Source organism: Lactuca sativa, chromosome 4, assembly GCF_002870075.4.
Source record: "Lactuca sativa cultivar Salinas chromosome 4, Lsat_Salinas_v11, whole genome shotgun sequence".
NCBI lineage: Eukaryota > Viridiplantae > Streptophyta > Magnoliopsida > Asterales > Asteraceae > Lactuca > Lactuca sativa.
This window is the reverse complement of record NC_056626.2, coordinates 15,366,809-15,438,897: the sequence shown is the minus strand read 5'-3', so window position 1 is coordinate 15,438,897 and position 72,089 is coordinate 15,366,809. Positions and strand designations below refer to the sequence as shown.

Sequence of the window (72,089 nt, the reverse complement as noted above, 5' to 3'; positions counted from 1 at the left end):
TCTTTTCCAAATTTCTTTTGTTTCTTTACATTTGGTAATATTTGTACATTTAAACTAATTGGTTTGCACTCTTAAAAAATATAGGTCCATGCATTCGTAAATTGTTTCTTGCTTGTCCTCTACATAGGTAGTGTTCGTCTTAGAGGGGACTACCTAAAAACAATGTTTGTAGCGGTTGCTAAAGATGGGAACAATCTAACTATCCCTATAGCATTTGGTATGGCGTTTGAAAATAATGTGGTATCTTCTACGTGGTTCCTAATGAGGTTAAAAGAATGTCTCGGAGAGGGTAAGGAAGTAGCCTTCATATCCAATATGTACGATGTCATTGGCTCTTGCGTAGATATTGTTTTCACTGATTCTTATCATGGTTACACTTGTACGAGCGTCCACAAATATTTATGCACAAGAGTTGGCTCTGAAAGATCAATGGAAACGTTGCTCTGGATAACATTAAAATCCTACACTAAGCCAACTTTTAAACAGAATTTTTCTAGGCTACATTGATGCTCGTGAAGTGCTTATGAATATTGGTCATCCAAAATGGGCAAGAGCCTATTTCCCTGACATCCGTTCGAATTTACTCAACATGGAAGTTCCTCAATATTTTTTAGTAGTATCACTCAATCATCGTAATGTACTGATAATAGCGCTTATCGAGGGAATTTGTGAGTACATGCAAAATACATTTGTTGAACGAAGTATAATGGCAGGTATATTTTCGGGTGCAATATAAAAGAATTAAATATGTTGTACAACAACCTTTTCTAACCATATTTATTTTTCAGGTAGTTTGACTGGTGTACTAACACCATATGCTCAAATGGTGGTTTTTAGAAGGATGCAAAAGTCTGTTCGTTGGTAAGCAACACAGATCCCCCAACAAATCTCGTCTCCCATGCCGACGTATGTGTATGAAGTATTTGATTTTAAAACAACTTGTGTTGTAGACCTTAACAGTCGTACTTGTTCATGTGAAAAATGGAGCAGTTTCGGTATAGCATGTGGTCATGCCATCGCAGCAACATATGATTCAAACATGCATGAAATAGTTAATTTGGTTCAAGTATATTAGCATGCTGATATATTTCAGCTCGTCTACCAGACACAAACCGTTCACCCACTACCCCCACCATCTGAATGGGAAATACCAGACCCTTTGATGGCTTTGCCGATGTAAAATTTATTCCCTTTAAATATTGATGCATGTAATATATTTGTCGTTGTCTATGTAATATATTTGTTGTGTTGTTTGTAATATATTTTTAATATATTATGTTTGTAATATATTTGACATTGTGTTTGTAATATATTTGAAATATATTATGTTTGTAATGTATTTGCCATCGTTTTTGTAATATATTTTCCATTTGTTCGTGCTGTTAAAAACGAAATAAAATAACACAAGTTGTCATTTTTAGCTTACGATAAAATTATGTTTTTAGTGTGATTTTCATGTTTTATATGTTGGTTACATTGTTTTTACATAGTTCTTCGTCGGAAAATATCTGGATTTCAAATCCGATATCGTTACATCATTGGTTTTACCCTCTAAAGTATGTTTCGTGCTGTTAAAAACGACATAAAATAACATAACTTGCCATTTTTAGCTTACGATAAAATAACATAAGTTGCGACATAATAAACATAACATAATTAAATTGGTTTCCACAAATTAGGAAACTTTTTGGGATACAAATTTTGTTCACGATCGATAAAATCCCCTCTAATTCTAACAACATCTGTTAGACGGTCCCGTTCAGCTTGAAGCATATTAAACTCCCTATTTGCATCTCAAATCTATTTCTTAGCCTCTTTGATTTTTTTGGTAGTTTCAGCAATCCATTTTTCTTTTTCAATTACTTGATCTGCTAGGTCGTTTGCACGTTGGTTGAGTATGCGTCTAATTTGAGAGTCCCTTTTGTTGGCTTCTTCAACGGCCTTCATAGCTTGGAAAATGTCGTCAGGCATGTTATCTGGGAGTGGGAAATCTGGGCCTTCCGGAATTGGGTTGTTATCGGAACAAACATAACAATCTTCTTCCTCACAATGCCAAACACCGAACTCAGATGAATACATTCAAAATTTTCGAATGTTGTAATGTATCACGTTTAAGATGTATGTGATGGGTTTTAGCCATAAGAACTTTCCTATGTGCGCATGCAAAACCCTAATGCTTGGATCTAGGCTTTCTAATAAACATGCTTTGAATCCAAGACTTCTAATTCCTAATTAGGTTAAACAAGAACATTAAAACAGATCTAGAATCATACCTTTGAGTTCCTTGTTGATCTTGAGGTCTTGGAGCTTCTAGAGTCACAAATGTCACTCCTCTAATGGCTTACAAACACCAAAGCAAGGAGGATGATTTGGGAGAGAGGAGAGGGGAAGGAATTCGACCAGAGTTCTCTTGCTTAATCAGAAGTGTCGAATTCCCTATGCCATGGGGTCTATTTATACTTGTAGATTCCTTAATGATTACAGATAAGTCCCTATCAGATAATCTTCTCTTAAGGCTATCCAAATCCATTCCTAGATAAGCATATGGACGATTTTTAGCTTTCCTAAAGCTCTTAGAATCCGTCCAAAGTATATCCAAATGGATTTACAGTTTAAAGCTTAACTATCAAACAATTGACAGTTTATACCCCTTTATTTAATTAATCTCTTTAAGTCACCAAATTAATTCTAATTAATTCTATGACTTATATTAATCAAATAACATATATATTATTCATTATATTATTCCCATAATATATTAATAATATTTATTCTCTCTTAATAAATCATCCTATCAAGTTGCTATGGTGAAGGCAACCCAAAAGGACCATGCACAACCGAATATAGTTACAGCCTTAGACACTATTCCAACAGTCTCCCACTTGGATAAGTCTAGTAACTATACAAGTACAATTCGGTTTGCAATCGTAGCTCTCAAAGACGCTGTCAACTCTGATCTAATCAATCTTGTCCTTTAGATAAGGGAACGTACAGTCCTCTGTTAGATATCATGCTGACAATCCTATGGAATGGTTAGTCAAGCATTTAGGTTTCTCGATCTCTGATTTATTTGACATAGAACTTAATCGAACACATCAATTCAGTTCTGACCGGGCCCGGCACATAAGTCAAATCAAATCATCGAGCGGCCGAGATATCGCTTTTACCTTATAAGATAAAAGTTATAGATAAACTTCGACTTATATGCATTCACTTATTCATTTACCAACTATACACAACAATACGTTTTATAACACCAAGTTACTGATGCGTTTTCGTATTATCAATGTACAATCAATTAACAAATAATAAACCATATATCTAGGTTTTAAGACTATATGATATTATCGTCTTGCGATCACCTTTTATATCTTATTCCATAAGGTGATTCCAGCAAGCGCGGGTTTATTCCAATGCTCAAAACTATTTTATAAGCACTCATGAACGTTGCAGCAATCCTCTGCTATGTCTAACACCATTTAGACATTCTACACACCAATTCACGACAATCTTCTTTCATATCTACTTCCAACATATGAACGATTGTGGACCATTTGAATAATTCGATTATTCCTAATAACCTCAATTATTCTGGAAGTCAAAACATGCAAAGTGAAACAATAGCTTAAACAATTAACATAAGATAGTAACATTACTCATAAATAAAACTCCTTTATTTAATCATCAAATGTTAATTACATTTATCTATTACACGTTTCTAATACTATCTAATCTATGCTAATATCATCCTTCAGCCCAATACTCCTAGCATGCTGCAAGTGCTTAACCCTACTCAGTCCCTTCGTAAGCGGATCTGCTGGGTTATCTTCTGATGATATCCTCTTAACTACGAGTTGTCCTTCTTCTACACGATGTCTAATGAAGTGATACTTTCTGTCGATATGTCTTGATCTACCATGATCCCTCGGTTCCTTGGTTAAGGCAACCGCACCTTCGTTATCACAGAAAATCTCCATTGGCTCCTTTATGGCAGGTACGACTCCAAGATCACCGATGAAGTTCTTTAGCCATATTGCCTCCTTCGACGCTTCGCTCGCTGCAATGTACTCTGATTCGCACGTTGAATCAGCTACGGTTTCCTGCTTGGAACTTTTCCATGTCACTGCTCCTCCATTTAGGGTAAAGACCCAGCCCGACTGCGAACGGTAGTTGTCCCTGTCGGTTTGAAAATTGGCGTCACTATACCCTCGCACCTTCAAGTCATCACTCCCTCCGAGGACTAAGAACCATTCCTTTGTCCTCCGAAGGTACTTAAGGATATTCTTCACCGCAATCCAATGTGCTTTGCCAGGATTCCCTTGATATCTGCTAACCATGCTCAAGGCGAAGGCTACATCAGGGCGAGTACAAGTCATAGCGTACATGATTGAGCCAACTGCGGAAGCGTATGGTACTCCGCTCATTTCTGCTATCTCAGCTTCGGTACTCGGACTTTGAGTCTTACTCAATTTGGCATTACTTTGTATTGGTAGTTCTCCCTTCTTTGAGTTTTCCATACTAAAACGTTTTAGTACCTTCTCTAAGTAAGTATTCTGACTAAGTCCAATTAGTCTCTTACTTCTTTCTCTTATTATCCTTATTCCCAAAATGTAAGAAGCTTCTCCGAGGTCCTTCATAGCGAAGCACTTCCCGAGCCAGGACTTAACTTCCTGCAGAGTCGGGATGTCGTTTCCTATGAGTAATATGTCATCGACATATAGAACGAGGAAGCTTACTATACTCCCACTGGCTTTGACATATACACAAGATTCGTCTTCGCTTCGTACAAATCCAAACTCTTTGACTTTCTCATCGAAACAAAGATTCCATCTGCGAGATGCTTGCTTAAGTCCATAAATGGACTTCTCAAGCTTACACACTCTATTCGGATGCTTCGGATCCACAAACCCCTCTGGCTGAGCCATGTAAACATCCTCAGCCAACTTTCCGTTAAGGAAAGCGGTCTTGACATCCATTTGCCAAATCTCATAATCATGAAATGCGGCAATTGCTAACATCACTCTAATAGATTTAATCTTCGCAACTGGTGAGAAGGTCTCATCATAGTCAACTCCGGGAGTTTGAGTAAAGCCCTTCGCGACCAATCGCGCTTTATATGTGTGTACGTTCCCATCCACGTCGGTCTTCTTCTTGAAGATCCATTTACACCCAACGGTCTTACGTCCGGGCACGTAATCAACCAAATTCCAAACTTGGTTATCATACATGGATTGGATCTCGCTATCCATTGCCTCTTTCCACTTTACAGACTCTGGGCCTGCCATGGCTTCCTTGTAGCTATTAGGTTCATCAAGATTTACTAGTGTACCATCACTAATATACGTGTCCCCTTCGGTAGTAATATGAAAGCCATAGAACTGGGGATGAACTCTAACTCTATCGGAACGTCTAAGAGGTAAGGATTCGTCAATTGGTTCAACCGGAGTTTCCTCCTCGGGTTGAGTGCCAGCGGTAGAGGTTCCTTCATCCATCGACTCTTGAATCTCTTCAAGTTCGATTTGCCTCCCACTGTCTCCTTGGCTTATGAGTTCTCGCTCTCGGAAAACTCCTCTCCTCGCAACGAAGACAACATTGTCCTTCGGTCTATAGAAGAGATATCCAAAGGATGTCTGCGGGTAGCCGATGAAAATACATCGCTCACTTCGAGGTTCAAGCTTGTCGTGAGTATCTCGTCTTACGAAAGCCTCGCAACCCCAAACCTTGATATGTGCCAACGAGGGAGCTCTCCCTGTCCACATCTCGTGAGGTGTTTTGGCAACCTTCTTCGTAGGGACTCGGTTAAGGATATGGGCGGCAGTCTCTAAGGCATACCCCCAAAAAGAGATTGGTAGTGAAGCACGACTCATCATAGAGCGAACCATATCCAATAAGGTTCGATTACGCCTTTCTGCCACACCATTTAACTGCGGTGTCCTAGGAGGCGTCAATTGCGAAACTATTCCACACTCCTTGAGATAATCGTGGAATTCAAGACTTAGGTACTCTCCTCCTCGATCGGATCGAAGCATCTTGATTTTCCTGCCCAATTGATTCTCCACTTCATTCTTGAACTCTTTGAACTTTTCAAAGGTGTCTGACTTTTGCTTGATTAAGTAGATATATCCATATCTACTATAGTCATCGGTAAAAGTCACATAGAAGCGGTTCCCATCCTTCGTGGTTGATCTAAACGGTCCACATACATCGGTATGTATTAGGTCCAATAGACCCTCGCCCCTTTCACAAGTACTCGTGAAGGGCGACTTAGTCATCTTTCCAAGCAAACAAGACTCGCATGTGTCATCTTCCCTAAGGTCGAATGAGTCCAACACTCCATCCTTTTGGAGTTGGGCTATGCGTTTCTTGTTGACATGTCCAAGACGACAATGCCACAAGGAAGCTTTATCCATACTAGTGGAAGAATCAATATTCAAAACATCATTTCCAAAGTCATCAACAATCATAACAGTTTCATATATTCCATTACATGGTATAGCTTCAAAGTAAAAGACACCATTTAGATAAGCCAAAATAGAACCATTCTCATTATTAAAAGAAAATCTAAATCCTTGTCTAAATAAACCATGAAATGAAATGATGTTTCTTGCCATTTCTGGCGAATAGCAACAATTGTTCAAATCTAAAACTAAACTATTCCTAAGCACTAAGGAATACACTCCAATCTTGGTTACAGGCGACGATCTTCTGTTCCCCATGATTAGATTGATCCTTCCTTGCTCCACATCCCTACTTCTTCTTAGTCCCTGCACATTAGAACAAATGTGATAACCACAACCGGTATCAAGAACCCAAGAAATAGCATGATTAGAATCGTTAGATTTGATTGTATATATACCTGCGAAAGATGGCTTGATCTTTCCTTCTTTGATTGCTTGCAGGTAATCCGGGCAGCTTCTCTTCCAATGTCCTATCTTGTGGCAGTGGTGACACTCTGCCTCCTTCGGGTTAGAGCAGGGCTTGGCGGGATCAACTTTGGTCCCACTAGAAGAGGCACCATCTCGGGCTTTCACCTTGCGATAGTTCTTCGATGAAGCTTTCCTCTTCTTTCCCTTCCCTTGTCCAATAGCCAAGACAGGAGCAGCGGGCGGATTGGGAGTAGGTGCAACAGACTTGTCTTTAAAGTTGCTCTCAGCAACCCTCAAGAGACCTTGGAGCTTGCTTAGGGTGACCTCTTCTTTGTTCATGTGGTAGGTCATCCTAAATTGATTGTACATCGGAGGCAAAGAGTGAAGCACCATGTCGATCGCCAAATCCTCACCGAAGTCAACATTTAACTTGCGAAGGCGGTCGACATACCTTTGCATCTTTTGCAAGTGCACGGTAAGAGATTCTCCATGACCCATCTTCGCGGAAATCATGTTAGTGAAAATCTCGTACCTCTCTTGTCTCGCGTTTTGGTGGTACCTCTCCAATAAGTCTTGATGCATCTCGTACGGGTACATGTCCTCGTAGGACTTTTGGAATTCGGAGTTCATGGTGGCGATCATGATGCAATGTACCTTCGTTGCATCTCGCTCATGAGTTTCAAAGGCGGTGATTTCGGCTGGAGTAGCGATTTCGGTGTTGATTTTCTCGAGCTTCTCATCAAGGACATACTCTTTGTCCTCATAGCGAGCAATGGTGCGAATGTATCTTATCCATTCGCTAAAGTTCGTTCCATCGAAGGTGACCTTTTGGCAAAGGCTCATCAATGTGAAAGAACTAGCAGCAGCGTTGTTTGCGTTCGACATCTACAATTAGAAAAGGACAAAGATAGATTAGAATAAGAATCCCTAATTATCACCCAATAAGAAAATTAGGGCTAGGATCCAACAATAACATTTACATACTAGAAAAGGGATGCCGTAATCTAACATGCAAATAAATTGAAGGTAAGTGAATGACGATTCACTAATTCTCCATCACGAAACTTAAACTATTAGTCCTAAGTGTTTTTGAGAATTCCTAGGTTCGGATGAGATACATTGAAACTATTCAATGGCATGTTTAAATCTCGATATGCCCCTCTTGTTTGTGACTGGGATGCCGAGGATCACAAAGCTGGTGTGAATTACCATGCAAATTCACATGGCGCCTTCATTGTAACAATCACCTATTCAATGTGCCGGTAAACCACACACGCTCCATTGAACTATGATAAACAACGAATCACCCTTTGCCACCTTCGCTTAGAACCAATTAGTGTGCCGGTAAACCACACACGCTCCACTAACATCTTAGCAAGGTGCAAAGTGTAATTTCATGGGATTGCATCAATTCACTTTTCCTAAAGTAACTAGGATTGGGAAATTTTTGAAATATGTGTAGTTACTTGTATTTCTTATTATACTTTTAATGAGAGGATGAGGTTGCCCTATCCTACCCGTTCGGCTAACGACCCTCCACCAATCAAGCAAGCGGTGGGTGTGAGTGTACACCCATTAAGCGCCATTTTATAGGCCGCAACCTTATACCCACCTTATAGATCGGCTTCGTGAATGAGGCCTACTAACGGTAAGACTAGCATTTAGTTATACATATATATATTATTCTAGTAATATCATATTAGTATAGGGTTGTATTTTAAAACTTTTAAAATCTAGGGTTTGAAATTTAAGTTGTCTAAATTAAAACTTTTAATCACAAAAGTAAATTTCAAATCATGAGGGTAGGTTTTTAAACATTTAAAACATGGAGGATCAAATAACAAATAATTCCAATTAACAATTAATATCCTAATTATCTATATTTGATTTATTCAAGATTTCTTTTAAGATAATTACCAAAATAATTAAAATAATTAATTAATTATCATATAAGGAAATTAAATATTTAATTAGTTGATAATTACCTTTAACTAGATCAAGATAATAGTTATATTTATCAGAAAAACGAATTAATGTTGATCTAATTAGTTTATGGTAAGTTAAGATAAGATAAACACAAAGAAATCCCGAATCTGGCCATTCCTGACGCCTGGACTCGCCGAGTGCACAAATGGACTCGCCGAGTCAGGCCTACTCGCCGAGTCCACTTTGAGACTCGCCGAGTCCATGACTCAGAAACCAAAAAATTCGAATTTTGCAGGTTTGTTTCAGTTAATCAAGCAACAATTTACAGAAAACCAAGCTAGGCTCTGATACCACTGATGGGTTTTAGCCATAAGAACTTTCCTATGTGCGCATGCAAAACCCTAATGCTTGGATCTAGGCTTTCTAATAAACATGCTTTGAATCCAAGACTTCTAATTCCTAATTAGGTTAAACAAGAACATTAAAACAGATCTAGAATCATACCTTTGAGTTCCTTGTTGATCTTGAGGTCTTGGAGCTTCTAGAGTCACAAATGTCACTCCTCTAATGGCTTACAAACACCAAAGCAAGGAGGATGATTTGGGAGAGAGGAGAGGGGAAGGAATTCGACCAGAGTTCTCTTGCTTAATCAGAAGTGTCGAATTCCCTATGCCATGGGGTCTATTTATACTTGTAGATTCCTTAATGATTACAGATAAGTCCCTATCAGATAATCTTCTCTTAAGGCTATCCAAATCCATTCCTAGATAAGCATATGGACGATTTTTAGCTTTCCTAAAGCTCTTAGAATCCGTCCAAAGTATATCCAAATGGATTTACAGTTTAAAGCTTAACTATCAAACAATTGACAGTTTATACCCCTTTATTTAATTAATCTCTTTAAGTCACCAAATTAATTCTAATTAATTCTATGACTTATATTAATCAAATAACATATATATTATTCATTATATTATTCCCATAATATATTAATAATATTTATTCTCTCTTAATAAATCATCCTATCAAGTTGCTATGGTGAAGGCAACCCAAAAGGACCATGCACAACCGAATATAGTTACAGCCTTAGACACTATTCCAACAGTATGTTAGTTGCATATTAATAGGGTGAGACCAACATAGAAGTACTGTTTGAAAGGACAATTTTACTATTCGAAATGACAAAACATTATTCACTGTAGATACTAGTTGTCAAAATTAATGAAACCGTTGTGAAATAATGTGAAGGAGTAGTCAAATTGTAGTATAACTTATATAAATATATTGTTTTAATTTTACAATAACTATATATTGTAGATGATATTAATTGTTAAAGAAGAGTAAATGTTGCAATGTAATTTCTTTGAATTTTACCACCTAATGTTTAGTAAATATGTTTTGATTTATACCACCTAATGTGATATAAACAATATGATTTTGTAAAATGGAAATGTTAATCACCACAATCTCAAGTTACTCCACATCGAATATTATACGCTTGCATCATTTATTAAAACCACAATCTCAGGTTACTCCACATCGATTTAAAAAGAAAACTATTAGCAAGTAATAGTAAAATAGGATTACATAGGGATTAAAACGACCATCAACGGCTCTAGTATTTCCCATTCAGATGCAGGGGGAACAACGTTCACATTTCTAGTCTGGTATGTAGTTCGAAACACATCAGCAAGATAATATATTTGAACCATATCGGTTAATTCCGTGTTTTTTGTATAACGTGCTGCATCAATAGCATGACCACATGCTATACCCAGACTGCGCCATTTTCCACAAGAACATGTGTGTCGATTAAGATCTACAACACACCTTCTTTTAAGATCAAAAACCTGGAAAATATCGGAGGGGAGCGGAGACACGATCTCAGGTGGAATTTTAGTTGCTTTCCATCGTAGAGACTTTTGCATCCTCCTGTGAAGGACCATCTCTGCGTAATGGGTGAATACGGTGTTCAACATCCCAGAAAAGTAAAAGGATAGTCAAATATGGATATTTTAATGGTTTATAAAAACTTTCGAAATTACCTCCCACGACACTGCGTTCTGCAAACGTCTGTTGGATGTACTGAACAATTGCATCAATTAGTGTTATCATTGGTACATTACGTTGAGTAACCTATAATACCAATACGAATTCTGAAATATTAATGTTTAGTACATTCCAACGTATATTAGGGAAATAGGCCCATGTCCATTTCGTTTTTGTGATGTTGGCAAGAACCTCACGTGTAGCATGACTTAACTTAGAAAATGATTTTTCAAAATCTTGCGTGGTATATTCTTTGCATGCATGGAAGAACAAGTAGTCTAAATTTGTGCTTTGACCAATTCTTAAGCGACAGTAAATCAAAACACTCTTAGACGAATAACCATGATAAGCCTCAGGGAATACCTGCCCCACAAAAGAAGAAATGGTATCGTCCATATTGGTTATGAACGCAACTTCCCTACCCTCTCCGATAGCATCCTTCAACCTCATAAGGAACCAAGTGCAGGAGTTAACATTATTTGCCACCCCGATACAAAATGCTATTTGCATAGTGTTGTTGTTTCCATCCATATCAACTGCTACAAACATTGAATTAAGATACTCTCCTCGAATACAAACACTGCCAATGAAGATGACCGGAAGCATGCATCCTAAGAATGCGTTGATCTATTTCATTGTTAGTACAACACAATTATTAGTTTTCAAACTAATTTAAATCTTTTTAGCACAAAAAATAAACAAATCGAAAGTACATTACTACACATCGAATAGCGACAAAACATAGTTCAAACCGATCCAAAACATCGGTTTTGATGAAAGTGTAACTATGGGGATTTGTACGCTGAATGTTGTGGAGGTAAACATGCAAGTTGGTAAAGCATTCTTCATGGTCATTTTATGAGAAACTCATCTTTAATGTTGACGAGTTAAACAGTAATTTAGTGATAAGTCTTTCCATAAATCACTTCAAAAGCTATTTAAAGGAATAAAGTAGTAGTCAAATGCTAGTAAACAGTAGTCAATGGCTATAACACAGTAGTCAATGGCTGTAACACAGTAGTCAAATTACAATGATGTGTCCGAAATTCATTGTACGATGAGACAAGACATAAACTAGTAGTCAAATGCTAGTAAACAGTAGTCAATGCCTATAACACAATAATAAAATCATAATCATGTGGTAAGCCCCTTACCTTCATAACCTTAGGCACAATAAGTAATTGGCAACTGTCTCTTGTAACTGATTTGAAATGAGTTTCTCTGATAGTGAGCATGAAGAAAGCTTTTACAACTTGTCGGTTTACCTTCATAACCTAATCCATTTGTTCGTGCTGTTAAAAACGACATAAAATAACATAAGTTTCCATTTTTAGCTTACAGTAAAAGTATGTTTTTTAGTGTGATTTTCATGTATTATGTGTTGGTTATGTTGTTTTTACATAGTTCTTCATCGGAAAATATCCGGATTTCAAATATGATATCGGTACATCATTGGTTTTACCCTCCAAAGTATGCTTCGTACTGTTAAAAACGACATAAAATAACATAGTTTGGCAGTTTTAGCTTACGATAAAATAACATTTTTAAGTCTAATTTTCAAGTTTTATATGTTGGTTACATACTTTGAACATAGTTGTTCGTCGGAAAATATCTGGATTTCAAATCCGATATCGTTACCTCATTGGTTTTACCTTCCAAAGTATGCTTTGTGCTCTTAAAAATGACATTAAATAACACAAGTTGCCGTTTTTAGCTTACCATAAAAGTATGTTTTTAAGTATGATTTTCATGTTTTATATGTTGGTTACGTTCTATGTACATAGTTGTTCGTCTGAAAATATCCGGATTTGAAAAGAAATTACAATTACAAATAAACATAACATAAAATTGAAAGGAAATTAGAATTACAAGTAAACATAACATTACTAATAAACATAACACAAAACTGAATGGAAATTTGAATTACAAATAAACATAACATTAATAATAAAGATAACATAAAAACTGAAAGGAAATTAGAATTACAAATAAACATAACATTAATATTAAAGATAACTTAACATATTACTAACGTGCAAATGTATTTTCAACTGGTATTTCCCAATGCAGAAGGATTGGAATAGGATTATCCGCCTAAGCTTGGAATGCATTTCGATACGCCACATAAGTCAACTTATAATTTACCAATTGATGTATTTCTTCAGCTGTAAGCCTTCTTAGCGATGCTATACCATGTTCACAGGGTATGCCGCATTTTTGCCATTTGCCGCAAGTGCAAATACCACGTTCGACTTGTACCGTTTCTATGGTTAAATTTAAACTCACTTCAAATTTGTCACTACCAATATGTGTAACCTCATAACGATTAGACTGATTCATTCTTCTTTCAAGCACGTGTTGTGCATAAGGGGTAAGATGACCATGCATTCCCTCTGTGAAATTATTTGAGTTACAATCAAATAGGGGGTATATTAAGGTAAAAGTTAAATAACAAATATTTATTACCTCCGAATGCAGCTCGATAGTCGTACACTGTTTCTATCGACTGTACGATAAGACAACAAATAAACTAGTAGTCAAATGCTAGTAGACAGTAGTCAATACCTATCACACAATACTCAAATTACAATAATATGTCTGAAATTCACTGTACGATAAGACAACACATAAACTAGTGGTCAAATGCAAGTAGACAGTAGTCAATACCTATTACACAATACTCAAATTACAATCATATGTATGAAATTCACTGTACGATAAGACAACACATAAACTAGTAGTCAAATGCTAGTAGACAGTAGTCAATACCTATTACACAATACTCAAATTACAATCATATGTCTGAAATTCACTGTACGATAAGACAACACATAAACTAGTAGTCAAATGCTAGTAGACAATAGTCAATACCTATAACACAGTACTCAAATTACAATCATATGTCTGAAATTCACTGTACGATAAGATAACACATAAACTAGTAGTCAAATGCTAGTAGACAGTAGTCAATACTTAGAAAATAGTAGTCAAATTACAATCATTTTTCTGAAATTCACTGTACGATAAGACAACACATAAACTAGTAGTCAAATGCTAGTAGACAGTAGTCAATACCTATAAAATAGTATACTAATGGCAGTATATAATTGAAGATATATTTACCAGACAACACATAAACTAGTAGTCAAATGCTAGTAGACAGTAGTCAATACCTATAAAATAGTATACTAATGGCAGTATATAATTGAAGATATATTTACCTGTCAACACTAATAAAAATTTACTTCTCATAAACCAAAGAAATGACAATTTGCAATTGTGGGGCTCAAGGTATTATAAGGACCTCAAGAACTACCAACAACCCAAGACGGTTATTTTACGCTTGTCCTAAAGAGGTATTTGGTTTGTCCTATAATTATTTATATTATAATTGAATATTTACACAATATACTTATTTTTTTTTTTTTATATTTATTTATCAGCCACCACAGTCTGGGTTTATTTGTTGGGTGGATGATGCAAAAGACAATAATTCGTTGATAATTTCTAACTTAGCTCGGTCGAAGAAGAAATACTGCACTTGAAGATAGCGTTACTTTGTAGTTGGATTTTCTTTTTTTTTTGTGTTGTCATCTACAAGTTGTAAAATGTAAAATGTAATGTATATTATTGTTTGTAATGGTTTATGTTTCCATATATGGTAACTTGTTGTGCTATCCTTTTCATATTGTTTTGTACAAGTTGTAATATATTTTTATTTTTCTGATTTCGTTTAACTATAGAACACATGTTGTTTACAAATAAAATAATCAAATTAGCAGACATGTCGTTTGACTTGTAACATTCATAATTTTACATCTTTTTTGTCCGGTAATAACCTCGACCCATTTCATAATGTAATGTATGCTATTATTTGTAATGGTTTGTGTTTCCATCTATGGTAACTTGTTGTGCTATCCTTTTAATGTTATGTTGTACAAGTTGTAATCTATTCTTTTTTTGATTTTGTTTAGCAGACAAAAACATTGCGTTGAGTAACAGATAAAACAAACATGATTTCTGGAATATGAAATATTTATTTCTTCAGATAGAAATTAGACTTAAGGAAGGGAAGTTCTAACATAGATAAGCTCCCTACCATATAAATTAAGCTACAAAACAAATTTCATTCGTGATTGGAATATAATTAAAAATACGGTAGATTCTTCATAACATTCCAAGAATCAACATGGACAAACTCTCTACCGGTAGATTCCAAAGAAATAGCTCCATAGCCGTCAGTAAAATTGTTTGTTCTTTCTCATCCGGACGTGCATTTTCGATCTCGCTATGAATTCTATGAAAGTGCTTCGCATGTCGTTTCACTTGTAACATTTTTAATTTTACATCTTTTTTGCTCCGGTAATAACCTCGACCCATTTCATAATGAAACAAGTGAAAGACACGACTCCAAAAAGAACCAATATGACATTGTGGGGGACCTTGCAGATAAGCTTCTTCTAGGATGGTAATCCAAGCACGTATCAGAATGCGTTCTTCTTGGGTGTTCCATGTTAGTGGTAAAATAGGATCCAGGTTTTATGATACAAACTAATGTGATATGGCAGAATTTTTATATAGACAATTAAAGAATCTTATAGGGCGCATATGGTACAGACTATTCTGTGAAATAAATTATTTGACATTAAAACACATCATAGGCATCTAGTTTACTGTTGGAAATAAATTACTCATTAAAATACAATTACTTGACATTAAACACATCATACATATCTATTTTACAATACAATACTTATTCAAATACATTTATTTAACATTAACGTAATTAGATAACTAAACATAGGTAAACCAAATACTCTTACAATTTTTTTCCCTAACCAACCACTAATAAAAAGCAAAGATATAGATATATTACCTAAAATTTACAAATAAAAGACATACATAGACATATATTCTACCTTAAGACTACTTCAACAAATAAGCAAATTATTAAAATACTACTCATCTTCTTCCCACATCGGAAACTTGTAAGGATACTCTTTTTTCATAGCAAGGACTTCCTTTTTTTCTCCAAACAGTACTCACGAAGTTCTAATTCACTCTTTAGCTTTCGAAAAATATCTTCACTAGAGCGGATTGAACTCTCGGCAGATTGGATTTCTTGCGTAGTACTTATAATCCAATTCCTTTTACGGTCAATATCATCCTAGTAGTTGTCTAGAAGGTTTTGTTGGAAACTATAATCTTCAAAAGCCTTATCCACATCAGCTACACTAATAGACATTAGTCAAAACCTATAAAAAAATTAGTCAAATAACAATCATGTGTCGAATCTTCACTGTACGATAAGACTACACATGAGGTAGTAGCCAATGGCTAATAGACAATAGTCAAATCCTATAAGAATGTAGTCAAATTAGAATAATGTCTTGGTACGATATGACAACACCTAATATAGTAGTCAAAAGCTATGTGACAGTAGTCAAAGCCTATAAAAAAGTAGTTAAATTGTCAATTATATATAAAGACTTAAATGTATGCGTCTGAGATTTACAAATCATATATTAGTGGTTAATTTATAACCCTCATACACATACAATCATGTCCACCTCTCAAGAAAAATGGTGGTTGATGCCACAAGAGAAGCGATTACAAATGTTAATAAAAGAAGAAGAGATGAAGAACGAGATTAAAGGCGTTGAAGAAGATAGTAAACGGTTGGATAACTTACAAGCCGATATTTGGTCTAAAAAGAGTTCGGTTCAAGACAATGAACGCGACATAAAAACTGCAAGGGTTTGGGTACGAGATGCAATAGACTACGCTAACAAAGAAGAGGTTAATATATATATATATATATATATATATATATATATATATATATATATATATATTATTTCTTTACTTACATGGTCAACCTCTAGCCAAGATTTACATCCATCCAATGGGTCAAACGGATTTCCCGTTGCACTTCCTGCTCACTGGAACATCTCAAATGCACCAAAAAATGACGATGGCATGATTTACCATCGAGCATCGTTCGGTCTCCGCTCATTCAAAAGCCTTCCCCAATGCTGAAGGCTCTTAGAACAGTTCAAGTAGTGTGTAGGCCCGGTGCGGCGGTACAGTCAGACTGAAGGCTGATGTATGCTTACGATTTAAGTTTATATTATAGGTACTTCAAATGATCGGGGTAAGGCGAAGGCGTGATCATAAACATCTTCAATGTTATGTTTTTGAGATTTATGATACACTGATCCTGGGGATATATGTATATTGATACTTGATTTTGATATGGGTTTCGCTTGAAGACAATGGTTTCTCTTAAATTAAAAATGAAAAATTTTATCGTGATTTTTGGGAAATTACAAACATCAAAGCAGACCTTAACATTTCTCCCCCTTTTTTGCATCATCATAAAGGGTGAAAATTGCTACAAAAGATTGTTCAAATGGTGTGTCCAGTTAAAAAAAATTGCTAATATATGTTATTATGACCCCCAAAATCTATTTACTTTTGACAATAATTGTATACTTACTAATGTAAAATACTAAAAAGTACTCACACACACACACACACACACATATATATATATATATATATATATATATATATATATATATATATATATATATATATATATATATATATATATATATCTACTAGTTTATAACCCGTGAGAACCACGTTTACAAAAATAATTAAACTTTCATAGTAAAAATTCATAATTATTAATCAATTATTTTAAATAAATTATTTATTAAGAGATATACCAAAATTTTAAAGTTAGTTATAACTTCAAATTAAACATATATTACAAAAAGTAATTATTTCTATAAAAAATCTAAAATCTATTATTTAAAACCTTAACATCATTAATTGTGATAGAGATTTGTCTAATATATCTCTCTAACAAGTGGTATAATATAAGTGAGGAGTCGTATTAGAGTGACACATGACAAAAAGAGATTAAAATTATTCTTATATATATATATATATATATATATATATATATATAGTAGGTGTAAAACTTGTGTAATATACAGATTAATTAAGAAAAGATTAAAATATCAAAATATAAATAATAAATATTTTAGAAAATAAAATTTTGAAATATGGAAAGAAAAACATATTTATTGCAATTTATTATCACATTATTACATTTAATACTTTACATATATATTATGTTATTTTAATTTTAAAAATTAAAAAAATATAGAAATTGACATGTGGATATTATTTTATTTTAAATAAATCATAAAATGACAAGTGTCAAAATTTATAAGAGATTAACATATGGTAAAAAACATTCATTTATTATAGAGGATATATATATATATATATATATATATATATATATATATATATATATATATATATATATGAGCTAGGTTCAAATGTTTCTAGCAACTATTGTGTGCATGAATGCACCAATAGGAAAATTAGAAAAAATAAATAATTAAAAACAATCATTTAAGGGTATTATAGTAATCTTTGCATAGTTAATTATGGTAGATCAACAACAATTCCATTCCATTCACATTCCTTGATTTGTGATGATTTATTATTTGTTTGCATGTAAATATCATCATCAACTTGGTTGGTATGGCAGCAAATCCCTTCCATGCTATTTTTTTTTAATATTTTAGTTAATTGAGTAATACTTAAAGGTTTGAAAACTTTAGCTTTAAATGGTTTCAAACTTTATAATTTTTGATTTTCACCTACAGTAATATAACTTGTTTGCTTTACCAAATGAATGTTAACCTGAAAATTCTTTCAGAATGAGGGCAATATTCTTTTAGAATAAAGAGGGCTTTAGTTTGAAGAAGGCTACTATTCTTTTAGAATGAAGAAGGGAAATATTCTTCACATGTAATCCTGCAAATTGATGAGACCTAGTGATGGGATGTCAAGTCCACCAAGCAAATTACACCCTTTGTTTGCAAATAAAATTTAATATAATGGTAAAAAGGGTTATCGATCCTCGGGGAAATGGTTGTATTCAATCACCAATGCAATCTAAAAGAACTATTGTAAATAAACTAACTAACTACAATTAAACTAAAAGGGGTGGTGTTTGATTACTTGAAAACTAAAAGACTTGAATAACTAAAAACTTGCAATTAAGCAAGATAGTGAGATGCTCAAATATTGGAGAGAGTTGGTTAACTAAGGCAATTCAACACAATGAACATTTGTGTGTTTATCATTAGGATTCAACATGAAGCTTATCATTCATCCCAAATTGGTTATAGCAATCATGAAGCATGATATGCCAAGATTCCTTTTAGGTAGTATGGAGGTTGGGGAAGCCCACAATACACCTTCTTAATCAAGATCAAGGGTTTAATTGAAGCAATTGAACCCAAGAAGTTGATTAGCTTTAAGAAAGAAGGAATCCTCAATTCCTAGAGGATGTCAATGCTTACACATCCATAAAGGAGCTACGATTCATAAAATAGAGATGATTTTTACCATCATAAAGCTCTTGTTCTATGTCAATTCAATGATTCAATACAAAACCAAAGAAATAAACTAACATTAGCTCATTCAAGTGCCAAGCTCATGATCAAAGCATTAAACAAGCATAAGAAATATGATCTAGAGCCATAAACATAAGATAATTGATAATCTAGCATGAATCCTTCAAAAACCCACAAACATTCAAAGGTTTTAACCAAAATTTACCAATATAGAGAGTTTAGCCACTCATGGCAATAAAAAAAACAATCACAAAAGTCTAATTGCATAAAGAAACTACCAATATCCTGGAAAGATGAAAAGAAATGAGTCTTCAAGCTCCAAAATCGCCTCCTACAGGTCTCCAATGGTGAAAAATCGAGAATGTGGCTAATAGATCTGATCCCCCAAGGTTATGGTGTGCCAAATGACCAAAATGCCCAAACTGGGCAGTTGCGCGGGTACCCGCGCGACGGAAATTCCACCCGCGCAAGTGTTGTTGTAATGCTATTGGCTCTTCATTCCTCCACTCCTCCCTTCCACTACCAAAGATTCATTTGGTCCCCTCCATATCCATGTGATTTAAACCAACCAATCATCATTTAGCTTCAAATATGGATGCTCCAAGCCCAAAAATAGAAGTTTATGACCCATCTTCAAAAGCCCAAAATATCCAAGTCCTTAACTCTTAAGGTCCAAATCTTCTTTTATGGATCCGCCAACCCCAACAATGCCTCGAGAGCCCATTAAGTCCGACTTCAATCAACCCGCAACCGCAACGAACGTCGAAAACCTGCAAAATACCTTATGCAAAATAAAAAGCACCTGGTACAATCAATAATAAATAAAATAAAGAATATACAATGCATTAATAATTAAAAAGAGCTAAAAATCTAAAATAAACTAGTAAAAATAAGGAAATAAAATAAGCTATCACCTAGACAACCAAAAAAGGCAGGGAAGCTTTAATTTTATTCTTTTACAATGATTGTTCTCTAAGAATGAACTCGAATTTTATTCTTTATTTTTTATTTCATATCAGAATGCAAACACAAGTGTATCACTACAAATTACTTGGCAATGAATTTCTGATAAAAATGGCTTGAAGAATGGTTTGAAGACCTGATGGGAAAGACTTGAAAAATAAATTAAAGAATGATCACACTCATTGTTTAAGTATGTTGTTATTTTTTAAGAATTATACTTGTTATTCTTTCAGAATGTTTGTTATTATTCAATGAATCACCATCATACAATGTAATTATTTGGTATATTATTAGTTCAAGAATAGATTTTGTGTATTCTTTCAGAATATATTTACTAGTTTATGGTTGACATTCTGTCATTCTAACATAATAAAATCGAAAAATATATTTACTAGTTTATGGTTAAAATTCTATCATTCTGACAAAATAAAATCGAATTTTTAATTTTAAATTAATTTAAAATATTCAGATTTTTAAAAATAAAGGAATTAATTATCCCTAAAAATCCAAAAATTTCCTTCTTTAATATAGGTTAATTGAATAAAATGACCTTATGCTCAAATTTGTGTGATTATATGGTACACGTTATCCTATTCTACTATCATAGACTCTCAGATCATTATCTTTGATTATATTTCATCCAATGGTCCAGATCTATGCATTCTGGCACACAATAGTTACTGGAAACAAAATAACATAACCCATATATATATATATATATATATATATATATATATATATATATATATATATATATATAATCTGTAAGGGTCTCATGAACAATATACTCTTACTGTTTACGACTTCCGCCACACAATCTTCAGCCTTTGGCAATATTGATGCCTTCATTTTTTTCATTTTACACTTCTGTCACACTGCTTTCATCGTCTACCTATTTTTCTCACTCATTAATCTTCCTTCTCCCCGATTTACCCACTTATCTTACTCATTCCTTCGCCTTCCCTTTTTTTGCCACGTACTTCTTTTCCTTCTACTTTGTTGAGCGCCTCCTTTCCCACCAATAGACGACGTCCACAAGTCTTTCACAGCCTCTTATTATACCCCCTCTCTCGTCTTTATTGATCAACTAAGAATATAATCTCTTGTGAGATAGAGATGACAAAAGGACCAAGTTCCACCTCAACCCGTTGCTCTCTAGCCAAGGATCGTCCGAACCTGTTGCTGTCTCCGATTGCTTCCCTCTTCTCTAGGGATGGTGATTCTATGATGAGCAAGTTCGCCGGCTCCTCCGTGTTTCCGTATCAGTCTCTCAGAGAGAAAACCATTCTTCTTGTTCATGTCTCGACCATCATTAAGCATCCATCGTGGATGGCACCTCCTGTCGAAGACCTTAGCGCAAGCAACTTGGAAAAGCAATTTTGGGAAAAATTTTAGAAAATCACACCAAGAACATTTCCTTTTCAATTTGTTAGTATTCCTATTCTCACTCAACAATGCGATGGAAATATTAACTCGGTATGGAAAACGTAATTTTAGGGAAGAAAAAATCAATTGAAATTTTGAAAGAAAGCAATTGACAATGTGAAGATAACGATGTCTAGGGGTTTCGGAAGGGGTAAGGTAGTGGTTGAGGACTACGCTGATGGGCATATCATAAGAGAAATTAACGAAGTGTTACATACTTGGACATATTGAAGTAACCCCATCATCTTTTATCTCCATTTACAGGTTTGCATTCAATTTTCTTCTTTCCTCAAGTTCATTGTCCAATCTTGAAATCAAATTGCATATTTACATTAAAATTGTGTTGCATGCTTTACTATTCGAAACTGGCAGGGGTTGAATTTTGTATTGTCGATGATAACATCTTCAACACTACTTCACTTATAAGCTTCAGCTCGGCATTTAGACTATCTCCCGTTGTATTCATAAGACTAAAGGGAGTGATGCCACAAAAGTTGCACTCCCTTCACTGCCACAAAGGCGCCACCTCACTCTTTACCACAAAAGTGTGGTTTCATACCACACCCAAGGAATGATGTCACTCCTTTAATTATTTTTATTTTTAAATAAATATTTTTTTTAGTTTTAATTAAAAACAAAAGATTTCATTAATTAAAAATAAAAACCATTACATTACTTAAAAAACTTGCATTAAAAAAATCCTAGGAAATTAGAAAATAAAAAACTAGAAAGATTACACATACAACTTAAAAAAAACACACACACACACACACATCAAATAATTAAAAACTTGGAAAACAACTACAAATTAACCGCGATTAGCGTAACATTTTTTCATGTCTTCCTTCATTTGCAAAACAATTTGAAGTGCATCGCAGGTAAAATTCGACGTGTCCATCGATAGCACTCTCAGGTTGCTGTCCCTTTGTTTTGAACTCTCTCAATCCTAAGTAAGTTGCAATATTTTATCCATTTTATCTTTTATACATTGCACATTCTCGCCCATTTCTTTCAAGTCGTCCGATTTCGTCGCTTTGCCCTTGCCTTTGTTTTTTGTTTTGTCCCTTCCCATTGGTCGGGGGTGGTGACACTTGAACGAGCTCATCCTTGTTGAGGTCGAAACCAACGCGAGCATCCGATGAAGTGTGTTTGGATCCTTAAGTTCTTGACCGTTTTAATCCACTATCGATGTGCTCGTCGCTTGTTTTTAGATTTTGCCATTTTTTGTTGCCTTTGAGTAGATTCCAAACTTCAAAAAAATTGAAAGTCTTCTTTTGCTCTTTTTGATAAATGTTAAAAGCTTTCTCTAAAATCACTTCGTCACTTTCGCCGCTTTTTCCATTGCCGTTTCATGTTGTTATATAAATCGTTAAACAACATGATGTCTTTGTTCATCTTTCCCCATTTTGAGTACACTTGATGTTTAGTATAATATGTTTCTAGGTTCATTCCTTTGTGGAATCTAGCTCTAATGCGCATCCAAAAATGATCATGTTTTTGGTTCCCTACCGTCTTCATGTCCTCTGAAACGTCAATCCATGATTGTGCTAATACTAACACTTCTTGAGGTTCCCACGGTACAGATTCTGCCTTATCTTTTCTTCTATTTCCTAGTTGAGAGGTCTGAGTTTGTGGAACAAATTCTTGTTCGGATTCGGAAATGGATATTTGTGGTTATGATTGTGTATGTGGAGCGAACTCTGGTTGAGAATCAAAATCAAAAGGATCAAAATCTGGGTCAAATTGTGGTTGTGTTTGTGGAAATAGTTGCATAGGGCGTTGTGGTTGTTGGATATGTTGCGGAAAATAGGGAAGCATACCCCCGTAGTGGTAGAAAGGAGGCGAATAAACCGGTTGATCAAGTGAAGGTCTTGGAGTTGTGGTTTTACTAGTGGGTATTTTTTGGTTGGTTGGATTTTTGGAGGATGACATTTTTGTAGGTTTTAAAATAGAGAACATGGTAAAAAAAAATGTTTGCGAGTGTTTTTGGTTTTTTGATAAGTTATTTATAGTGTGGCCTCAGCCACGCCCACTCCGCCCGGTCTAAATCTCCAAATCTCCCCATGGTGTATGGGCAATTTGGTCTATCATGTCAAACCATTTTGGGACAAATTCTTTCCTCTTTGTTTCTCTAACTCTTTTTGCAGCCCTTTGTTTCTCTTCAATACTTTCAAAAACAAAACAACATAAAAAAACTATACATGTGTGAATTCAGTGTTTGGGAGAGGTTCCCTTGGGAATCACAACATTAATAGCTCATAGATCCGTTCCATTTGTCCCTCATTAATATTCTAGGTGCTTCATCTGAATTGTATACATATCTACCACTTCATAACGATAAACACTGCACACAAAGACACTAAAAAAGAATATTCAAAGTTTATTTTATAGTAGTGTTTCTGTAAAAAAAAAGTTGTTTAAGGGCTAGGGCTATCTGGTAAGTTATATGAGGATGACTATGGTGCATGCTTCTATATTTTCAAGAAATATCTTCCTGTGATGTGATTGAAGGGAGCAAAAATTCATCTATTTTAGTAGATAATATAAATGTTGGATTGTTTTCTATGAGAATTACTCTTGAAAAGGTGATTCTTAGAGTTAGTAGTAATACTCTTTATTTTCAGGTTGATATATATGTCTTTGTATTTGATGTCATGTTTGCTAATGGAGAACGGTAATAATCTTTATATTCCTAATTCAACTATTTATTATTAATAGAAAATCTCCATACTTTTAACTCAACCATCTTTTACAGGCGGTTGGGCTTCCTTCTGCGCCAAAGAAGAAAAGCTAAGATTTCCCTTTTTTATCTTTTATTTTTAGTTTCCTTTTCCTAATGTATTGTGCTCTTAATTTCGGACATGAAAGATTTATTTGGTGATGAAAAGACTGGATATTTTGAATATAAATTGGTATATTAGTGAGCTTCATAATACATTTTGAAATTTTGTATACTGTTTCTGCTCTTCTCAAGTTAAAAAAAATATGTGATTTTGGAGCTGAAGTTGTTTCTTTATGTGGAGGTCCAAAAATTCCTGTTAGATTAGGCACATATTAGACTCAATGTAATTGACATTAACCCTGAAATAAGAAACCTACTTTAACACTTTTAAGAATTATTATTATCATTAACTATTATAAAACTTGAATGCCTTGTAGGGTACCTAATCCTGATGGAAAACGTTTGGAAGAAACGTTGGATGCTTTTGGACTTGAACAAAGTTTCAAACCAAAAGGTTTTTTGTAAGTCAACTTTATAAATTTTGACTTTATTTGGTATAATCTTTGTATATTTTTTATGAATTTATAAATTTTTGTAGGACATCAAAACTTATAGCATTATCTGGTACACATACTCATGGAAGCAAGGGATTTGGGTATCCAATTACCTTTTGATAATTCATACTAGAAAGTATTGTTGGAGAAATCATGGTTTTCTTCAAATATTTTTACATGTTTTAGATGAAGTGAAAGTTTTATACAAGTTATAACTTTTATCGAGTAAATTAGATTTTTGGTCCCTGGGTATATAGTTGATTTTTGCAATTTTGGTCCCAATAAAATTTTCTCCTGCAAGAAACAACTGTTCTCAAGGACCAAAAATGTAATGTATCCTTTAATTTTTTTGGCTTTGTCTCCGATTTTTGCAATTTTGGTTTTAAAAAGTTCTCTTTCAATTTTAGCCCTTATTTGAGGTTTTGTAACGTTTTTTATCCTTGCTCTAAGTAATATTACTATTTTTGATCCTTGAGTATAGTTGATTTTAAAATTTTTTGTCCTAAAAGTAAATTTATTCTATTGGAACTGGCATAAAAAACATTACAAAAAATTCAAATAAGGACCGAGAGATGCAACAAAACTTTTTGGTCTAAAATTGCAAATACCAGATACAGCCAGCCAGAGACCAAAACTTTAAGAGTTAATACTCTTGAAGCTTTTATAGATTATACTCTTAAAACTTCCAAAGCAAGTATGATCCTTGTTTCTTTGTGTTCTTATATATTTTGGTACAATCCATGTATCCACCTATAGTGTTGTAGGTATGTTGTTACGATGCTTTATATATAATTATATAATCTTTTGTCAAAAAAATATATTTATTGTCTGTTTATTGCTTGCCATAGTTTTACTTAGAAGGCCTCAAGGAACAAAACCAAGTCGATGTTTCTTCCTTTTACGTTTTAGGGTTTAGGTCATTTTTGGTCACTTAACTTTTGGTTTTATGCTTATTTGGTCACTTAACTCTTTTTAAGTTTTAAAAGGTCATCAAACTTTTGACTATATGCTCATTTAGTCACTTAACTTTTAGTTTGGTCACTTAACTATTAGATTTGTGCTAATTTAGTCACCAAACTTTTAAAATTGTGCTCATTTAGTCACTAAACTTTTAAATTTTTTTAAAAGTTTAGTGACTAAATGAGCACAATTTTAAAAGTTAGGTGACTAAATGTGACCAAACCAAAAGTTAAGTGACTAAATGAGCATAAATCCAAAAGTTTGATGACCTTTTAAAACTTAAAAAGAGTTAAGTGATTAAATGAGCACAAAACCAAAAGTTAAGTGACTAAAATGACGTTTTAACCATTAAAATTTTAATTTACAGTGTTATTTTAGGCAGAATTTCATGAATGACTTTTGATATAGTTATGTATTCTTTAACATGAAGTTCAATATGATGATTCTTTTTATGTATTGTTTCTTTTGTCAGGTCCATGCCCTGAATATCCAAGATCCGAAGTTGAAAGAATGTAACATATTAGACTTTGGGTGTTCGGGATTGCTTTTGAGCATCAAAAGCTCTTTTTGTAAGACTTTTAGTGGAAGAACTTTTGCAAAAGATGTTATTTAAAAAGTGTTTGGATTAAACAAAATGACTTTTGATTAACTTTTATATGTAAAGTCAAAAAAAGTCAGCTTTTTGTGACTTTTTAAAACCCTTTCTTTTACTCTTTGTAAAAAATCATTTCAAAAGAACTTTTTGATTATCCAAACATTTTTTAGCTTATTTTAAAGTTAAAAAGTAAATCTAAAAACAATCTCAAACACCCTCTAAAACATTCCTTTTTTGTGCTTTTGATAAATACTAATATATGTTCTGATGTATGTTGGCTTTTCAATTGAATTTAGGGTTACAACAACAATTTTGGAGAAGAAAGAAAAGGGATAAGACAAAGAAAAAAACTCATAAAAACTTATGAGAAAGCATCCCACATTATTAAAGATGACGCATAGGCAAAAAACAGTCAACTTCACCCTTCTTTACGCATGTGTTTCACAGCTTTTGCTTAGATATGATCGAATGTATTTCACATCTTTTGCTTCTAGTTCTACTACGTTTGCACAATCAAAAGCATAGGCAGAAACATATATGTTCCACAGTCCTTGCTCACATATGAATGAATCTATTGGTTATGTATGGATATGTACTATTTATTCTCAAACGAGATCCAGTTTACTATGAAAATCCATTACATTTACACAATCAAAATAAAAAAAATAAAAAAAAACCTCTAAACCATGCGAAACATGAATCTTTTCCTAGTTATTATTATTACACGATCTGGTTTTATCGTTTGCTTTTCCCCTTTGACGTACGTATGCTGGAAACGAAGCACCCAAACTCAAATTCGAAAATCAAGCATATGTTGCTAGAGTTTTCCATAGCAGAGACGACTAAGAAACTTTGGTGCTTCGTGCTCGATCAACGGTGGTGACTGGACAACTACTGATGTTTCCTTGAACGATGATACATTCTTCTTGTTTCAATTTCTCCTACCGATCTTTTTGGGTTTCTTTCTTCCCCTCCTCCTCCTCCTCCTCCTCCTCCTTCAAACTAATATTTTTGTTTGTTTTTTGAATTAGGGCACCACTATTGATACCCAACCGGTAATCGATCGAGGCAAAACCCTAAAAGAACAGGTTTGAATCTTCTCTTCGATTTGTCTTCTAATGGTGTTTTCGTTTTCTGTTTAATCTGACCAATTTTTAAATCTTACAGGACATTGCTCAAGAAGCTGTGAAAAGTGTTGTCCCATTTAGAGCAATTGCATTTTGGTCCCTGAGTTCAACACTTCTGCGTTTTTGGTCTCAAATAATCGATTTGGAATTTTAATTCTGATTTTCATGTTTTATAACGATTTACATTCATGAATAACCCAGTTTTTTATTTTTGTAGAATTACCATTTTGCCATTGGACCAAAATAGAAAGAAAAAAAAAAGTATACTACAGATCCGAATATGTAGTTTTCTTTTGTTTCTTGTTATTAAACTATTTCTAAATTAAAAGTTTTCAATCGACAAATATAATGTTACATTAAGCTCCATTAATGGAGAGGTGTATCTTGCAGTTTGGTTCACAACTAGCATGTTTAGAAGCTGAAGTAAAGGAGCATGTTACAGATGAAAGAGAGGAGCATGAAGAGGAATATTTTACTGCTTAGTATATAACCTGATATAACAATCATTTTGTAATGGTATTTTAAGGCAATGCACTATACTATTTGGCACTTTGGAAGTGTTTTTTGTTTGCGTCCTATGTTGGTATATTTACCAGCTGACACTTTGAAAGTGTTTTTGTCAAATTTTAAGTTACATTTATAAGTCATTTTCCCTTTTAAACTGAGTTTTTGCAGGCATCTAAGAATCTTGGAATAGCTATTGTTGACACTTGAGTTACCTCGGGTAAAAACAGGTTTGCTAAAGATTTGATCAACAAATTAAATTAAAAATGAAAATAAAAGCAATAGATAAGGATAATGTATTAATTTTAAGACAAAATTACAAAAATGGTCCCTGTGGTTTATCAAAAGTCACAAAGTTAGTCCCTGCTAATTTTTTTTGATGCAAATGGTCCTTTTGGTTTGCAAAACTTGCAAAGTTAGCCCTTTTTACTAACACCGATTGTATATAATCGTTAGGAACTGAATCTGTAAGGGCATTTTCGTCTTTTTAAGTATAAAGAGACTAAATTCGTGACATTTGATAAACCAAATGAACCATTTTTGAAGTGAAGTTTGTTTGGGAAAAAAGAATTTAATTGAATGAAGGAAGGGGGGAAGGCTCGAGACCTTCACCCCCCTAAAATAACAATGGGACTTAACCATTTGAGCTAGAAGCTCACTTGGTTATAACTTCCTAAAACCAAATTATATAATAACGAAAATGTTAATACATAAATAATAAATAAATTATTAAAAACGTTTTTTTTATGTAAATTTTTTTAAATAAAAAAAATTATTTTAGTCGTATTATAAAAATATAGTTTGTTACAAACAATTTGTATGTATTTTTATATATTTATTTAACGTAATATATATATATATATATATATATATATATATATATATATATATATATATATATATATATATATTTAAAAAAATACATTTTCGTATAAAAAATATGTTTTCGTAAAATATATTTTTTTATGTCTTTGAAATAATAATGATTAACACTAATCATGACATAAAAAAATATATAAATTATTTTGGGTCGCTAGTTCTAAAACCGTTTTTTCGGTTATATGTATTAAAAACAACTTAACAACGATTTTGTTATGTATTTAAATAATTTATACGGTATTTTTTTTAATGTCAAGCATACTATTAATTATCGTTATTTCAAAAAGCTATATAACTATTTATTTTCATCTTCATTTTAACCATACGATTTAGAACTTACGATTAATATGAAATACGTATTTTAAATAAGATATATAACCGAATAAGTTTTTTTAAATACATATAACCGAAAAACGGTTTTTCAGAAAACCGATTGGTCCAGTCAGTTTTTTGAAAACTGTTTTTCGGTTATATGTATTTAAAAAAGATGAAATACGTATTTTAAATAAGATGAAATATGTATTTTAAATAAGATGAAATACGTATTTTAGAACTAACGACCTAAAGGAATTTATATATTTTTTTTATGTCGTGAGTAGTGTTAATTATTATTATTTCAAAGACATAAAAAAAATATTTTACAAAAACATATTTTTTATACGAAATGTATTTTTTAAAGGTATAAAAATACATTTTATGTTAAATAAATACATAAAAAATACATACAATTTTTTTTAAAAAACTATTTTTTTTATAATACAACTAAAATAAATTTTGTTTTATTTAAAAAAAATTATGTAAAAAAAATGCTTTTAATAATTTATTTATTATTTATGTATTAACGATTTTGTTATTATATAAGTTAATTTTAGGAAGTTATAACCAAATGCGCCTCCAGCTCAAATGGTTAAGGCCTGTTGTCATTTTAGGGGGGGTGAAGGTCTCAAGTTTGAGCCTTCCCCCCTTCAGTCAATTAATTTTTTTTCCAAACAAACTTCAAAAATGGTCCCTATGGTTTATCAAATGTCAAGAATTTAGTCTCTTTATATTTAAAAAGACGAAAATGCGCCCTTACAGATTCAGTCCATAACGGTTATATACTAACGATGTTAGTAAAAAGGGCCAACTTTGCAAGTTTTGCAAACCACAAGGACCATTTTTGTAACTTTGTGACTTTTGTTAAACCACAGGGACCATTTTGTAATTTTGTCTAATTTTAATTAATGGATTTTCTATAAGAGCATCTACAATGGGGAGTTTAATGAAAGAGTTGAATGAGGTGTCATGTCTACTTGTCATTCAATAGATACAACTCCGTCATTATGAAATGTCACATTGGCATTCAACGGATTTGGAGTTCAATGGTCATTGAACTTTTCAATGCGAAAAAGGAAAGTCTTTAAATCTTTAAATAAATATTTTTTTAATATGTTCCATTGAACTTGTAGAGTTTAATGCATTGTGGGATAAAAATTAATAGATTTTTATAGAGTAATGAATGATGATGTGACACTCCATTGAACTCTATTGAGTTCAATGTATTGTAGATGCCCTAAGGACCCTCTCATTTTCCAATCCCCCCTCATTTCTTGTCTTTTGTTGTTTTTTTGATTATTTCCTATTTTGTTTTTTTTTCTTGTTTTTATTTTTTTAATTATTATTATTATTATTATTATTAAATTTTATTATTATTATTATTATTATTATTATTATTATTATTGTTATAAATTTTGCATAAAATTTTAACATTCGAATGACATTAGAGATTCGAACGGTTATATAAAATCGGTTTTAAATATTTTTTATATTTTAATATTAATATTATTGTTGTTATTATTATTATAAATTTCGAACAACATTTTATAAATCAGACATTAAAAATTCGAACGACTATATAAAATCAGAAGAAAAACAAAGTTTGTCCCTATTAATTACGGATATTAATTGGTACGGTATTACAATTGTGTGGTGCGTTATGCGGATTGAAAACATTTAGTCAGCACTATACAATGTTTTTCATACAGCCGAATGTTCTCATCCATAATTAATAGGGACAAACTTTTGCTTTTGTTCCCATTTTATATAACCGTTCGAATTTATAATGTCCGATTTATAAAATGTTGTTCGAAATTTATGACAATAATAACAATAATAATATTAATATTAAAATATAAAAAATATTTAAAAACCGATTTTATATAGACGTTTGAATTTATAATGCCGTCCGAATGTAAAAATTTTGTACGAAATTTATAATAATAATAATAATAATAATAATCATAATAATAATTTGTGTTAAAAAAGAAAAAAAAAAGATGTCAAATCAAATGTTAAAAATTTGATTTGATTGATTTTAAGGGGTAAATATGGATAAAAGGATACTTAGAGCAACTCCAATGGACCTGCAAACTTGTGTTTTGCAGGCCCAACTTGTTCTAATCGACCTGTAAACTTGCCGGCACTTTTGGGTAGTGCTACACCAAATCAACAAACTTGTGTGGAATTATTCATCACCACTAAACATATATATATATATATATATATATATATATATATATATATATATATATATATATATATATATATATATATATATATATATATATATATATATATACTAGGTTTAACACCCGTGGAAACCACGGATTAAAAAGAAAAAAGAAAAATAACAAAAATAACACTTTGTAATTTGGAATCATAATGACTACTAAAATATATGACAAAAAAACTATATGCAAACAATTATTTTATTCTCTAAATTTTTTTATTAAAACATTATACTTTGAAAACTTTGAACTATTTATTTATAGTTATAATCCATGGTGAACATATCAACACCAACTTTTCCAAACTGAAGCAAAACCGTTTCACCATCACCTTTCCCACCTGGTTGACTCGGGTCCAATGTTGCCACCAACTGAAAATTCTTAACCTATTCAACTGTCACCCACCCATGGAAATTCAAGCACCAACACTGCCAATGTTCATGCCACCTTGGAGCTTTGTTTCTCAAAAGGATTTGTGTTTGACCAGAGTCAAACTGTTGATTTGTTGATCTGGTGATGTTGATGTGGATGTTAGAGAACACACTATTCTTCTTGGACCCCTTGATTTCAAAAGATTAAATTTGTACGAAGTTTCTTCAATCTCAAAGTTGCTTCATGGAACTTGTGGGCTTATTTGTTTGCTTGCAATTTGACTCACGAATTTGCTACTTAAGTGTTTGCACCATTGTGTCGTGGTTGGCTGTCATATATTGTGAAGTTTGTGCCAAGAAAATCTTACCTATGAAGGGTAAAATAGTCATTATGTCCATATTATGTCATAAAGAAGTATCAATGCATAGGTGTATAGTGCTTAACCCATTAAGCTCATTAAGTACAAAAAAGAAATAGTCACTTACCTTAATTTGCCAACATAAGCATTACTTCCTTGATATGAATCATCTGGATTAAGTGATATTATGTATTCCATGTGAGCACCATGTCTATATCTTCTTACAGCTAAAAGAAACTTACCCTTGTTTGTAAATGCTGCAAAAATGGAATCCAAATGATTAATACTTCAATTACAAGTTACCAGAAATATATTTTCTGGCATGTCTGGTTGTATAATACATGATTCACAAACAGAATAAAGCTATCGATGATGCTTACATGGAGTAGCAGCAAGATAGAGGTAAAACACTGAGTTCTTCTTGTTTTTTTTTAATCAGGCATTGAATTGGAGAATCACCTGAACCAGGCTGCAAAGACATGGAAATTCGTTAGATAAATCAAGCATGTTCATCTATTAACAACATTGATAAATTTCAAGGATCTATTATAGCGTAATAAGTGAATAATGGAAACCTAGAAGGTAACAATTTGCAGAAATTATATACGAAGCATCATTAGGCATATATTCCGTAATTTACCATGTGAATTCGACGATGAAGTAAGCAATATTATAATGAACGACGTGGTTACTGGAGAATACCTCAAAATAAGACCAAGTCAAAATTGGCAACCATGACCACAGGTGAGCATCTATCAAACTGTTCCTAATCATTATCACAATAGAATTAACTTTATGGAGTTTTGACTTATGCGGCTTGCTTTCAGTTGTGTGAGCTAATCAAAAGCTTCTCCATAACAAACCAGATAATCATCTGGCTAAACATAAGAATCTAAAGGAATTTAACAAAAAAATTGAAAAAAATAAACTAACTACATTTAATTCATTGATTCAAGCCTCTGTGGAATCAACGACATAAAAATTAAGGTATATAGCTTGAAACAAATAAAATCAGATAATATACAGCCATATCATACCTGCTTAAGACAAAGAAAGGAATGTGATCTTCCCGCTGTGAATAGGAGGCTTTACGATCTCTCTCGTAACTTCTCTCCAACTTTTACAAACACATCCACAAGCAACCAGATTTCGACGGAGCGGCCACCCGTCATCATGATGGGTTTTGGTCATAAGACATCCTATGTGCTCATACAAACCCTAAAGCTCGGATCTAGGTTTCTCTATTGTACATACTTTGAATCCAAGACTTTGAACCCTAATACTAGCATATGGAAATCAATATTAACATATAATTAGGTTTAAGAACATACCTTGATTGTTATATAGCAATAACAATCCAATTCCTCCTTGAATTGACCTTGGAAAGCTGAGAGTCACAAGTGTCACTCCTCTAATGGCTTACAAACACCATAAGCAAGTGGAGAAGGTATATAGAGAGAGGAAGGAGGTTAGAATTCGTGTTTTGGACTTCTTGGGAAGGGATACACGAATTCATGACCTTGGGGTTGTTTATATAGGTGTAGAGATAGGGTTTCAGTCATTATCCTTATCTAGTTGATTATCCATTAAGCAACCAATAAGATAATCCTTGAATCCTTATCATACTCGAATTCTAAGGCTTTCCAACCTTAAATTCGTTCACCATACTTATAAGATAATTCTTACCTTATTTTGTAACTATCACATAATTACAATTCAGCCCCTCTAGTTTAATTAATTACATTTGATCACAAAATTAATTCCCAATTAATTATTGACCAATATTAATTAAACAAATATGATTTCTCCTTTAATATATTATTCTTATAACATATTAATAAATCATATTATCCTCTCTCTCTTTATTCATTTCTCCAATCAAGTTGCTTTGGTGAAGGCAACCCAAAAGGACCATGCACCATCGGGTCAAGTACATACCAAAATAGTTATGGACTTAGACACTAATCCAACAGTCTCCCACTTGGATAAGTCTAATCAACTATTCTGCGTATGACTTCGGATCCCGATCTGCAATCGTAGCTTTCCAAAGCCGCTGTCAACTCTGATCGTATCAAATACGCGTGTCCTTAGATAAGGGATCATATATTCCTCCATTCTAGATATCATATTAGATATGATTTCAAATCATTCTCTTTGTACTATTTCTCGATTTCCGATTTATGACGACTGACTAATTGAACAAATCAAATTAGCCCTAGCCCGGCCGAGCATTTACGTTTGTCATCACTAAACCATCAAGGGGCCCAAAGATATCGCTTTTATCCTACTTTGAATAAAAGAAACGGATAAACTTTGATACAATGCTCACTTGCACTCACGCACCGAATCACACACAACAATATGTTTTATAACACCAAGTTACTGGTGCGTTTACATATTATCAATGTGCAACCGATTCGCAAGATACAACTCACACATCTCGGTTTCAAGAATATAAGATGTTATCGTCTCACCAATCACTCGTGATACAATTCATGGAGTGATCCAAGTGAGCGTGGGTCTAATCCAATGCTCAAATCACATTCATAAGCACTCATGAACGTTGCAGCAAACATTTGCTTATGTCTAATACTTTTCTAGACATTCCACACACCAATTCACGACAGTCTTTATTCATATCTACTTCCAACATATGAACGACTGTGGCCCGTTTGAATAATTCGCTTATTCTTAATAAACTCAATTATTCTGGAAGTCAAAACATGCAAATGTGAAACACAAGAATAATACTAACCCCATATGGCCTCAAACCTTTGAGTATAAATAAAACACCTTTTATTTATCACCATATTGATTACTCATTATTTGTCGTTTCGGGTAATCAACTTCTTACTTGAATTGTAACACTTGTCTCATGCTCCTAGCATGCACACAATGTTTACCTATGGTTCTTACTTTGTGAAATAGATCACATTGAACACATTTCCAATCCTTCTCATTTCACAACTCCAAATCCTTTTCATAAGTGAAAGAATATCAAATTCTTGCTACTTATATAATATGCTAGATTCTAACATTTTATGCAATGATCTCTTTTGTAATGTCACTGCACCAAAGTCACAAAGACTTTTGCCAATGATATTACAAAGTCCTCTATCGGAGATTGTTACAAGACAATTCCATAGACGTGATGTCTCTCACTCAAAGTACATTCTTTGAACATCCTTTTGCATAGAAGTTTTTAATCTAGTCATAGATTTCTCAATATTCAATTCCTAATATGGACACACTTCCATATGTTCCATATGACAACTCATTCTTAATAGAATCTTATCTATTCGTAATAATGTCGATACGGTCCATCCAATATGGAAACATTTCCATATTTTCCAATACTATACTTCCAACTTTCACAAGCGACCAATCCTCGTCGAACTTTGGATTGTCCTTTGATAGTTGTTTAATTGTTTTTAGTCAAAACCAATTCTAGTCCCTTTTCCCTCTAAATGCGCTCGACATTTGGAAAATTTTAGAATGGTCAAACATTAAAGCATTTGCAATCGATCCTATACCCGAAGCGTATGGGACACGACGCATAATGTTTTATTTGCTATGTTCTCAAAATTCGGATTGTGAAAAGGGATGCCGTAATCATAATCGAAATTTTAAGAACACACTATGTACCTTTGACTAAATTTATTAATATTTCTCAACCTAATCCTTTAGATTTGAAATGAAGCATAATATTCTCTCCCTTAATTATAGTAAAACAACCTTTCAACTCTTACAACTTTGCAAAGTATGACTCTTGTTTTCTATAATTAATATTGCTAACCTTGCAATACTTTCCTTAATAATCATACAATCATAACATTTATGCTCCCACTATCATGATGATTATTATAAAACATAACACTTATGCTCCCACTAGCTTCGACATGTATTCATAAACATCTTAACTTTCAGAAAACAATACTTATTGAATTTCTTAAGTTCATGTTTCTAATACTTAGTGCTTTGATAATCCTTTATCAATGCTTCTTGAACTTATACACCTTTGCCTTCGATAGTTCATATGTGTGTCTAAACAATTAAGACTAATTGCCAAACCTCACAATTCAAATTATGGAAAGGGATGCCGTAACCATAATTGAATTCGAGAATGCAATATTACAATCACTATCTTCTTAAAATCTGTCTTAGTGAAAGCATTTCCTCACAATCATTTTCATGAAGGAGAAATCTTATGACACTTAGATTTAAACAGTGTATTTGTTCCTATCCATGTGAATTTGTCAAAACCAAGGTTTACGACAAATTCAAACTCTTATGGATCGAACTTTCTTGATCTCGATTTCTTGCCTTTATGGTAGCACAGCTGCCCACCATGTCTTCCAAGTAGTTAAGCAGCTCACCCTTTCCTATCAATGTACCTTTCATTGATTAAGGTGCTTTGCCTTTTATGCGTTCAAAATGAGAACTCATAGAACTCACATGCATAATTAACTCGATTGGATTGGCACAAAATCAAAATAATGTCAACACGATAGGTTGTCAACCTCAACTCGTGTGCTAGTGATGATTGGTAAGGTTTATTTGATTTGTTCTTGAAACTATTCAAGACCATTAAGACTCCCACTGACTCCTTGACATATACGATTCTTTTGTCAATAACCATTTCTTGACAAACAAATATTCAAGAGTTAGTGTAGCTTTTATCAAAACACTTCATAAATTGGTACTAGTTGGCCTTTGTCTTATTCAAGACATCACAACTTCCTACATTTGATGAATGTTATAAACCTTTAATACTTTTCACTCATTGTCACAATCTTAACTTTAAGACTTGTTATTGGAACGAAGTATGATTGACTTATTGATTTAACCATTTCTTCAATTCTTGATTCCTCTTCTTAGACATACAATTGTACTAAGACTTACTCAGAGGATCAACTGAGATATGGTTCTTAATCACTAAGACATATCATAAAGCATAAAAGCTACTCTCCCTTCTTCTTAGAATGGAGAAACTTTTATCTTTCTGCCTACTTGATTCTTCTTATTCGTTATGCTATTGATCTAAACCCTTTAATCAATTCAGAATTACACTTAATCTTGTAAGTATAATCATATTTACTAAACCTTTAGTAAATCATGACGAATATCTTTGTTACTCTTATGGTGGACTTGATCAACACGCAACTTTGTGTGCTCGGTCTCTTAGTCCTTCACTTGACACTTTGTCAACGAATTGGTCTAATTTCCAAATATGAAATTTCTCATTCATCGTGCAACCAAGTTGCATGATTCCAAATTTCTGTCCAATTGAAACTTGGGCGATGAGAAACTCTCCCTATTTGGTAAATTCTCGACTTTTCCATAAACACCATAAATAAGAATCATATCCATTTGTTGTAGAAATATGCAAACACTAATTTTTCATAACGATTTCATTGCAAGGAAATAAATAAATAAATAAGTAAGTCAAACGAAAATTTATTTTATAAAAGCAGCGGAAAACATTTGTCCTTACAATGCAAAATCCATTGAAAACTATGTATTTCAAAAGAAAATTTTCTAACAACTCTATCATAACTATCTAAGCTCAAAATCTAATCTTCAAGTCCATGCGATCAAGATCCATTCCTTGTGATTAGATTCATTTTGCTCTTTCACCAAGCTTCCTTTCTTTTCACCGATCCTGTAAAACATTCAAATGCAATCTTATTACATTATGTATTAAGAATTAATGAATAGGAACTCAATGGAGTTAGATAGTGGATTTTACCTGAAGCGCAGCCATACTCTTTGACTCTCCCAGCTTCTGGACTCTTCAAGCTCTTTGGGCAGACTTGTATCCAACGCCCTCTCTTTTGGCAGCAAACGCAGGTTGGTTCTCCTAGAACGTCCTCGGAAGCATGGTCGGTTGACTTTCCCAACAAATACGCTCCATTGCTTCGCCAAATCATTTCTGATTCAGCAACAACGAGCATGTAAGTTAGGTCAATGAGGTTGTCATCATGATTCATCATATAATACTTTCTTTTGAACTCATTATATGATTCAGGAAGTGACTGCAAAACCCAATTCACAGCCAACTCATCTGGGAATGACACACCTAACATTATCAACCTATCAATGTGTGATTTCATTCCTAGAACGTGGGCACACACGGGTTTACCATCTTCATGTTTCATTTCCAATAGGACTTTAGTGATATTGAACCTTTCAATTCTTCGATCTTGTGGGTTGGGGAGAACAATAGGAGGAGGAGGAGGAAGTGAAGCATGATTTCTTGTTCCTCGATTAAATCGTGGAATACCATCTTCATGTGGAATACTTGTTCCACGGGATTTGGGAAGACCATAGTTGTCGAACTTTGACATCTACAAAACGGGAGAAAAACAAATTCAAGTTAGTTGATTGATTGAGTCCTTAGTAAATCACCCAAATGAGATACTAAGGCTAGGACCCAACACAATATTCTACAACTCGGGAGAGGGATGCCGTAACCCTAATTGCAGAATATTTGAAGGTAAGTGAATGACGATTCACTAATTTCCACCACGAAAAACGAAAAAGAAATTAAGTTTTAAATCTATGAAAACTCCTAGATCCTTTGAGATTCATTGAACTTTCAATGGCATGTTTATATCTCGATATGCCCCTCTTGTTTGTGACTGGGATGCCGAGGATCACAAAGCGGGTGTGAATAACCATGCAAACTACATGGTGCCCTCACATGTTACGGTCACCTATTCGACGTGCCGGTAAACCACACACGCTCCACCGAACTATGACAAACATTGAGTCACCCTTTGCTACCTTTGCTTAGACCCATTTAGTGTGCCGGTTAACCACACACGCTCCACTAACGTCTTCGCAAGGGCACAAAGTGTAATTTCATGGAATTGCATCAATTCACTTTTGCCTAAGTAACTAAGATTGGGAATTTTGTGAAAACATTTAGTTACTTTAGTAATTCATTATACTTATAATGGAAGGTTTCGTCCTATCCTACCCGTTCGGCTAACGACCCTCCACTAGTCAAGAGTGCGGTGGGTAAGAGTGGATACCCATTCAATCGCCATTTTATAGGCAATTTCCTTAAACACCCCTTATAGACCAGCTTCGTGAATGAGACCTACTAACGGTAAGACTGACTTTTAGTTATACATATATATAATGTTAGACTTTTAATGTTATATATAGTATAGGGTGTATTTTACACTTTTAAAATATTAGGTGGTTCAATTTAACAATTATACTTTTAATTTACTTAAATGGTAAACCTAAACTTTTATGGATTTATTAAATCTCTTTTAATCATACACCTTAATTAATTAACAAAACCATAAGGGTGTGATTTGAACTTTTTCAAAACTATACTAGGGTTTTAGAATTTAACATTCCTAATTAAACTTTTAATCAACTTTTAAATTCCAAAACTTGAGGGAAAGTTTTGAAACATTTCAACACATTAGGGTTTAGAATTTAAATATGCATCAAAATTAAACTATTTAATCAAAATTTAAATTCCAAAACTTGAGGGCAAGTTTTGAAACCTTTTTTTTTTTTTTTTTTTAAAACATTAGGGTTTCAACTATTTAAATTTCAAAACAACAAAACTTTTGGGGTTCAAATTTAAACTATAAAACCTAAAGGGCCAAATATGAAACTTTTCACAACAACAAGGATCAAATAACAAATAATTCAAATTAACATTTAATCACATAATTATCCATATTTGATGATTTCTTGCAAAACAATTTATCAATTTACTTAAAATAATTAATCAATTATCTTATAAGGAAACAATTATCTTATTAATTGATAAATATCTTCAATTAGATTAAAATTATAGTCAAATATATCATATAATCGGATCAATATTAATCTAACATGATAAGGTAATTATCCCAATGCAAAAACAGCAAGAAATCCCGAGATAAGCACTGTCTGACGCACCGACTCGCCGAGTCACCCTCTGGAACTCGCCGAGTAGGGCTGACTCGTCGAGTCCAAGAGTGACTCGCCGAGTCAGGTCGAACAGTGAGGCCAAAACTCGATTTTCAGTTACATCAAGCATCAATACAATAGAAACCAATCATGGCTCTGATACCACTGATGGGTTTTGGTCATAAGACATCCTATGTGCTCATACAAACCCTAAAGCTCGGATCTAGGTTTCTCTATTGTACATACTTTGAATCCAAGACTTTGAACCCTAATACTAGCATATGGAAATCAATATTAACATATAATTAGGTTTAAGAACATACCTTGATTGTTATATAGCAATAACAATCCAATTCCTCCTTGAATTGACCTTGGAAAGCTGAGAGTCACAAGTGTCACTCCTCTAATGGCTTACAAACACCATAAGCAAGTGGAGAAGGTATATAGAGAGAGGAAGGAGGTTAGAATTCGTGTTTTTGGACTTCTTGGGAAGGGATACACGAATTCATGACCTTGGGGTTGTTTATATAGGTGTAGAGATAGGGTTTCAGTCATTATCCTTATCTAGTTGATTATTCATTAAGCAACCAATAAGATAATCCTTGAATCCTTATCATACTCGAATTCTAAGGCTTTCCAACCTTAAATTCGTTCACCATACTTATAAGATAATTCTTACCTTATTTTGTAACTATCACATAATTACAATTCAGCCTCTCTAGTTTAATTAATTACATTTGATCACAAAATTAATTCCCAATTAATTATTGACCAATATTAATTAAACAAATATGATTTCTCCTTTAATATATTATTCTTATAACATATTAATAAATCATATTATCCTCTCTCTCTTTATTCATTTCTCCAATCAAGTTGCTTTGGTGAAGGCAACCCAAAAGGACCATGCACCATCGGGTCAAGTACATACCAAAATAGTTATGGACTTAGACACTAATCCAACAGCCATATCATACCTGCTTAAGACAAAGAAAGGAATGTGATCTTCCCGCTGTGAATAGGAGGCTTTACGATCTCTCTCGTAACTTCTCTCCAACTTTTACAAACACATCCACAAGCAACCAGATTTCGACGGAGCGGCCACCCGTCATCACTCATTTCCACTCGTTTGATTGTCTCACCTAAGAGCTCTGGCAACAAATTAGACCACAAACCTCTTCCATTATTCTTGCCAAAGTTCTGTTCACCAACGACGTCATCGTCTTCGGGAACAACAACAATGTTAATTTCCGGCGGTTTTGATAAGGGCGTTAGTTCCTTAATCGAATTCGACCGGCCGCTGGTTCGACATGATGGGAACGATTGTTGACACCAATAAAGAAAATAAAATGATTGTTGGCATTACATGGAGAAACATACCCCCTCATATTGGAGCTCTCATTTTTGTAATCAAGAAGAGGATTACTGCTGTTGTTGCTTGCTAGAGTTTATGTATGAAGTGGTTAGGGCAAAACAGAGTGTAAGTGACAGGAACACTTACAAAGATGTGAGAACCGGATGAGTGTATTGGGATGAGAGAGACGAAGGTGAGGGAGATGGTTTCGATGGAGATGTATATGAAATACATAGCGAGTATGCATTAGATATATGCAACTTGAAGCCCTAGCCAATGGATTTTAAATTTTAAGAAGATTAAGTATTTATTGTATGTTACATCGTTCTCAAATGGAATTTAGAAAGGAAACAAAATCCCTGATTATTTGGGATACCAGTTACTCAGGATTTGAAATTGAATCATTAAAAGTCCGTGATTATTTTTGGACGTGATTTTATGCCATCAGAGTGTAAAAGAGTGTAAAGGAGCAGAGGGGTAAAATCATAATTTCACTTTGTAAACTTGAGCGGGAAAAAAACATTAGGAAGGGCTGAGAAAATGACACCTGACACAAAGTTTAAAATAGGGGATATATATATATATATATATATATATATATATATATATATATATATATATATATATATATATATATTATAATATTACAAATATTTATTTTTAACACTTATTTAATAATAAGAAAGCTTTGCTTTTATAATTATAATATTAAAATATGTGTTTTATGTTAATTTTTAGTGTGTGGTTGGCTTTGAAAATGATTTTTGTGGGTTTTTTTTTGCATAAAAATAATGTGATTTATAGTGTTAGCCTTGGAGTTGGTCTTATATCACAACCCATTTATATTCTACTTTGCATCTTACATATTGTTCTAGAAACTTTTTTGTACACAATGATCTTTTTATACAAAGCATTACCAAGAGGCAACCAATGATCCATCTTCTGTCCAAAGTAATTTAATGTATGATGTGACAATCAAATTCAATGTTTTAAAACCCGGGTCGATCCGGCCGGTTCAACCGGTTGAATAGTGATCCGTGGTAGAAGGCGGGTCAATTGAGAACGATTTTTTGAAAAAATACGGACCAGATCGAACCGGCCGGGTTTCCCCTAAACCGTGGTCGAACCATTATGTCCAACCGGTTAAAACCGGATTGACCCGTTTTAATAGGTCTTGGATACAAATAACGAATGCCGAAACTATGTTTTGTTTTGTATTTTATACTCTATCTGGTTGTGTATTGTGTTTAGATTGATCTATACCATGTTTTGATATGTTTTTCAATGTTTAAATTTTGTGGACATCAAATTATTGGTTTTATATGTTTATGCATTATGGTCGAAAGTAAAAATATATAAAAATAGAAAAAAACCATAAACCGGGTTAACCCGGAGGTTCAACCGTGAACCGTTCATTACACCGGATCAACTAAAAAACCGGGTTTTAAGATCAAATTCCAACCAACTTTTGTATCAAACAATATTAATCTAATGCTTAAAATATGTATATTGACATATATAATATATAATTGTGCTATTAAAAACAATTATATTGACATATAACTGGAAAATGTCCTAAGCATAATGAAATGGTCGAAAAATACATGGCTATCAGGCTATGTCACATAACCTTATTTACACCATTAAACTTAAGTTACTCGACTAAATATATATTTAAGAGTAGCCGCCCTCACTTCCTCTTAAATGGCCTTCCTCTTGATCTCTTCACCCCCTTGGTACTGTCGTCTTTACTTTCTATTTCCGCCTTCACACGCGGTGGCCGGCCTCTCTTCCTCTTCGGCACTTCAGTTGCCGGACCTTTGTCTGCCACCATTTTCTCCACCCGCCGTGGCCGCCCTCTAGGCCTCCTGATAGCTTCAGTCACCGGAACTTTACCCTTTTTCTTGATCACTTTGGCTAGATATAACATATCTTCACTTTTGATTAATTTAAATACGCATTTGTCTCCTTCATATAATTCATTATCTCGCCGGAAATCAGGCCACCCTGACGACAAATAATACCTTTTAGCTTTCCGACTTCTCTCCAACTTTAACCTCATCTTCCACTCCTTGCCATCAACATTCTTCATTCTTATCGTTCTTTCTTCATTCATTCCGGCCAATCCCACAAACTCTGCTGGAAGCCGCTGATTGATCCATGTTACCAACAAATGCACACAAACTGCAAATATAAGTTCAAAAAAAAAATGCAAAGCTAAACAGATTAAGAAAGTATTTTTCGCAGATCTTACCAAATAATACTTGTGGGCTTTAGATATAATCTTCATAAAGAACGGATTCTCTTCAATATCACCACCACCACTGTCATCTTCGTCACCACCATCATGACGACGACCACCGTTATCAACACAGTCATCATCTTCTCCTTCTTCTTCTTCATCAACAACATCATGTTCGACCTGTATTTTTGTGCGGAGTTCTTTTTCACACCTATCTGGACTGTAAATTGAAAGTTCGAAGGTGGAGTGATGAACGAATATGAAGACAAGAATATCCCCGATACCCAACTGGGTATCTTCAACGACCTGCTTCCATCCTTCGGAAAACCAGTAAATATCACCATATTTTTTGATCTTTAATCTCCAGGAATAGCCTTCATATACAGATCGGAGCATTACGTTTTCAGGGATGTTGTTCTCCAAGAGCACGCTGATAAAACCAGGTGGCAATGGCTGTAAAATTAATTACACGATTTCATGTTAATGGAATTTACAGGAAAAAAGAAAAACAGAGACTATACAGTGCGCAAATGAGTACCAGGTGAGGGTTGGATGGGTCGAGCACGACCTTGAAGAAGGAAGGAAGCTGAGGAGTAGCCATTTTTGAGAGGTTTTTGAGCTGGAGAGAACTTTCTATATAAAAAGGAGAATAGTCGCGTTTTTAAAACCCTGTTTTTTCACAAAGCTACAAAGCTTTTTCAAGTTCATCTATGGCGGATATTAGTTCATCGAATGAAGAAATACTTTCTCGCCCCCAAATAATCATCGATAGCGACTTCATTCAAGCCATGATAGAACAGTGGTTTGAATTTTAACGTACTAAAAATCAAAACAAGTAAAATGATAAAACTTGTTGCCTGGACAAGGATAAAGAGAGGTCGTTCGCGAATGAAGGTACTCGCCGGAAATCACAACCGTCGCCGGAAGATTGGAGCTATACGCCGGATTCCGTGAGAGAGACAATCGATCAATTCAACCTTTTCAGAGAATTTGACCTCCACCAGAGTAAAAAATTGAATACTTAATTTTCTTTTTTTTTTTTTACCTCATTTGATACCCTCACATGCATATTTCTTATACATTACTTTTTTCCCAAAACATATATTTCTAAAATATTATATTTTTATTAATACTAATAAATGTGGTTGCTTTTTGTCTGCAGATCTGCGTGATCTCTTCTATCTGCGTCGCACAGACCATGCGTAGACATTAGCCTTCGCAGACTGTTTGTTTTTTTTGAAGACTGCAGACCTAAAAATGTCTACGCGCCCTCTTCTTGTCGCAGATATGGACCTTAGTCTTCTAACATCTTCAGACATCTTCTAGCCTAAAAAAACATATATATCTTTATTTTTTTAAGTTTTTTTTTTAATTTATATTTTTTCCAACTTTATTAATGATAAACAATTTGAAAAAAAAAATTACAAAACTTAAAAAAAAACGTTCGACGATGATATTTTTAACAAATTTATAAATAAACATTTATTACAATAATAATCGTTGAAGTTTTTTATATAAATATGAAAAAAAATCATAATATATTCTTATATTTTTTTTGCCAAATTTTGTAAAACATTATTTAATACAGTATCGTCAATTTCTCGAGAAAATATTTATGGTACGTTTTTAATGGATTTAATTGAAAAAATCGAAGTTTATTTTCATCTATTTATGTATCAAATTCTTTGATCACTAATTATAATGTTTAGTTATAACTTTGTCACCCAAGTTGGTTTTTATCAAATATATACATTAATTCATACCATTTTTATTTTTATTTTTTTATACAATAATACATAAAAGTTGATCTAGATTCATTAATTATTTATAAAAAAAGTCATAAAAATATTAAAAAATCACTTTGAAGTTTAAAAAAATCAGTGTATTTAGATTTTAGCTTATTTTAGTAGCCCGCAGATGTTAAAAAAACAGTCTTCTTTTTTCAAACTACAGACGTTTGGTCCACCTCTTCTACTGCAAAGATCTACAGATGTGGTCCGCAGATTGCAGACATTTTGCCTCAGAAAAAACAAACAACACCTAACACTTACTCAAAAACTTCCTAGTTCCCGAGTTTATCAAAAGAAAAGAAAAGAATATAAAAGAAAGTCATGAGAGAAAAGAAGAAAATGAAAGGAAAAATAAAATTTCCTTGGATGTTCCTGAGTTGGAGAGAAGTGGAAGGAAAATGAATCATTTTGTTCTTTCTTTCCAAATCCTCCAAAATCGGAAGGAAAGTGATCCTTTCATTTCCCTCCACTTCCTTCCTTTAATAAAACTCGGGAACACCAATTTTTTTATTTATTTTCTTCTCATTTCCACACATTTCCTTTCATTTCTCTAGTTAAGTTGAACTCGGTATATATTGAATTTAAAATAATTATGATTTATTGAAACAAAAATAGAAAATAGAAATAATTATATTTATAATACCAAGTTTTGTTGATTAGTTGTTTCCAAACCAATATTTTCATTTTTAACTTCATTTTAAACATTGTTCATAAAAATCATCTCAAGAAAATCACAATTCTCAAATACAGGCCCAGCTGGTCAACACATATATAAATATATTCTACCACACAGGTAAAAATAGTGAGGAGACTCACCTCGCATAGATGACTGATAGCACTCACACCCCAACTGCTGAAACTAGACTTCGCCTAATAATTACACCAATTAACACTAATTAATAATTAAGGTAATTTTTCATACTCCACTTAACCCATGACAAGACTTATCCACATTCAGGGAAAAAGACCGTTTTGCCCCTTCAAAATCCCTCACAAATCCATTTAAGGCACAATTGGTCAAAAGTCAATGAAAGTCAACCTGCAGTCGTACGCGTGGCGTACACAACTCTACGTTGGGCGTAGAGCACTAGGTTAGGAAGGAACGGACTCACAATTGGTTACGTTGGGCGTAGCCAGGAGTACGCTCGGCGTACACGGCTGAGTCCCAAAACTCAACTTTTAATATCTTAATCATTAAGACATTTACTCCAACATCAGATCTGGCCCTTAAAGGACGTCTTAAGCCATAAAGTCTCTGACTTTAAGCCTTTACATGGCTAAAAAGAGCTAATTCCCAAAACCCTAACATTTCACTTCACTAAAAACTCCATAAATCATGCATGGGAGAAAGGAAAGGACCAAGCTAACACTTTTATGACTCTAAACACCCTAAAACGTCTGAAAGGACAGCTCATATGCTTAGGAGTATTCCATACTCACAAAGATCAAGTTTTTAGGACAAAATGAACTTAAATCCAAGCCTAAACAAGATTTATCAAAACAAGCTCCAATGTATGAACTTTATACCTTCAAAAGATGAATAAAGAGATGTAGATTCTGGATCCAAGGCTTGAATGCACCACTACTCATTGAATGATCTTCCTTCTCTATCAAGAAAACTCAAGGATCAGTCTCAAGCTTCAAATCTCACTCACAAGGGCTAGGGTTTTGATTTTAGGGTTTGGAGGAAATAGAGGTTGGTCATAAGGAGGTCCAAGGGGATTAAGATGTTTAAATAGGGGACACGATCCTAAAAATTGAAGGTTTAGAAGTTGCATGAGTACGTCGGCATACTCATATGTACGCCTAATGTACTCCTCCTCCACCACGACCTTTATACTGACTTACGCCCAACATACAAGGTTGATACGCCCATTTTAAAGGGCTTATTGGGAATAATTTTAAAATGTTAAGGTTTTAATTGGAAATCCCTATAACAAGTGTTACAATCCCCCCCCCCCCCCCCCCAACTAGAATCAGACTTTGTCCTTGAAGTCATCATCTATGAACAGGTCAGGATAATTCTTTCACATCTCAGCCTCATGCTCCCAAGTCCACTCGAAGCTTTTCCGGTGTGGCCACTGAACTTTGACCAAGTCTACTACCTTGTTCCTCAAGGTCTTCACCTTTTTATCTAGAATCATCATCGTCCTCTCGATGTAATTCAGGCAACCATCAAAATGAATGTCCTCCAAAGGAATCACAGCTATCAGCTATATACTTCCTCAACTGGGAAACATGGAAGGTGTCGTGAATCTGGCTCAAATCCTCAGGTAGCTCTAACTAGTATGTCACCTTTCCCACTTAAGTTATCATTCTGAAAGGTCCAATAAACCTGGGGCCCAGCTTACCCCGCTTCATGAATCGGATAACACCTTTCCAAGGTGATACCTTTAGGAGCACCAAATCTCCAACCTGAAACTCTTCTGGTGGCTCTGGGTCATCATAAATCTATGTCTGCCCTGTTGGATAAGCTTTGTCGTCTTGAGCACTATCTCAATGCTCCCAATGACAATCTGTCCAACCTCGCCGCAACAAATAGGAGTCTGACACTTCCTCCCATACAGGAGCTCAAAGGGAGGCATGCAAATGTTGTAATGATCGTTGTCGTTGTAAGAAAACATAGTTAAAGGAAGGCAGGAGTCCCAACTCCCACTAAAATCAATGATGCAAGCCCGCAACAAATCCTCAAGTGTTTGAATAGTCCGCTCGCTCTGCCCGTCTATCTACGGATGATATGCAGTGTAACGACCCAAAAATTAAGGGTAAAAATTTCATTTTTATAATAGTAAAAACACAGATATCTTTTAATCCAAGTATTCCAAAAACATTGCTAATTAAAAACATTTATCAGAGTTCATCTCAAAATCACATAATGCGGAAAACACGGGCGTGTGTGCTACGATCAAGTTGAGCCCTTCCTTTCCAAAACAATGATACTTGAAAACATAAACAAAACTATAAGAATGAAGCTTAGTGAGTTCTCCAGAGCATAACCCACACAATCCACATAACCACATAATCCATATCAGCTATAATAGCTACATAAACCATATCAATCACATAAGCAATATAAGGATGTTGTGATAACCCTCCAAGGTCTTACTCCGGGTGTCATAGGAACCCCATCATGGTCTTAACCCACTGCCATGGGAACCCCCACATGGTCTTCATTAACTACCATACATACAAACATATGAGCTAAACATGCAAACATATGAGGATGCCCTATAAACCCTCCAAGGTCTTACACCTGGCGCCACTTGAACCCCTACTTGGTCTTAGCCAAGAAAGCCATGGGAACCCCCACATGATCTTATATCCAACTACCTCAGGAACCCCCAGGGTCTTCCATGCAAGTATCACAAAGATAACAAGCATACCAAATACTACACAATCAACTAGCATACCACATATATAACTACTTGCCATGGGAACCCTCGCATGGTCTTCACATAAATACATAATATATCAATAGCACATCCTCATTATCATCACAAATAGATAAATGGGATGGCCTTGGTGCCTTAGACCCATTGGTATGGTGAGAAGACTCACCTCGAATGCAGAAGCTTCCCGAATGACATCCTTAGATGCTGCCCCGCCGACTTCCCAAGCTATCAATACCAATCGATATTCCTAATTAGCAATTGGGTTCCATACTATAATCCTTAATCCATTTCATAGGGTAGAATGGCCATTCTACCCCTGTCCCAATATGATCCCAAAACTGAAGCCCAAGCCCCAAAACAAATCCCAACACTATAATGTCCATAATCCATCAATGGGCCTAACCCGAGAAGGCCAAATACCAAAAAGGCCTTGAATACTGAATGGTCAACCCTAGTCAACTCCTGGTCAAAGTCAAAGTCAACAGTCAAGGTCAACAGTCAATGTTGACCTCAACTCGTCGAGTGCATCCAGCAACTCGTCGATTCACCTGCGTAACTCATTAACTCGTCGAGTTACCTATGTAACTCGTCGAGTTCCTTAATGTCTAGAAGACCGCAAACTTATGCAGAACAAAACTCTAATCCTTCATTACACTTATCCATAATCTCAAAAATAGGTAAACCCTACCCAACTCGTCGAGTCGACTAAGGGAGTTGACGAGTTCCTTCAGTCCTTTTTGTGTTTAGTCCTTTCCAGTGGAATCCAAGGTCCCAATCTTTAGATCCAACCCCCTAGGGTTGAGATACCACATAAAGTTGCTAACTTTACATCCATGCAAGGCATTAAAGGCTAAAAACACTTAATCAAGGCTTGTCAAGGGACTTAGAGCATGAAGGAGGGCCAAGACTTGATAAAGTTGGCAACTTTAAGTCCCCAAAGGCACTGAGATGTCCAAATCTAAAGCCATATCTTCATATAATGCTCCAAACCAAGAATGGTACCAAACTAGGCTAACAATGACCATAAACTTTCATAGAAGGAGATCTAAGCAATGGAAGATCAAGGTTTCGACTTTATACCATAAAATGGTTGCCACACTGGAGAAAATCCCGGATCTACTGCCTTCTACTTAATCCAACCTCTTCAAGCTTCAAGTTCTTTCCAAAAGAGCACCAAGAATCACCTTCCAAGCTCACATACACACAAAATAGGAGATGAGACACGATTTAGGGTTTCTCTGGACAAAGGATGTGATAAGGGAGGCTACAAGTGAGGCTTAAGGCCTTTAAATAGGGTACAAACCCTGAAAATTAGGGTTTCCCTTTTCAGCTCCTACTCGTCGAGTTGGTGTCTTCTAACTCGTTGAGTAGGTCCTTCATCCCACGTCCAATATGATTTCTACTTGACGAGTTGGAGCTCCCCAACTCGTTGAGTCCCAGCCCAAAACTCTAAAAATGTTGAAAACTAACCAATACCTAAACCAAGCGTTACATGCAGTACTAAAATGGAATCGGGTGCCCAAATCCTCGTGAAACCTCTTCCAAAATTTAGAGCTGAAATGAACATCCCGGACTTATACAATAGAAGTCAGCACCCCATGACGAGCCACTACCTCTCATACATAAATCTCGGCTAACTTCTGGGAATAAGAGTTCTCACTTATGGATAAGAAATGAGCACTCTTCGTCAAACAATCAACTATCACCCATATAGTATCAAAACTCTTCGCAATCTTCAAAAATTTTGTAATGAAATCCATCATGATATGCTCCCGCGTCTACGGTGAGACCTTCAATGGCTGCAACTTGCCATGAGGGGGCTGATGTTCGGCCTTAACCTTTCAGTAGGCCAATAAAAGCTCCACAAACCATGACACATCCCTCTTTATACACGACCACCAATAGCTATGTTTCAAGTCAAGATACATCTTTGTAGCCCCCGGATGAATGAATAATCTTGACTTGGGCCTCATCCATCAACACCCGTCGATCCCCACCAGTTTACGGTACCCAAACCCATCCATGAAGAGTCAATAACCCCCTTTTATCGATATCAAAGGCTGAAATCTAACCAATCACCTGCTCCCTCTTCCGATTCTCCTCATTTATGGCCTCCAACTGCACATCCGTGATCATCTCCAAGACTAGAGTCATCATAGTCATCCTTAAACACACATCCTGAATCAAAGCACTAACTGCCCTTTGGCTCAAGGCGTCGGCCACTACATTTGCCTTGCCCAAGTGATAAAGAATCTTGCAATCATAATCTTTTACTACATCAAGCCACCCTCATCTGCCTCATGTTTAGATTAGGCTAATCCATAAGATACCACAAACTCTTATGGTCTGTGTAGATAGTACACCAAACCTCATAAAGATAATGATGCCAAATCTTGAGGGAGAAAACCACTGCCATCAACTTTAGATCATGGGTGGGATACTTCGCCTCATGAGGCTTCAAATTCCTTGAAGCGTACGCAATTACATGCCATCTCTACGTCAACACAACACCCAATCCCGAAATAGATGCATCAAAGTACACCACAAAATTCTCAACTCCCTCAGGAAGGGCAAGTACCAGCACCTCACAAAGTCTCTGCTGAAGACTCTCAAATGATGCCTGCTACTCAAGTCCCCACCTAAATGTAACATCCTTTCTCGTCAACTTAGTGAGAGGAACAACAATCTTGGAGAAATCTCGAATGAATCACCAATAATATTATGTCAAACCGAGGAAACTTCGAATCTCAGATGGAGATTTCGGAACCTCCCATTGCAGAACCGCCTCTATCTGGGCTGGGTCAACCAAAATACCGTTCTGATTGACGAGGTTTATCAAAAACTGAACCTCACGCAACCAGAACACACATTTGGAGAACTTGGTGTATAGCCTATACATCCTCAAAAACCTAAGAAACTCAAACAAATGCTCGCCATGCTGCTCCCCGGTTTTCTAATATACTAAGATATCATCGATGAAGACAATAATCGAATGGTCCAACATAGGCTTACACACCCGGTTCATGAGATCCATGAACGTCGCCAGTGCACTAGTGAGCCCAAAAGGCATCACCACGAAATCGTAATGCCCATAACGAGTTTGGAATGCCGTCTTCTAAATATCCTCCTCCCACACCCTCATCTGATGGTAACCAGACCTCAGATCGATCTTGGAAAACCAAGACGCCCCCTGCAACTGATCGGAAAGATCATCAGTCGTTGGCAATGGATACCGGTTCTTCAATGTAAACTTGTTAAATTCTCGATAGTCCATACACATCCAGTATGAACCATCATTTTTCTTGACAAAAAGAATCGGTGCTCCACACAGTGAACTACTCATCCAAAGAAACTCATTGATGGGTTTTGAGCATTAAAACATTCCTATGGTGCACACGCAACCCTAATTGCTTTGGATATAGGTTTTTCTCAAGTTATACATGCAAATCATTTTCCAAAGCAAGAACCCTAAACTAGCATACAATTTTCGGATTCAATGAATAAGCTAGGGTTAGAAGAATACATTTCTTGTTGATTGCTTGGTCTTGACCTTCAAGAGCTTAGTTCCTCAAGTGATGCACCTCTAATGGAGTCACAAACACCACTTAGCAATGGATGAACAAGAGAGAGAGGTGGAGGCTGCACAAATCGGCCAGGGTTTCTTCTAGGGAATCAAGTGGCTGATTTTAGGAGGGGTTCCTTTTATAGTTAAGCTGGTACTAGGGTTTTCAACTAGAAACCCTAATTCCCTTGCTTAGGCCATAAGCAATCCACAGACCCACATGATAGGCCTTGGACGAAAACTCTATGGGTTTCCCATAGATTTTTGTCCACCCCATATCAAGAGAGTTCATTAACCCAAACTATAACTATTATTGATTTACACAATCAGTCCCCGTTCTTTTAATCAGTCTGTTTTGATCACTAAATTAATTCTAAATTAATTTCTGATCAATACTAATTAAATAATATGATTTCTCAATTAATATATTATTCTTATAATATCTTAGTAAATCATTAATTAACCTCTTTCTCCAAAACTCATCCTATCACATTGCTATGGTGAAGGAAACCCAAAAGGACCATGCTACTATCGGGTCAAGTACATACCAATTATAGTTATGGGCTTAGACACCTAAAACAACAACTCATACATATCTTGAAGATGAAAGGATAACTCTTGCATCTCTGGTGGCGCAATGCAACCCAAAACAACAACTCATATATCTCGGTTTAAAGATTATATGATATTATTGTCTCACAATCACTCATGATAAATTCCATGAAGTGATTCACATGAGTGTGGGTTTAATCCAATACTCAAATCTTATTTCAGAAGTACTCAACAAACCTTTGCTATGCCTATGAACTTAGACAATCTACAACCAATTCATGACAGTGTAACCTCATAACTTACTCCCAAAGTATGATCGATTGTGGTTAATTTGAACAATCTAATTATTTTGGAAGTAAAACATGCAAAAGTGAAACAATAGTAGACAATCAACACAAGATAGTAAACTTTACTCATAAATAAATCTCCATTACTTAATCATCAAATGTCGATTACATTTATCTATTAAAAGTTTCTAAACATCTATCTAATCACTAAAACTAATACTGTCCTTCAACCCTATGCTCATCGCATGCTGTAAGTGCTTAACCCTTCAGACCCTTTGTGAGAGGATCTGTTGGGTTCTCCTCTGACGACACCCTCTTGACTACGAGGAGTGGTATTTTCTATGGATGTGTCTGGATCTACCATGATCCCTTGGTTCCTTGGTTAAGGCAACCACTCTTTCGTTATCACAGAAAATCTCCATAGGCTCCTTTATGGACGGTACAACTCCAAGGTCTCTAATTAAGTTCTTCAACCATATCGCCTCCTTCGATGCTTTGCTCGCTGCTGCGTACTCTGACTCACGTTGAATCAGCCAAGGTCTCCTTCTTGGAACTTTTCCAAGTAACTGATCCTCCATTTAGGGTAAATACCCAGCCCGACTGAGAGCGGAAGTTATCTCTATCGGTCTGAAAGATGGCGTCACTATACCCAGTCACTTTCAAGTCATCACTCCCACCAAGTGTAAGGACCCAATCCTTAGTCCTTCGCAGATACTTAAGAAGGTTCTTAATTGTTGTCCAATGAGCTCTACCCGGGTTCCCTTGATATCGACAAACCATGATCAACGCGAAAGCCACATCAAGGCGAGTACATGTCACAACGTACATGATCAAGCCAACGGCGGAAGGATATGGCACTCGACTCATTTCTGTTATCTCGGCATCGGTACTCGGGCTCTGAGTCTTACTCAGCTTGGTATTGCTTTGGATTGGCAGTTCCCCTTTCTTGGAATTCTCCATACTAAAACGTTTCAAAACCTTGTCCAAGTAAGTAATTTGACTAAGTCCTATTAGTCTCCTACTTCTATTTCTCAAAATCCTTATCCCCAGAATATAAGGAGCTTCTCCTAGATCCTTCATAGCGAAACACTTCCCAAGCCAGGACTTAACCTCCTACAAGGTCGGGATGTTGTTTCCTATGAGCAGTATGTCATCAACATACAAAAATAGAAAGCTAACTATACTCTCACTAGCCTTGACATACACACAGGACTCATCCTCGCTTCTTGAAAATCCAAACTGTTTGACTTTCGCATCGAAACAAAGATTCTATCTACGAGACGCTTGCTTTAATCCATATATGGGTTTCTCAAGCTTGCACACTCTATTAGGATATTTAGCATCCAAAAAACCATCTGGCTGACATATGTAAACATCTTCATCCAACTTCCCGTTAAGGAAGGCAGTTTTGGCATCTATTTGCCAAATTTCATAATCACAAACCACAGCGATAGCCAACATAAACCTGATAGACTTGATCTTGACCACTGGTGAGAAGGTCTCATCATAGTCAACTGGGGTTTGAGTAAAGCCCTTTGCAACCAGCTATGCCTTGAATGTATGCCATTCCCATCCATGTCGGTGTTCTTCTTGAAGATCCACTTGCACCCGACCGTCTTACGACCCGGTACATTGTCAAACAAGTTCCAAACTTGATTGTCATACATGGACTGAATCTCGTTGTCCATTGCCTCCTTCCATTTGCAGACTCTGGGCCCGTCATGGCTTCCTTGTAGTTGTTAGGTTCATCCAAATTTATCAGTGTACTATCAATGATAAACGTATCACCTTCATTAGTTATGTGGAAACCATACAACACAGGTGGAACACTAACTCTATTGGAACGTCTTAGAGGTAAGGACTCATCAACTGGTTCAACAGGAATCTCTTCCTCAAGTTGAGCGCTAGTGTTTGATGTTCCTTCATCACTTGACTCTTGAAGCTCTTCAAGATCAATTTGGCTCCCACTGTCCTCTTGGCATATGAGTTCTCTTTCGTGGAAAACCCCTCTCCTTGCTACGAAGACCACGTTGTTACTAGGTCTGTAGAAAAGATATCCAAAAGATTTATGTGGGTAGCCGATGAAAATACACCGCTCAATATCAGGATCAAGCTTGTCGTGAGTCTCTCATCTTACGAAAGCCTCGCAACCCTAAACCTTGATATGTGCCAATGACAGAACCTTCCCTGTCCACATTTCGTGAGGTGTTTTGGAAACCTTCTTAGTTGGGATCGGATTAAGGATATGGGCGGCAGTTTCTAAGGCATACCCCCAAAATGAGATAGGTAACGAAGCCTGACTCATCATGGAACGAACCATGTCCAACAAGGTTCAATTGCGCCTCCCAGCCACACCATTGAGTTGCGGTGTCCTAGGAGGCGTCAATTGTGAAACAATTCCACAATCCTTAATATAGTCGTGGAGCTCGATACTAAGATACTCACCACCCATATCGGATCTGAGCATCTTTATCCTCCTGCCCAATTGATTCTCCACTTCTTGTTTAAATTCTTTGAACTTTTCAAAGGTTTCCGACTTGTGCTTGGTTAAGTAGATATATCCATATTTGCTATAATCATCAGTAAAAGTAACGTAGAAGCGGTTAGCATCCCTTGTGGTGGATCTGAAGGGCCCACACACATCTATGTGTATGAGATCCAACAATCCCTCACCTCTTTCACAATTACCGGTGAAAGGCGATTTAGACATCTTTCCAAGTAAACAAGATTCGCACGTGTCATCCGAATTTAGGTCAAATGACTCCAAGACTCCATCCTTTTGGAGTTAGGCTATGCGTTTCTTGTTGACATATCAAAGATGACAATGCCACAACCATGCCTTGTCTAAACCATTAGACGAATAGATATTCAACAAATTATTTCCTAAGTTGTCTACAACCATCACAGTTTCATATACACCATTACAAGGCAATGCTTCAAAATATAAAGGACCATTATAGAAAGCATTAATAGAACCAACTTCATTATTAAATGAAAATCTAAAACCTTGTCTGTACAAAACTATGAAAAGAAATAATGTTCATCGTCATCTCGGACGAGTAGCAACAATCATTCAAATCTAACCCTAACCCACTAATAAGCACTAAAGAATAGATCTCGATCTTGGTGACAATCGTAGATTTCCTATTTCCCATTATCAGGTTCATCTTCCCATGCTCCACATCCTACTTCTTCTTAGCCCCTGCAAATCAAAACAAATGTGAAAACCACATCCTGTATCAAGGACCCAAGAATTAGTATGTGATGAGTTATTAGATTGAATAGTATAAATACCCATGAAGGAGGGTTTTATATTCCCATCCTTGAGATCCTGCAAGTATTTCGGGCAGCTTCGTTTCCAATGCCCCTTGTCGTTACAGTAGAAGCACGTTGCTTCTTTAGGATCAGATGAGGGAGTGGCAGAACCAGCTTTACCTTTGGATCCATTTAAAGAGGATCCATCATGGGACTTTCCCTTATGGCTCTTATAGAGAGCTTTCCTCTTCTTCCCTTTTCAGATGCATTAGGGGTGGATTCGACAACTTTGCCTTATGTCCGCTTTCAACAGTTCTTAACAAACCTTGAAGCTTGCTCAAGGTGACTTCCTCCTTATTCATATGATAAGTCATCTTGAACTGATCATAACAAGGAGGTAAAGAGTGGAGAATGATATCAATCACTAACTCTTCATCAAAGTTGACATTCAACTTGAGCAGACGATCCACATACCTTTGCATCCTTTGCAAATGGCTCGTGATGGACTCTCCATCTTTCATCTTGGTTGTTATCAACAAGGCGACAATCTCGTACCTTTCCTGATGCGCGCTTTGATGGTACTTTTCCATCAAATATTGGCACATGTCATAAGGCCAATAGTCCTCGTAGAACCGCTGCAGCTCAGGAGTCATAGTGGCTACCATAATACACGACACCTTTGTCGCATCTTTTTCGTGAGACATATACTTAGCTATTTCTTCAGCATTAGCTTTGGTTTCCTTTATCTCTTTGAGCTCTTTATCGAGTATGTAGTCTTTCTCCTCGTATCGAAGGTCCATGCGAATGTTGCAGATCCAATCATTGAAATTGCACCCATCAAAAGTGACGCTCCTACAAATGTTCAAAAGAGAAAAAGAGCTTGAGGAGTTGGAGTTTGAGCCGGAAGCGTTGTTTGAGCCAGACATCTGAAAAAGTAAAGGAACAAAGTTTTGATTAGATAAATAATCCTTAATATAACACCCAAATAAAATATTAAGGCTAGGACCCAACACAATAATTCACAATTCGGAAGAGGGATGTAGTAATCCAATTGCAATTTATTTGAAGGTAGGTAAATGGCGATTTACCAATTCCACCACGAAAAACGAAATGAAGAATTAGGTTTTAAATGAAATGAAATTCCTAGATTCTTTTGAGATGCATTGAACTTTTCAATGGCATGTTTAATCTCGATTATGCCCTTCAAGTTTGTAAATGGGATACTGATGATCACAAACAAAGGTGTGAATAACCATGCAAATTAGTTTGGCACTCTCGATGTCATTTATCACCTAATCAATGTGCCGGTTAACCACACACACTCCATTAATCTATGATATTTCTCGGGCTACCCTTTGCCACCCTTGTTAGTCCAAGTTAGCGTGTTGGTTAACCACACACGCTCCACTAACGACATGGCAAGGTGCAATGTGCAATTTCATGGAATAACATCATTTTCACATTTTTCCTAAAGTAACTAAGATTGGAAATTTATAAAAACATTTAGTTACTTTATAATATTCGTTGTACTTATTAATGAGGAATTAATTTCCTATCATACCCGTTCGGCTAACGACCCTCCACCAATCAAGGAAGCAATGAGTGAGAGTGGACACCCATTCAACCGCCATTTTATAGGCAGTTTCCTTATACCCCCCTTATAGATCGGCTTCGTGAATGAGGTCTAGTAACGGTAACACTGATTCATCTTTTATATATATATATATATATATATATATATATATATATATATATATATATATACACACACACACATATTAATCTTTTAATATTATAATAGTATAAGGGTTATATTTTAAACTTTTAAAACACTAGGGTTTTAGAATTTAATATTTCAAAATTAGAACTTTTAATCAAATTTTAAATAATTAAATTAATCACATAATTTTGGACATTATCTTAAAATTTAACCATTATCTTTCACTTAGATGAGGATATTCATTACCATAACAGAAAGTTCAAATTTTAACAGTTAAAACAATTTAAGGTAATGATCCTTATCTAATTTAGGCTTGAAACCCAAAAAAATTGCCAATTGACGAACCAACTCATCGAGTCAGGGCATGGACTCGTCAAGTTGGTTCAATTCGTCGAGTTCATCTTAGGACTCGTCGAGTTCTACAGTCAAAGAGCCAAAATCGATTTTGTTCCAGCTTCGGCAAAACACAATAGCATCAAATATAACATAAAAACACCCTAAGCTCTGATACCACCGATGGGGTTTGAACATTATAACATTCATATGGTGCACATGCAACCCTAATTGCTTTGGATCTAGGTTTTTCTCAATTTATACATGAAAATCAATTTTCCAAAGCAAGAACCCTAAACTAGCATACAAGTTTCTGATTCAATGAATAAACTAGGGTTAGAAGAATACATTTCTTGTTGATTACTTGATCTTGACCTTCCAGAGCTTAGTGCCTCAAGTGTTGCACCTCTAATGGAGTCACAAACACCACTTAGCAATGGATGAACAAGAGAGAAAGGTGGAGGCTACACAAATCGGCTAGGGTTTCTTCTAGGGAATCAAGTGGCCAATTTAAGGAGCCTTGGGGTTCCTTTTATAGTTGAGCTGCTACTAGGGTTTTCGATTAGAAACCCTAATTCCCTTGCTTAGGCCCTAAGCAATCCACAGACCCACATGATAGGCCTTGGATGAAAACTCTATGGGCTTCCCATAGATTTTCGTCCACCCCATATCAAGAATCCATTAGCCCAAACTATAACTATTAATGATTTACACAATCAGTCCCCGTTCTTTTAATCAATCTCTTTTTATCACTAAATTAATTCTAAATTAACTTCTGATCAATACTAGTTAAATAATATGATTCTCAACTAATATGTTATTCTTATAATATATTAATAAATCATTAATTAACCTCTTTCTACAAAACTCATCCTATCAAATTGCTATGATGAAAGTAGCCTAAAAGAACCATGCTACTATCGGGTTAAGTACATACAAATTATAGTTATGGGCTTAAACACCTAATCCAACACTCATTTCCTAACATCTCCTTAAGATGAGAGGATAACTCCTGCATCTCGGGTGGCGCAAGGCGATATGGTTCCTTGGCGATCGGTGTTGCACCAGGGACCAGGTATATCCGAAACTCCACCTGCATCTTAGGAGGGCACACCCAGAAAAACATCAGGGAAATCAGGAACCATATGAACATCAACGATGGAAATCGATCTCTTCTCATCTATCCGAGTATCCACCATATATGCCAGATAACCCACGCATCCATGTGGTAAACATTGCCTCGCCCTAGCGGCAGAACCAAAAGTCGATCCTGACCTAGTACCATTATCGTAAATGGTAAGCACTCCCCCACTAGGGTATCGAACCATCACTAATTTTCGCTCATAGTCGATCAGATCCCCAAACCGGCTCAACCAATACATACCCACAATAACGCAAACATCTCCCATCGCAATAGGGATAAGGTCTATCGGATAACCAACACCAGAAATCTCCAGTATGTAGGTCGATAGACTTATGTAGTGAAGACCGCACGCTCATCAGCTATAGAAATCCTCACTCAGGGCCTCATGTGTAATGCTAAAATTGCGACAAAATGATGATGACACGAAAGATCCACTCATACCCAAGTCAAACAACACTAGAGCAGGTACTGAATTTACAAGGAAAGTACCTAACAAGAGCAATATCATAAGCAAAACATAAAACAAATCAACATAAATAATAAAGAAAACACATACTGACCATGACGTCCAGTACGGATCAGGCATCCTCTACTGTTAGTTGAAATGCTTTCCCTCGAGCCCTCAGAGCCTCGACCTTCCCCTGTCGGCCGTCAGTAATACGCAAAGTAGTAGGAGCAGGAGCCAAAACTGTTCTCGATGCAAGATGAGGACACTCATACCTCATGTGACCCGTCTGCTTTCACTTGAAGGAAATTCGGAATCCATTAGGGTAATCCTTCACCGTATGCCCCTCCTCGCCACATGTGTAGCAAATTGTCCCTGACCGACAGGGTCCCTCATGACCCTTGCCGCACTTACTGCAAATACGGCCCTTATGACCTCTAGCTCTCGAGTCAACGGTTTTGAATTGCTTAGTCGCCGGCTGCGACTGCACTGGCCTCCTATCTCTCCCTTGAGTCTCCCTCTCTTCTCTCGCCTGGGTCTCCATCTCAATTCCCCTCCTCCTGGCATTGGTCTGCAGCTTAGCCAATGACATATATGAAGATTCGTCACAAACTCATGGATATCCTTCCTCGGGATACTTAGATACCGACTCATACATGCCTACTCCGAAGACACGTGCTCAGGGAAAAACAAGGCCCTCTCATGGAACATCCTAATGATCTCAGTCACCGTCTCTGTCTTCTGCTTGAGAGACAGGAACTTGTGGGCTAATCGCTCTCTCTCAATCACTGGTACAAACTCATCTCTTAACATCTCAATAAATCTCTCACAAGTCACTGCAGAACGCTCCACAGGAAAATAGTCTGTGTCTCAGTTTGTCGTCCACGTCAGAGCATCTCAATTGTGTGTCTGAGTTTGTTGTTCTCAGAACTATACTCCGACCAAAACCATCACTGGTGCTACTTGTTCCTTTTCTTCTCTCCTTTTTACTTTATCTTTCTCTCATTATAAGAAAACAAGAGACATAGTGAATAATTTTGTTTTGTTGGTGGTTAAAACTTAAAGTTAAAAGAGTAAGAAAATAAAAATATAACTTTTTAAATTAATGAGTCTGCAACACACGAACACGGACACATATAATGATATTTATTGTTTTGTTGTTTTCTAAACTTTCATATTACAAAATCTCATAAGAGTTTTAGAAAAAAAATCATTTAGTTTGAACAATTTTGTTTGTTAAGCTATATATAGTTTAAATGTTAATTTTATATTTATAAATTCTTACTTAACAAGTTAATATTATTATTCATTTATTTATTTATTTATTTGTTAATCGTAATATAAAACAACTTTTGGTAATGTGTGTCAAAATGCAATTATAACTCCTAAAAAAGATGAACGTCAAAGATATGTATACTACCATAGTATCATATATGTACATGTAATGATTAATATTATTTAATTTTATATTCCTATTCATTCTTTTAATTATTGTAACTTGTAAGAGTAAATTAATTCCATTTTTGGTTTCATACCTTTTTTCCGTTTTAGGAATTGGTTTGAAATTATGATTATGGTCAATTGAGATGACACATAAAAAAAATCATAATAAAGTTCAAAATTATAAATGATATTTTCTTAGAAATCAAGACACATGACACCAAAAGATGAAAAAGATGCTCCAAAATGATAAAATACCAAATGAAGTTCGAAATTATAAATTGACATTTTTAGAAATTAAGACTGTAAATGAATTAAATTAAGAGCAAGCCCAAAAATGTGAGAATTACCAAATTAGGAAGTATATTAATGTAGTATAAAATTAATTAGAGTTGATGATAGGAAAATCTTTCATCAGTAATTATCTACAAATCCCCAAATCAATTAGAATATCTAAATTGTAAAAGTTGAAAATTGGTTTGAAATTATAATTATGAGTCTTCTTCGAGTTATATCAAAAAGATGAAATATAAAAATATAAAACTCCAAGATATAGTTCAAAAGCACAAATTAATCCTTTTATGGAATTTGGTTTGAAATTCAGATCATGCGTCTCCATCTCCTCGTGACATAAAAAATATAAAAATGGAGTAAAATGAGATAACTCCACACGATAAAAGCTCAAATTAAAAAATTGGTCTTTTGTGGAAATTGGTTTGTAATTCAGATTAGCGTCTTCATCTCCTTGTGACATCAAAAAGAAGAAAATATGGACTAAAATGATATAACTCCAAAGATAAGGTTCAAGATTACAAATTGACCTTTTCATGGAAATTGGTTTAAAATTAATATTATGTGTCTTCATCTCCTTTCCTTGTGACATCAAAAATATGAAAATATAAACTAAAATGATACTAACTCTAGGGTAAAGTTCAACATTATAAATTGATTTTTTTTGTCTGTTTATCGGTTTGAAATTCAGATTATGGGATTTCATCTCTTCGTGATATCAAAAAGATGAAAATATGGACAATCATCATTGGCGATCTTTAGGTTACTAAGTTAGAAAATCAAAACCCTCTATAACATATTTGGTAAACACCGATTAACATATTCTAAAAAAAGATGAAAATATGGACAATCACCCTTGGCAATTTTTTGGTTACTTAGAACATCCGGAAACTCAAAACGATCCATGACATGTTACTAAACATCGATTAACATGTTCCAAAAAAACATGGTTGTGCACATGGTGAACGGGTTGGAGTATAAGTTTGATCAAATCGTATGGATCATACGACATCGTGAACCATTGGTATTTGATTATTAGTTTACGACTTATTCGGTTTTCTATCTGGTTCAGGTTGGTTGGTTCTGGTTTCAGGTTCCTTAATGGTATTTGGTCGTGTTTTCTGTTCCTAGCTTACGGTTTTTTCCGATTTTGATTTTTTCAGTTCTGGACTGGTTTACATGTCTACCTTGGTCAACCTATGAACCTTCTTCAAGCGTGTATCCCTATGAATCTTCATGACCCAGCTCTCACTGGATGGTTCATAGACACAGTAGCTCACACCTCACATCAGGTTTTGGTAGCCTAAAATGTGTTTTTAATAAACGTATTTTACCATTTACCAGTGTTAGTGAGAAGTCCCCCATATTGGTTACCAACATAGGTGCTAGCATGTTGCTAATTCCTACTCGAATTGTCCACCTTCACAATGTACTCGTCACACACTAAATTATCAAAAATCCCATATCACCAACATAGGTGCTAGCATATTGCCAACTTTGATGTGATAACACCATAGATTTCTACCCTTTGAAGTCTACCAAGTCAAGTCAAACTATGTTGTTTTCGTCAAGTCCTTCTACATGGTATACTAGACTCATTTATCTCGGGAATGAAATGCTGAAGACTTTAGTTTCGTCTAATTTAATTCCTTGTGATTAAATAAATTCAAATGTTATTTGCCATACATGCCAAATTAGTAAACACTCTGACTTGTATACTTCTCCAATACTAAGAAATATTGGTTTAATATAATATGTCTTGTTAGACCATTTCTCAGACTATGTATGGGTCTATCCTCTTAGACGAAAATGTGATGCAATATCTAAATCCATCCACTCCCTTAAATTAGTCAAAAATCAATTTCATACAGACATCATGGTGGTGAATATGACAACATTACCCTCAATTCCATATTTCACTCTCTCAAGATTCAGTGTCGGTTCTCATGACCAAAAATGTAAAACCTGTTTCCAAGTATTTCCATTTTCAAACTTTAAATGTCAAAAATGTAAAACTCGTTTCCACGAAGTGTACGTCGGGCGTAAGTCATTAAAAAGGATTGCGTCGGAGGTTGAGTATGTTAGGCGTACATGTGAGCATTTTGGGAATACTCTTGTTGCTCCTAAATCCTAAATTTTTAGAGTTGTGTTCCCTATTTAAGCATCTTATTCCCCCCTTGGACCTTCTTATGACCGGCCTCCATTCTTCTTAACCCTAATATCGAAACCCTAGCCCTTGAGAGTGAATATTGAAGCCTTTGAGTGATTTTTAGTGTTCTTGGTGGTGAAGGAAGATCATTGAAGAAGTGGTGGTACACTCAATCTCTTGGATCCAGAATCTACACCTCATTGTTCATCTCTAAAGGTATAAAGTTTATACCTTGAGGCTTGCTTTTCTAGATCTTGTTTAAGCTTAAGTTTATGTTCATTTTGTCCCAAAACCTTGGTCTTTGTGAGTAGAAACTACTCCAGACTATTTGAGTTGTCCTTTCATACGTTTTATAGTGCATGGTGTCATAAAAATGCAAGCTTAGTCCTTTCCTTCCATCCATGCATGAGTTATGGAGTTTTTGGTGATGTTAGACGTTAGGTTTTGGGATTGAGCTTTCTTTAGCCAAGAAAAGGCATAAAGTTACAGACTTTATGGATTAGGATGTCTTTTAGGGTCAGATTTGAAGTTGGGGTAAAGTGTCTTAATGATTAAGAGCTAGAAAAATTTAAGTTTGGGTTTAGGTCGAGTACGTCGAGCATAAATCTGGCTATGCCCAATGTAGCCAACTGCGAGCCCGTTATTTAAGTTTTGTGCTCTATGCACAACATAGAGCTTGAGTACGCCGCATGTAAGGTCAAAAGTATTGACCTTTAACTTCCTTTGAATTTTTGACCAAGTATGCCTTTTGGTCAATTTGTAAGGGTTTTGGTGTTGGAAGGGGAAAAATGGTCTTTTGCCTAAATTGTAGATTAGACATGGCTTAGGAGTAGTTAAGTATGAAAAATCAGTTTAATTGTTAATTAGGGTTATTTGGTGTAATTAATAGACTGAGTCTAGTTTCGACAGTTCGGTGTGAGTTCTATCAGTGATCTGTACGAGGTGAATCTCCTCACTATCCATACCTATGTGGTAGAATATATGTGTTGGCCAGCTATGTCTATTTATTGCTACTGTGATAATCAATACTGTGTGTGCTGAGACTTAGGGTAGTCTCCAGGATTTTTGATAATCCACACGGCGTGCTGTTTGCCCATTGAGACTGTAACATCCCAAAATACGAGCCAAAAATTTCATTTTTAAAACATATACTTTGCAAAACGTTTGAAATAAAACATTCACCAATCATGTCATTTCATAAAAGATGTAGCGTGTCTGGAAACCATTTTATAAAACATAATAATGTCAGAGTACAAATCCCTAGTAAGATCTCATAGTGCGGAATACAAGGCATGTGTGCGATGTGCCGCTACCGCGCCAGCTCCTTCCCCTTCGAAGAAGAGGTACCTAAAACCAAAACTGTAAACAGTAAGCACAAAGCTTAGTGAGTTCCCCCACTGTACCACATACCATATAACCACATAACATACATATATTGCCAGACATATCTAGGTGCCCGACCTACCCCTTCGGTCCTCTCGACCAGATACTGCCTAGCATATCTGGGTGCTGGCCTCCCCTTCGGTCCTCACGACCGGATACTGACTAGCATATCTGGGTGCTGGCCTCCCCTTCAGTCCTCATGACCGGATACTGACTAGCATATCTGGGTGCTGGTCTCCCCTTCGGTCCTTACGACCGGATACTGCCTAGCATATCTGGGTGCTGGCTTCCCCTTCGGTCCTTACAACCGGATACTGCCTAGCATATATGGGTGCTGGCCTCCCCTTTGGTCCTTACGACCGGATACTGGGGACTATTTCACCCCTACTACTACCACATAACACATATCACATAACCTATCTAGCATGGTTGGGCATAACTGCCCCTTCGGCCCTATCGACTGGTAATCTGGGGACTATCTCCCCCTACTGTCACTAGCACATAGAATCATATCATACTAGCACATAAACATATCACAGGTAGTAGCAACCCTAGATGAATATCACAGGGACAATCATCTATCATACAACTCCTACTGGTGGGCCAGCATTGTGGCCGTAGACCCACCGCTACTGGAAGGTAACTCACCTCGTAGTAGCTGCTGATCTGCGTGGGAACTGTCTGTCTGCTTCTGCTGCTACGGAAATCCTCCGGCTGTAATTCCCACCAAACACTCAGTCAAATACTGCTAATCGACCTTAGGGTGAAATGACCATTTACCCCTAACCAAGCCAAGAGTCAAGGTCAAAGTCAACTTCCAGTTGACCCGACTCGCCGAGTTGGCTCGCCAACTCGTCGAGTCCCTATCCATTCGATTGTCCTTAAATCCCGTCTCTACTCATCGAGTTAGGAATTGACTCGATGATTTTTCCTTCTAAACTGATGTCCAAAAGTCCTTCATCCTACTCGCCGAGTTGTATGAACAACTCGTTGAGTTCATCTTCACCCGAAGAACACTCTACGCTGAGACTCGCTGAGTTGTATAAACAACTCGCCGAGTCTGTTCTTGAGGCAAGAAGATTGCCCTGGACTCGCCGAGTCAGGGCATTGACTCGCCGAGTCCCTCCATTGATGAGTCCGGCTTCCGACTCACTGAGTCCACCCATGACTCGCTGCTACTCAACATACACGAAAAGGGGGGAAAAATCAGGGACTCGTGACTCGACTCTCCGAGTCAGAAGAACGACTCGCCGAGTCGCATGCATGAAAGAACAGTACACTCGATTATGCTTGAATCCAATGCATACCATTCATAGATTTGGGTTCTTAGGGCTTGATTAACACGTAAAGTTTCCAACTTTTCGTGTAAATAAACACCGATGAAGGTTTTAGGGCTCAAAATGCACTAAAAGAGTAGATCTAGGGCTTTCATGCAATATGGCTCCATAAATGCAGTAGATCCGAGCTCCTAGAGCTCAATCATGCCTAGATCTAAAGGTTAATCGACTTATCAGAAACCCTAATTCATAATCAAGCTTGGAAATGGCTCAAGAAGGACTTTAATGGAGCTCTAAGGGACTCTTAGCATGAAAACATAAGGAAACTGAGTTATACCTCAAGGAATCTCTGAAATAACATGTAACGGCCCATTTCTGGTATGTTGCTTCCGTGGCATTTATTTAGAAGTTTTCGAGAGGGACTCGGCGAGTCTATGGCCCGACTCGTCGAGTAGGGGCGAGTTTTCGAGCACGTGTTAGTAAGCGACTCGGCGAGTCCATATTCGGGACTCGGTGAATCTGCCTGCCAGGTAGAAACCCTAAATCCCTGGGTTTGCACCCTATTTAAACCACCTTATGAGCCCCAAACTCGTCCCCTTCACCCTCAGAGCATCATTTAGCAAACCCTAATCGTTTCCTTGAGTAATTGAGCATTTCTTGTGTGAATCTTGAAGTTTTGAAGAGAAGAAGGAGGCTAGATCCAAAGGAGAAGAAGAGGATCCAAGGTCTTGCACCCATTTCAGAGTTTATTGAGGTATTAACCGAATTCCTTCTGTTTCTATGATTGATTTCTCTTTAACAACCATATTTAGCCTCTTTTAGCCATTTCTTAGCTTGTTCTTAGTAGAGAGATCACATTAGATTGATTAACCTTCGGATCTAGCCATGTTTCAGTTCCAAAATCATAGATCTATCACCTTTATAGAGCCATTTTGCATGATAGCCCTAGATCTACTCCTCTAAGTGCCTTTTTAGCCTTTATATCCCTTTTCATGCATGTGTACACGTAAAGTTGGAAACTCTACGTGGTAAATCAGCCTTAGAAACTCAGATCTATAAATTGTATGCGGTGGTTTTGATCAGAATCGAGTTTTTAGGATCTGCATGCATGTGACTCGGCGAGTCGTTCTTCGGACTCGGCGAGTCCGGTCGCGAGTCCCCGATCTTTACCCTTTGAGTGATTCCGAGTGGAGGTCAGTGAGCAGTAGGATGGAATCAGTGAGTCGGAGGGTAGACTCAGTAATGGTGGGACTCGACGAGTTGTTCATACAACTCGGCGAGTCCAAGACAATCTTCTTAGATTGAAGAACAACTCGTCGAGTTGTTCATATGACTCGATGAGTCGGATGCAGATTGCCTGAGCTTTTGAATCAAGAGGGTACTCGTCGAGTCGATGCCATGCTCGACGAGTAATCACGAGTAGGGTTGAGAAGTGAGACTAGGGACTCGGCGAGTTGGCGGCCCAACTCGGCGAGGCAGGTCAACTGTAGGTTGACTTTGACCCGGAGAGTTGACTTTGACCAGGGGTAAAAGAGTCATTTTACCAAATGCAGTGATTAGCATCTGATTGAGTGTGTTTATGGATTGTAGCCGGGGAGATACCGAAGCTGCAACAGTTAGCTTCCAGAGCCATACACACAGCAACCTGTTCACGAGGTGAGTTCCCTTCCAGTAGGAACGGGTCTAAGGCCACAATGCCGGCCCGTTCAGTTAACAGTAGTTTCTGGACTTCGGTCCAATGCAGTAGTTAGTATGTTTGACGCCTCCGTGGCTCAGACAGGATTTATGTGTTTATGCTAGATGATATGTTATGCTATGCCGTGTTCAGTTAGTCCGGACTTCGGTCCGATGTAGGGGACGGGGTCCCAGTCAGTTTCGGACTTCGGTCCGATGTAGGGGACGAGGGTCCCAGTCAGTTTCGGACTTCGGTCCGATGTAGGGGACGGGGTTCCCAGTCAGTTTCGGACTTCGATCCGATGTAGGGGACGGAGTCCCAGTCAGTTTTCGGACATCGGTCCGATACAGGGGACGTGGTCCCAGACAGTTAGTTCGGACTTCGGTCCGATGCAGGGGACGGGGTCCCAGTCAGTGGGCAAGGCCCAGTATGTGCTTTTTATGTATTGTATGGTATGTGGTAGTTTGGGGGAGCTCACTAAGCTTCGTGCTTACAGTTTCAGTTTTGGTTTCAGGTACTTCCGCAAGCAAAGGGAAGAGCTCGGGATGATGGCATCGCACACACCACAGCTTCAGTTTTGTCCTGGGAGTTGATTCAGTTTGCTTGATATGTTTGGATTCAGTTGTGTTATAGTTTTCCTCACAGTACTTTATTATGGTTTTTGAAACACGCAACGTATGGTTTTATTATGTGATAATCAGTTTTCATGGTTTTATTATAATAAAAATTGAAAATTTTGGGTCGTATTTTTGGGTCGTTTCATAACACCAAGATGTCTGACCTCCTTCTTCTCTTCTTGATCTACTCTCCTTTTTCTCTCAAAATTTTCAAGAAATGACACCAAAGCACTTCAATCTCACAAGGAACGAGGTTAGGACGATATAGGGAGCTTTGAGGGTGAAGGGGGTGAGCTTGGGGGCGCATAAGATGGTTTAAATAGGGTGCAAACCCTTGAAATTAGGGTTTCATCAGACAGCGGGGACTCGCCGAGTCCAGAATATGGACTCGCATAGTCGCCAACTTAAACGTGTTCCATAACCGGCTCTACTCGGCGAGTCGGGCCTACAACTCGCTGAGTCCAAGGCTAAAAATGCAAAGTACTTAGGTAAATTTTACATACCAGGAACCAGGTGCTACAAATCTCCCCCACTTATTTTAGACTTCGTCCTCGAAGTCTGCTGCTCGATCCTGGAACAGCTCGGGGTAATGCTCCATCATTTCTTCCACCGGCTCCCAAGTCCACTCCGAACCCTTTCGGTGCTGCCATTGCACCTTCACTAATTCCACCATCTTGTTCTTCAGATCCTTTGACTTCAGGTCTAGGATTGCGACTGGGCGCTCAATGTAATTCAGGCTGTCATCAACCTGGATATCCTCTAACGGCACCACCGCTGAATCATCAACTAGGCACTTCCGCAGTTGGGAGGCATGGAAGGTGTTGTGGATCTGACTGAGTTCAGCTGGCAGATCCAGCCTATATGCCACCTTGCCCACCCGGGCTAACCCTGAAAGGACCAATGTATCTCGGGCCCAACTTGCCCCGCTTCTTGAATCGAATAACGCCCTTCCAAGGCGACACTTTCAGGAGAACCATATCCCCGAATTGGAACTCCAGGTCAAATCGGCGCTTGTAGGCGTAACTTTTCTGCCGGCTCTGCGCAGACTGAAGCCTACTTCGAACCTGCTGGATTCTCTCGGTCGTCTTTAGCACCACCTCTGTGCTCCCCATGACCCTCTGGCCAACTTCACCCCAACATATCGGGGTCTTGCACCTCCGTCCGTACAACATCTCGAAAGGAGGGCGGTCGATACTCTCATGGTAGTTGTTGTTGTACAAGAACTCAGCCAAGGGAAGATAGGTATCCCAGCTACCACCAAAGTCTAGCACGCACGCCCGCAACATATCCTCCAAAGTCTGGATGGTCCGCTCGCTCTGAACATCCGTCTGCGGGTGAAATGCGGTGCTAAATTGCAGACGAGTGCCCAACTCATCATGAAACTTCTTCCAAAACCTGGAAGTGAAACGCACATCTCTGTCTGATATCACTAACAGCGGCACCCCGTGCCGCGCCACTATCTCATGGATATAGATATCGGCCAACTTTTCGGCCGAGATGCTCTCCTGGATCGGAATAAAATGGGCGCTCTTGGTCAATCGATCCACGATGAACCCAAATCGAATCTACTCCTCGCGCAGTCCTGGGAAGCTTTGTGATAAAATCCATCGTAATATCTTCCCATTTCCACAACGGGTTATCCAACGGCTGCATCTTGTCGTGCGGTCTCTGATGCTCGGCCTTGACCTTCCTGCAGGTCAAGCACCGCTCGACGTACCAAGCCACATCTCACTTCATGCAGGGCCACCAATAGTCTAGACGAAGATCCCTATACATCTTCGTCGCCCCTGGATGAATGGAGAATCGGGATTTGTGCGCCTCCTCCATCAAGACCCGACGCACGCTTCCATGATACGACACCCACACCCTATGGTGCAGTGTCAATAATCCTGGACTATCATAATCAAAGGAAGTGACTTGACCCACTATTCGCTTGCTCTTCCGATGCTCCTCCTTCATAGCCTCGTGCTGAGCTTCCCGAATCTGCTCTAACAGTGGAGTCACCACAGTCATCCTCATACACACATTCTTGATCGGTGCCGCCTTACGGCTAAGCGTATCGGCCACCACATTGGCCTTCCACGGGTGATAAAGGATCTCACAATCATAATCCTTCACCACATCCAACCACCGACGTTGTCTCATGTTCATATTCGGCTGATCCATGAGGTACCTCAAACTCTTGTGGTCCGTGTAAATGGTACACCGAACTCTATAGAGGTAATGTCGCCAAATATTGAGGGCGAAGACCACCGCCCCCAACTCTAAATCATGCGTCGAGTAGTTCGCCTCGTGAGGCTTTAGCTGCCTCAAAGCGTAGGTGATGACATGCCCTCTCTGCATCAATACCGCGCCCAAACCCGACATGGACGCGTCACAGTACACCACAAAATCCTCAACGCCCCCGGGCAGGGCTAAGATTGACGCCTCGTACAACCTCTGTCTCAGAATATCGAACGCCGCCTGCTGCTCAGGCCCCCATCGAAAGACCACGAATTTCTTAGTCAACCGTGTCAGGGGTATGGCTATCTTGGAGAAATCCTGAATGAATCTCTGATAGTAGCCTGCTAATCGTAGGAAACTCCGAATCTTGGATGGAGACTTCGGAACCTCCCATCTCATCATGGCCTCCACCTTAGTCGGGTCTACTAAAATTCCGTTCTGGTTGACAAGGTGCCCAAGAAACTGCACCTCGCGCAACCAAAACTCACATTTGGAGAACTTAGCGTACAAGCTCTCCCTCCTCAAGGTCTCCAAAACCTCTCTTAGATGCTCCTCGTGCTCCTCCTGCGTCTTGGAATAAACCAAGATGTCATCAATGAAAACTATCACAGACCGATCCAGCATCGGTCTACACACGCGGTTCATGAGGTCCATGAACACGGCAGGAGCATTGGTGAGCCCAAACGACATCACCACGAACTCATAATGGGCATAACGCGTCCGAAACGCGGTCTTCTGCACATCC

The 72,089-nt window shown here is 36.3% G+C and overlaps 1 protein-coding gene, 1 long non-coding RNA gene and 1 pseudogene across 2 annotated transcripts; 1 reads left to right on the top strand and 2 right to left on the bottom strand.

Moving 5' to 3' along the window:
• Positions 1-26,791: 26,791 nt before the first annotated feature.
• Positions 26,792-28,176, top strand: LOC122197586 (uncharacterized). Its single transcript, XR_006191191.2, has 3 exons — positions 26,792-27,464; positions 27,539-27,595; positions 27,675-28,176. It is a non-coding gene; the product is annotated as an uncharacterized LOC122197586 (long non-coding RNA).
• A 3,603-nt stretch (positions 28,177-31,779) lies between these two features.
• On the bottom strand, positions 31,780-41,601 carry LOC111894904 (tubby-like F-box protein 7; annotated as a pseudogene).
• A 1,607-nt stretch (positions 41,602-43,208) lies between these two features.
• On the bottom strand, positions 43,209-60,109 carry LOC111894906 (uncharacterized). Its single transcript, XM_042901806.2, has 5 exons — positions 59,825-60,109; positions 57,318-57,573; positions 57,122-57,228; positions 43,822-44,262; positions 43,209-43,716 (listed from the first exon to the last, which is right to left on the bottom strand). Exons 1-5 carry the CDS (start codon positions 60,107-60,109, stop codon positions 43,258-43,260), a joined length of 1,548 nt encoding a protein of 515 aa, XP_042757740.2. The 3' UTR covers positions 43,209-43,257.
• Between the last annotated feature and the right edge of the window lie 11,980 nt (positions 60,110-72,089).

Excerpts from the sequence above, each read along its gene's own strand:
- LOC111894906 (XM_042901806.2), bottom strand. The coding sequence starts at position 60,109 with ATGGGAGATGTTTGCGTTATTGTGGGTATGTATTGGTTGAGCCGGTTT. Across the intron at positions 57,574-59,824 it reads TGGTTCCTGATTTCCCTGAT|ATGTCTGGCTCAAACAACGC; the intron begins GTTTTTCTGGGT and ends TTACTTTTTCAG. Across the intron at positions 44,263-57,121 it reads CATTTGCAAAGGATGCAAAG|CCATTGCCACCTGGTTTTAT; the intron begins GTATGTGGATCG and ends TTAATTTTACAG.